The 72089-nt window shown below is 36.5% G+C and overlaps 1 protein-coding gene, 2 long non-coding RNA genes, 2 other non-coding genes and 2 pseudogenes across 5 annotated transcripts; 4 read left to right on the forward strand and 3 right to left on the reverse strand.

Annotated features, from left to right (window-relative positions):
- Window positions 1–4764: 4764 nt before the first annotated feature.
- LOC120278282 lies at window positions 4765–4871 on the reverse strand. The gene has a single exon (XR_005541621.1). It is a non-coding gene; the product is annotated as a small nucleolar RNA R71 (small nucleolar RNA).
- A 5660-nt stretch (window positions 4872–10531) lies between these two features.
- On the forward strand, window positions 10532–11742 carry LOC120277743 (annotated as a pseudogene).
- A 9003-nt stretch (window positions 11743–20745) lies between these two features.
- Window positions 20746–23538, forward strand: LOC120278064. The gene is made up of 5 exons (XR_005541548.1): window positions 20746–21161; window positions 21241–21323; window positions 22173–22265; window positions 22426–22533; window positions 22938–23538. It is a non-coding gene; the product is annotated as an uncharacterized LOC120278064 (long non-coding RNA).
- A 3005-nt stretch (window positions 23539–26543) lies between these two features.
- LOC120277744 lies at window positions 26544–29501 on the forward strand (annotated as a pseudogene).
- A 395-nt stretch (window positions 29502–29896) lies between these two features.
- Window positions 29897–33710, reverse strand: LOC120278065. The gene is made up of 4 exons (XR_005541549.1): window positions 33401–33710; window positions 31802–31875; window positions 31586–31660; window positions 29897–30207 (listed from the first exon to the last, which is right to left on the reverse strand). It is a non-coding gene; the product is annotated as an uncharacterized LOC120278065 (long non-coding RNA).
- An 8469-nt stretch (window positions 33711–42179) lies between these two features.
- On the forward strand, window positions 42180–44603 carry LOC120278063. Its single transcript, XM_039284963.1, has 2 exons — window positions 42180–43364; window positions 44372–44603. Exons 1-2 carry the CDS (start codon window positions 42662–42664, stop codon window positions 44461–44463), a joined length of 795 nt encoding a protein of 264 aa, XP_039140897.1. The 5' UTR covers window positions 42180–42661; the 3' UTR covers window positions 44464–44603.
- Window positions 44604–46520: 1917 nt separating this feature from the next.
- Window positions 46521–46616, reverse strand: LOC120278356. The gene has a single exon (XR_005541689.1). It is a non-coding gene; the product is annotated as a small nucleolar RNA Z43 (small nucleolar RNA).
- Between the last annotated feature and the right edge of the window lie 25473 nt (window positions 46617–72089).

Genomic DNA, 72089 nt, shown 5'->3' on the forward strand with positions numbered 1-72089 from the left:
TGAATATAGCCATTGCTTTGCTCTCCCCTTAAAGGAAAATGGGAAGGCCCTCAACTTGATAGCATCTTCCGTAACACCATTAATCTTGAGTACGTCATACACTTCTAAGAAATTCTCAATATGGTTGTTTGGATCCTCATCAGCTAAACCATTAAACTGTGCTGACTGCTGTAAAATCTAGATGAAGCTAGCTTGAGCTCAAAACTCTGAGCTGTAATCGGTAGCCGTACAATGCTAGATTACGTGCCAAGAACTACGAGTCTGGCATAATCTGAGAGTGTCCTCTACTGCTCATGATGTTCTACCATATTATCAGACCTTTCACCTTCTATCTTAACATGATTTGACTATTCTTGCACAGGTTCTTTTCCCTTTCTATGAACTCTTCTTCTAATATCCGGATCACCTTCAACCAATGTCGAAGGATTTACTCGGGTCATAACCTGGAGCTGCAACTAAAAAAAGAAAAAACAAATCAGAACAATGGAAGAATAAGAAAGTGTGAAATAGAACAAGTGATGAGTAGCTAAAATAACAAAAGTGCAAAATGCTCACACATTGCCTATTCCCCGGCAATTGCGCCAAAAGCTTTACACACCCCTTATGTGTGTGTACTGTAAGTGCACGGGTTGACAAAGTAATAAAATACCCTGGTGAGTTTGTAGTTGTATCCACAGGGAATAGTGCTTAGAAACACAAGTATTGCTATTTAACTATTGTGAAAATGATTGATGAGTTATGTGAACAATATCAATGCAAATAAAAATAAAGAAGAGAAAAGAAAGCGCAATAGGAATAAGGAGAGGCAATCAATAGAAAATGGGGCACTCGGACATTGCTCACCTTAGGACTATTGTTTCAAGTACAAGACTAATCATTATGCCTATTAACTGAAGTTTAATAAGTCCTGAAAATCCAAATACACACAGTCCCAAACCAATAGTCAATTATGACTAACCCTGCACTATGCCCCGGAGAAAAGGAATACTCTTAATGCCTCAGACTATGCAAGGTTACTAAAAGCTCTAGGGACTCCAAGTAATAAACCCTATTCCCTAATATAGATCTAACCCTTTGGTCCAGGCGAAAGACCCCTAGTCACAATTAAGCCACAGCACTAAGGATTACTTCAACACTTCACTTTGTTACTTACGCAACTAAGCCCCAGTGGAGTTTGTCTCTAAGTACTTCGCTCTATCATACCACAAAGAACTCTTGAAACGTGGAGGTAGAATCAATCATACCAGAAGGGAAACGGGACGTTTCGCTACCTCTAGACTTACCCTCTCAACCCTTTCCAACCTAGCTTTGTCTAATCCTAATAAAGTGTCACTCATCTACAAGGATTACCAAGATGGATTCTCAACCTTAGTGTCACTCTAATGGAAAATCAATAAAACAAGCATTCAAGGATGGAACTCAATTAAAACATCAATTAAAGAAGCATAATAAAGGTCAATGAAACAAAATCATTCTAGGGTTTACATGTCCAAACACTCACTAGGGGTTTAGCTCTCCATGGAGCAATACACAATCAATAATGAAATCAATAGTGAAAATATGCAATCCATAGATAAAACCCCATTGTAGTCCATATCGATGGTCTTGCCGACCCACCTTGTCTTCTCCAAAGGTTCCCTTGTCAAGCCTAGGGTACACCTCGCCGAATCGATGCTGACGAAAGCTCTCCCAATAACTCTCCTCCAAAGGAACGCAATGTCAAAGGGTGTAGAACTGTTCCAAAAACCTCGGCAAAGCCTCTCCAAACCCTAGCCACGAGCGCCTCCAAAGATGTAAAAAAATAGGGGAAAAGATCCTTCAAAACATCACATGTTGTGCTATTTATGGAGGCTAGAATCGGGCATCTACACGGGCGTGTGGAATTTCCACACGGCCATGTGGATTTTCAGATTTTGGTTTCCTGCGAGCTGTGAATAGTAACTGCTATAGTAAACTGCTATAGTACTTCACCAAAATGCTCCCGAATCAACTCTTATTGATTGCTTCCCCGCAAGTGTACGGGATCGCCAAGTAATACCTCGCGTGAAGACGCGAGGATCGTATTCCACGGGGCTAAGGATCTCCTATTACTCTACTAAATGTAATTAAAGCTAAAACGAGATTATGACCAAATTAGAGAGAACAAGCAATAAGCAAGCAAGAAAATCAATTAGATGCAAAGGCCTATGGATGAGGATCCCCTTGAGGGGTTATCATGCAACATGGATGATGATCTAAAGATGCAAGGGTAAAATAGACCATGAGATTCCAAGATTAGAAGAACCCCAATTTCTCGGTGATTGAACCCTAATCCCATACGAACATAGATAGGAATTTCTCCCAAATCTATATCCCAACGATTGCATTAAGTACGAGGAAATCTCATTTAGGAGTAAACCTACTCTTCTTCAGATTAAACCTACATGGAGGGCTACCAAACACCCAATTTCTCAGCGTGATGATACAAGTATCCCTTTCTAATCCATTCATGATCTAATACATGCGAGCAAGTCACATCTACATGCATCACTCATAAAAGAGCTACAGATTTCTCCTTAGTGTAGCACTTAGCATGAAAACAATGGATTAGATCTCAAAATTACCGAAGCATAGAATTAACAAGTTATCATCCAACATACATGATAAAACCCCCCAAGGTTCACCAACACCAGGTGGCCTTGGGGGTCTAGTGTGTCATCATCCCACAACAAGCAATACAAACAAGCAAAACATGAAACAAAAGCATAAATGACACTCCCTAGATGAAATGGTGAAGAAGGAGGTGAAGAATGTGCCGAATGACGCTTTCCCTGCCAAAGGAGTGCCAAATGACGCTTCCTCTAGCCGTGGGTCTCCTTCCCTCAAATCGTGGTAGATCTCCCCTTGAATGATGTTGCCTTCTTTCCTTGAGAGTCTTGGACCTTGGGCTTGAATGATCTTCTAGCTTCCTTGTCCTTCTTCTCCTTCCCAAGGTCGCCCAAAATCTCCAAAGTGGTCTTCCCAAAATCGGGCAAGAAAAGGTCCAGCCAAAAAGTCCCTTTTTTCTACCCTAAAAGTTGGTATTTATACCCCACGAGGCATACGGGTGGTATGGGGGTCGTATAGCACCCAAAAACCCTACATTCGCGATCCATACGGGGTGCATACAGCCCCCATACTGGGTAGTATGGAAATCTGGGCAGACACTCTAAATCAATCCGCTGCTACAGTGCATACGGCCCCCATACTTGGTAGTATGGGGGTAGTATGAAATTCCTGTTTTCTTCTCTTTTCGCCCAAATGATATCTTCTTGTTCTCCATGGCTTCCTTGTGCCCTACAAAGCAAATAATAGATGGTTAAGCGCAAAACGTGCATCAAACCTCACAAAATACATGCAAAGTGAATACGATATATGCATGAAAACATCTACATTTAGACACTTATCAAATATCCCCACACTTAAGTGTTGCTTGTCCCCAAGCAAACAACTCATGAAAAACAAAGAGACTGAGAAGTGGCTAAATGCATTACCTCTGGCATCAAGTAAATATAAGACTCCAAAAGCAATGGACAATGATACATAGATGTTGAGTCATAGTCAATAAGCATAATAAAAATATCCTGTCTCACCCCTTATATGTCTGTGCCGTGTAAGTGAATCTTATATCTCATATGCCCTGATCTAGTCTAGCCTAAGGACTTCAATCAGTACAGCTCTAGATGCTAATCACTCCACTTACAAAGAATACTAAGTCTTAAACTACTAAGTGCTACTTCAATGGCCAAATAAGATCCTTCTAATTCTATACCTTTAAACTAAGTCCAATTTCTACTCAAAACCTTTGGTAGGTACTCAAAAATATCACCAGGTTTTATTTTCATTTCAACATTGCCTTACCCCCTTTCTTTACTTTTGCTCTCTTACTTGTTGTTTTTATTGTTGAGAATTGAATCATTGTCACACATATCATCATTGATCTTTCACATAGCTAAGAATTGAATTAAGTATTTTTATTCCCTATTCCCTATGGATTCGATACCCGCTCACCCGGGATTATTACTTCGACAAACCCGTGCACTTGTGGGATATACGCAAGGGGATCTTGTCAAGTTTTTGGCGCTGTTGCCGGGGAATAGGCATTTAGAGATACTTTGCACTTTATTTTCTTAGCTATTTCACCATACATTCTATTTCATATCTTCTTATTCTATCATTGTTCTGATTTCTTTTTCTTTCTGTTTTTGGTTACAACTTCAGGTTATGACCCGAGTGAAACCCTCAATATTGATTGAAGAAGATCCTGAGCTTGAACGTACACTTAGAAGAAAAGGGAAAGAGCTTGTGCAAGAACAGTCTAATCTAGCTGATTTGGAAGCAGAAGAATCTGAAAACATGGCAAAACAGAATGAGCAACAGCGAACATTATCCAATTATGCCAGACCTTCAATGTTGGGGACACAATCGAGTATTGTGCGTCCCCCGATTACAGCTCAGAACTTTGAGTTGAAGACGGCATTCATCCACATGTTGCAGCAATCCGCACAATTCAATGGTTTGGCCGATGAGGAACCAAACAATCACATAGAGAGCTTTCTCGAAGTGTGTGATATGCTGAAGATAAATAGGGTGACGGATGATGCCATCAAATTGAGAGCCTTCCCATTTTCCCTAAAGGGGAGAGCGCAGCAGTGGCTACACTCATTACCTAGAGCGTCAATTACCACGTGGGAGGAGATGGTGGAAGCTTTTCTAGCTCGTTATTTCCCTCCTCGAAAATCAGCAAAGCTTAGGAATGAGATCTCATCCTTTGTTCAGTTGGAATTGGAGTCTCTATTCGAGACATAGGAAAGGTTCAAGGAGCTCCTGTGAAAGTGCCCGCAACACGGATTCCCGGAGTGGATGATTGTTCAAACCTTTTACAATGGTTTGAACCCGAGTACAAGGTAACTCTTGGATGCGACAGCAGGAGGTACCTTAGGTAGCAAGACCCCTGATGAGGCCCGACAGTTGATTGAAGAAATGGGGTTAAACAGCTGCCAATGTAATGCTAGGGAGAAGAAAAAGGTGGCCGGTCTCCATGAGATAGATGCGGTAACTTCATTGGTGGCCCAAGTGGAAAATTTGAGTAAGAAGTTAGATCTTCTAACTTCAAATAGAGTGGCAGCCGTGACTAATTGCACCGGGGGTGTGGTGGAGGACATGCTCTCTCCGATTGCCCGATCTCTATTGGTGATGTTTCTTCGGTGGAGAATGTTGATTTTGTAGGTAATGGCATGAGACCTCAAGGAAACCCATATAGCAATACCTACAATCCGGGTTGGAAGAATCATCCCAATTTCTCATGGAGTAATCAAGGTCCACAAAAGGCCATGGGGCCACCGGGTTTCCAACAACAACAACAAGCCCCTCAGGTGGAAAACAGAGTCTCAGGTTTGGAAACCCGACTGACTGACCTAGAGAAGCACTTGGCTAAATTTGTGCAATCTGCAAATACTAGGTTTGAATCAGTTGAGACTACACTTCGCAACCACACTTCCTCTTTGCATAACCTTGAAAATCAGGTGGGGCAAATTACGAAGTCTCTCTCTGAAAGGCCACATGGAAGCTTGCCGAGCATTACAGATACCAATCCTAGAGAGCATGTGAAGGCGATAACTTTGAGAAGTGGTCGTGAGGTTGAAGGTAGGCTTCTGAGTGAAAAGTCAAAAGAACACACACCCGATGTTATAGAGGTAGAAGAGGGAACAAGCAAAGAGAAAGTGGTGGCACCCCCACCTTTCAAGCCAAGAATCCCTTGTCACTCTAGATTGAAAAATGACCAAGGAGATGAACAGTACAAGAAGTTCCTGAGTTTGTTCAAGCAACTCCACATCAATATTCCTTTTGTTGAGGCATTGGCCCAAATGCCTAAGTATGTGAAGTTCTTGAAAGACATGTTGACTAACAAGAGGAAGTTGGAGGAAAGTGTTTCAGTGATTATAGATGCTTCATGCTCTGTAGTGTTACAAAAGAACATGCCGAACAAGAAGAAAGACCCGGGAAGCTTCATCATTCCGTGTAATATTGGCAATCTAGATGAAGAAATGGCATTGGCGGACTCAGGGGCAAGTATCAACGTCATGCCATACACCTTCTTTCAAAAGCTAGGTGATAAGTGCTTGAGTAGACATATTTTTATATATGTTTTACATGCATTGAGCATCATTTTTACTGTGGTTTATGTCTCATATTGTGTATTTGGTGTTCTTTTATGCATATAGGTTGTGAATGCCTTGAAGAGTAAAAAGGAAGCAAAGATAGGCTATAAAGACACAATGTTGGGAGTTCTTGTTCAATTCAAGGACCAAGACACGAGAGCAGTTCATAAACGTGGAGAAGTGTGCCAACTTCCAAGAAGATTCAAGTCAATTCACTATTTGGAAGGGCACAAAGGCAGCCGCATCTTCATATTCCTTCTCTTTGTGAAGATTGCAAGACCTCTCAAAGATACGTCGATGAAGAAAAAGTTTTATAGCCTACCACATGGGACGTGTGCCCGGACATGTGGCCTTAAGAGAAGAGTGTTTGGACCGCGTTTCGTGAAAAATGCGTAGCAAAATTAGCATTTGCTGCGGCGTGGAAATTCCAGCGCCGCGTGGAAATTCTGCGACCCACGCGGGCGTGGAAAAATCCACACGCGGCGTGAGGGCACGTGACGAGCGCGATCTAAGGCCTATAAATAGCCGTTTTGCCCTATTCTTTCTCATCTTTTGTGCGGCTCTTGAGGGGTGAGACGGCTAGGGTTTGGAGAGGAGGTCTTTGCGGCTTTGGAGGCGCTTCGTCACCAACTTTGATCGATTCCTCCTCCGTCATAGCATCAAGGAAGCCACCGGTGAACCTAGCTTCGGAGTGGTTCCTTCAAGACATCGAAGCTCTCCATCAAGGCCATCAGTTCATATATAAGGGGGTTTATTTCTATGGTTTTAATGTACTTTCATTCATTGATGGTGTGTTTTGTATGTTGCTCCATGGAGGGCTAAAACCCTAGAGGGTATTTGGGCTTGTGAACCCTAGAATTCTCATCTTTTGTGGATTTGCTTTGTGTTTCTATTTAATCTGAGTTTGATTAAGTTTCATTCTTGATTGTTTAATGCTTGCTTGCCTTATTGATCTTATGGTTATTTGGTTTGCATGATTTGTTGCCTTGGTGGGAGAGAGATCTCCATTAGGGTTAGAACCTCAAGATTGAAGAGGGTTGAGAGGATGAGTCATGAGATAGTGAAGTGTCCCCCTTCCCCTCCGATTGGTGTATTCTATCTCCATTCCCTAAGCTCTTTGCAACCATATTTGGTGGGAGGCGTGAGATTGCTCGATTTCTCCGCCCGGGACCTTGTAGGGGGTTAGGATCCTTCGCCGGGAATTAGGGTTGGATCAATCTTTAGGAATTGGATACACGTTTGGAATCCCTAGAGTGCTTTTGCGGTCATATGTGGTGTGAGGTGTTGAGATTGAGCGATTTCTCCACGGGACCTCGTAGGGGGACTAGTATCGGTGATCTAGAGATAGACCCGATTATGTTTGGATTTCCACGACTTAACTTACTCATCATAGAAACACTTTGCTTATCCGGTACCTAATACACGAATCCTAGGGGGAGCATTGCCGGAATACCTCACTTTTACTGATTGAGATTCTCCATCCATTTAACCCTTGCATATTCGTCTCCGGTATTCATTTCTTCGCACATTAGATCACCACACCTTTCCATTTATCATTAGGTTAGAAAGCAAAGAAGAAGTTAGTACTAGTAGCCCTGTTCCCTGTGGATTCGACTACCCACTCACCGGGGTAATTATTACTTCGACACCCGTGCACTTGCGGTTTACACGCATATTCGGACGTGTCACTAGGCTTGGGCGAGCCTAGGCCTACTCGGATGACTTTGCAACTAGCGGACCGAACAGTGTGACATCCAAGAGGCATCATTGAAGACGTGCTTGTTAAGGTGGACAAGTACATTTTTTCTATTGACTTTGTAGTGCTAGATGTCGATGAGGATGCGGATGTACCCTTGATACTTGGGAGACCGTTCTTGCGGACTTCCAAAGCATTGATTGACATGGACGACGGAGAGCTCACATTGAGAGTTGGAGATGACAAGCTCACATACCGCCTTGCTGAGGCCATGCGGCATTCTCTCGATTTCGATGATACTTTATATTTTCTAGACACTACTGATGAGATTGTTGATAAATACATGCAGGAAATGTTCAATCCGGATCTGTATGAAGGTTTGTTCGACCAAGATGAGGGCAATGAAGAGGTAATGATGCTTGGATCGACGGAAGAAGTACCATCTACCCCGGGGATTTTGAAGAAGGTGCTCCGGAAAATGAAGAGGGCTAGGAGACGCCACCGGAAAAACTCCAAGGATGTTGGAGATGTCCGTGAACCAAAGAAGTTGGATGAACCATTGCTAGGCGGTCCTAAGCCCGATAATACACCCTCTACCCTCAAGTGCTTGTGCGATATGAATGCGAAGCGTTCATTACTTATGTTGAGCATTACTTTTCTCAGGTTTTTACACTAATATGTTTGTTTTTATGTTACTTTCGTACAGATAGGGTTGTGATGCCAAGTATGAAGGAAAGAAGCCAATGTGGATTACAATGCACCGATTTTGGAGGAAATCTTGCTAAGGTTCAAACGCGAAGACATAGGTCGATGTGAGATGCTAGAGTGTGTGCCAACCTCCTCGTATTCGAGTTTGGCACATCCATTTGGAGGGGCACAAAGGCAGTCACACTCGAGCTCCACCAACTTGATTATCATTGAAGAAGCAAGTGATCCATGACGTGAACGTGTGCCAATTTGCGTTACTCTGATGAAAGTATTGATTCGGGAAGCTATTCAGGACGGATACTGCAGCAGAGCACTACAGCAAGTACTGCAGCAGCACTGTTCACAACCGGCCGAGAAAACAGAAGTTCAGAGAATCCACACGGGCGTGTGGAAATTATCCACGCCCATGTGGAAATTCCGCACGGGCGCGTGAAGCATCCACGCCCGTGTAGTCGCCCGATTCCAGCCCTATTTAAAGCCTAACCAACCCCGATTTTACTATTGTTTTCTCCATCTTTTCCCCAACTTGAGAGAGGGTTTCGGCTAGGGTTTTAAGGGGTATTTGCCAAGGTTTTGGAGAGGTTCTACGGCTTCGACATCGTCATTCCTGAGGAAGAAGGTTGGTAGGGGAGCTTCCGTCGAGGCGTATCCTATACCAGACGAGGGAATCCTTGGACGACGAGTAAAGGACTTTCCACAAGGCCATCGACATGACTATCGAGGGGGTTTCTTTATGGATTCATTGCTTTTACATTCTATTTCTTTGATTGTACTTAGCTCCATGGAGAGCTAAACCCCTAGTGGGTACTTGGGTATTTGTGAACCCTATAATGTATTCGTTTCTTTGAATCTCTTTATTATGCTTTCAATAAATTGATGTTGATTGTGAGTTCCAACCTTGAATGCTTGTTTGTATGAACATTTCCCCTAGAGTGAGACTAAGGTTGAGAGTTCTTGTTGGTAACCTTGTGAGTGAGTGACACACCACGAGCGTTAGACACAGCTAGGTTGGAGAGGGTTGAGAGGATGAGTCGAGAGGTACAGGAGCGTCCCCTTTCCCCTCCGACGTGATAGATTCTACCTCCGTTCCTCGAGTTCTTTGCGGCCATAATAGAGTGAATGGTCTAAGGGTTGAACTTCCGCTGGGGCTTAGTTGCACGTGCAACGGAGTGAAGCGTTGAGGTTATCTTAGTATCTAGGGCTTAATCGTGGTTAGGGATTTTCCACCTGTACCAAAGAATTAGGTCTATAATTAGGAAGAGATTTATCACTTGGAATCCCTAGAGCTCATTGCAACTCTATACGAGTGCGAGGTTGAGAGATTATCTAATCTCTCCTCCGGGACATGTATAGAGTTAGGCATAGTTGACCTTAGATTTGGGACTATGTAATTAAGGATTTACATGACTCACCATTGCATTGATTAGGAAGCATAATAGAGGGTTCTTGCACTTGAAACAATTATCCTAGGCGGAGCATTATTCGAGTACCCCATCTTTATCGATTGCCTTACCCCCTTTCTTTACTTTTGCTCTCTTACTTGTTGTTTTTATTGTTGAGAATTGAATCATTGTCACACTTATCATCATTGATCTTTCACATAGCTAAGAATCGAATTAAGTATTTTTATTCCCTATTCCCTATGGATTCGATACCCGCTCACCCGGGATTATTACTTCGACAAACCCGTGCACTTGCGGGATATACGCAAGGGGATCTTGTCATCAAGTATGTCTGAGAAATAGGAAACAAGGCTATTGCAGTGAATAGAGGAGTGCATATTTATCGTTGCTTAGAGATTGTCTCCTGTAAATCTTCTTTTAGGGATGCTGAATTAACACTAAATTAACTGAATGCATTTCCATGCATTGTGAAGGATATGATCTATTTATAGAAACACATAAGCAACATTACCTAAATGCATACTCATGCATCTTCTCTTATTAGAATGACTTGTAGAGTCCTCAAAGTTTTCCAACTAGACTACTTGTGCAGTTATGCTTGCTCAAGGATCTTTTGGAATTCAGGTAAATATCAATTGTTGGATGAGTTTATGCCATTCTAACAGAGGTTTAACAAGTTCATTTGTTAATGTTGTTTGCTTTGGATGTTTGGGTCAGACTTCTAAATATGATCCTTGCACTTTTATTTGTTCTTTGATAAATATTTTATGAATATTGTCTTTAGTTTTCCTGCAAACTACTGGGTTTTTAGTTTATACCAGGTGATCTGATTATGTATATATATATTGAGACATTGATTTCTTACTCTGTTGTAGAAAAGTGAGAGTATTTCATTTTGCAGGTGAAATCAAGAAGATTCAACATAAAGAGTTGAATATAAAAAAAATGGCCGCAAAAGGTAGCAAGTCTGAACAAAAAGCCAAGAAGCAGCTGGTGGAGAATGAAATGTCCAAACTTTCTGCTCAACTGAAAGCAAAACATGCCAAAGAACTTCCTTCCTTAGGCTACAAAAACAATGAAGGCAAAGAAATGAGTGATTTCGACAATTTAGTTATGGCCATAGCTAGCATTTCTAGTGATTCATCATCAAAACCTAGCAGAATTAACAAGTGACTTATTAGACAAACTCATCAAGAAGCAAAAAGAGAACAGAGGATTCAAGAAGAGCAGAGTAATATTGTCACCGCGTGATTGAAAATGAGAAGCTCAAGAAAAATCTTTAGCCACTTGGATTGACAATAAATGAAATAAAGCCAGATGGCCACTGTCTCTACCGTGCTTTTGAGGACTAACTATAACTTCACTTGAATGCCTCTCCATATGGTTTGCCTGGAACTCTGTAAGATGGCTGCAGATTACATAAGAGAGCATGCTGAAGCTTTCCTCCTCTTCTTTCTTTCAGATGGTAAAATTGAGGCAGATTCTGATGTGTCACCTTTAGAAAGATTCAAGAAGCACTGCAACAAGGTCAACCAGACAACAACTCGGGGAGGGCAACTGGAGCTCGGTGCCCTCTCGCATTGCCTCGAGATACACAATGTGATTTTCTCTTGGCCTTTTCCCTGATGTGGAGGTGAGTAAGGAATACAAGGATGAGAATAAGAATAACTCTGATCGAAGCATGACATTATCATATCACACGCATGGATATGGGCTCGACAAACACTACAATTCAGTTGTCTCAACAAATGGATAGTACTATCTGGCCTTTGCCCTGAGTTCCTTCCATCTTGATGTGGATCTTGGTCATGGTGTATGAAAAACTCATAATATTTATCTTTTCACGAGGGCCGGTTTTACTGAAAAATAGAGCACTAGCCAAATATTTTTTTTAATTATTTTTATTAAATAATAAATTATATAATAAAAATAAGAAAATGATCATAAATCAATTAAATAAAGTAAATAAGATAAATTTTGCAGGGAAACACCAAAAAATCCCTCCAAAGTTTGCATAATCCCATTTAATCCCTAAAAGTATTGAGTTTCCTCATAGGTCCCTCTTTTTTTTAATTTACTTTTCAGCCCATTTCCAGTTAATGGAGGATGTGGAGCCGTTATATGTAATATGAAATTACCAAAATGCGCCTGACCAGAAACTTTTGAGATGAAGTTAATTCCCATCATTTCAATCGGCTGAAATGACAATTATACCACAATTTTCTCCTTGGGAACTGCTTATGAGGATGGTTGGCGCGCTAAATCATTGGGATTCGTGATGGAAATCCTACCTTCGCCCATATGCCACAACCTTTCGAATCCTTGCTTTCGAGTTCTCCGATGACTTCCATCCTTGGTTTTCAGTTGTTCGAGAACATCTTCGGCAAGGGCTTCTATGAAAGATTGGTGACTTGCCTCAAGGAAAAAGCCAGCAAAAAAGGTGAGAAGACATACCTGATTGGCATCGAAGATCTGAGTGGCATTCTTCATTTTCTGTGTAATATTTTATACTTTCTTTGTAAATATCGACATTCCTGTGTAAAGTTTGTCGCTTTTGCTGTGTATAACTTGTGGTTTGTTTTGTATAATATTATGTTTATCTTTCAATGATTAACTCTGTGTTTGCGTTTTTTACATAGAGCAGAAGATGGCAACAACACTTGTAAGCGCTCGGTGTTATCTGGCCCCTGTTGTGGAAGTGATTTCAGAGTTGAAAAAACAAATGAACTAATGACATTGAGAGATCCTCCATAGGACGTTGTTTGCCCATTTGATGGGCATCGCTCTTGTGTTGTAAGAGAGATGGGTTCTCGATGTGGTGTTGCAGGTGGACGATGACAACAGCCAAAGGTTTAAGATAGGACAAAGCATGTTCTCATTCAGAGCAGAAGACATAACTCTCATCCTAGGCCTTCATTGCAATGGAGATACTGTATCCTTCAAGCACAAGAGGGTCCAATCAAAATTTGAGAAGACTTTTTTGCATAAAATGCACAGCCGTCACTGCGATGCAATTAAATATAATGATAAGTGCTTGTGTATAAGTAATACGTAGTATACTTTTCTTACATTGAGCATCACTTTTATCAGATTTTATAGCTCATTCGTGTGAATTTATGTTCTTTTGTGCATTTAGGGTTGTGGAGACAAGTTTGGAAGAAAGGAAGCAAAAGTATATCGTGGACGCGATTGTTGATGGAATTCTTGTATCGAACAAGGGTCAAGGCACAAGTTGTGATCATAGACATGTGGAGGTGTGCCAACCTCCAAAATTTTTAAGTGAATATATAAAGTGGAGGGGCACAAAGGCAATTACACTCATGTGTTCCAACTTGTGTAACATTTCCAAGAGCTTCATCAATGTGGTTTAATTGAAGATGTGACACGATCTACCGCATGGATGTGTGCCCAATCATGTAGCCTCAATGAAGAAAAATGAATTCGGGAGTATTTTGGCAAAGTACTATTGAAAATGAAGCCTGGATTATATGCTTGGGGGTCACCGAATGTAGGTAAACCTTGGGGGTGAACTTGTGTAGATTATATGCTTTGACTTATTTATTGCATTTGGTATGTTTGTGATCCATGCTTGGTGTACTTTGATATTTTGGTATGCATGAGAACTTTGTGTATAAATTTCTAGGTTATACTAGATTGTGTGATCATTGCACTTGTATTAGACACACAATGCTTGGAATGGATAAATGTACAAATTCGCCATGACCATCTGGTATTTCATACCCCTCCAACTCTATGGTTGTTCCTAGTTTGTGTTTCGACAGTAAATTGAGAAATCCATCACTCTCATTGCAATCGTAGGAGAATTTGGTCGGAAGAATTTCCGTATCAATACTCTTACTGGATTATGGGTTTATCACCATGATCATCAGGTTGACCTAACTTAGTATTTTCTCTATCTAAACTACCAATTGCATGATAGTTATAGCATCCTTCACACTTTAGTAGCTCCAAGAGGATCCTCATTCGTGACCACTCTCCCTCCTTGATTATCACCCATAATTTGCCTTTGCCGTAGAAATTCTAGTAGAGTTTATCTGTTACTTTGTAATTCCGTTGCACCACTCGAAGTTGTAGGTTAAACAACATGCGAAGAGGAAGTAAGAGTAGGCTCTCCTGCCCAAGGGAATACGACAACTCATCACTTAGGTTAGACATCTATGATACTGACACCATAGACATGGTAAGTAACTTAAATATATTTTGGAACTATGGTATTCTCTCTTATTTTGTCACTAACAAGTTCTACTTAACGTTTCAGAGGGATCTCTTTGGACTATGCATCAAGATTAACATAGCCCATAATCCATTTTGACACCTCCCACTAGAGCATGTGCGGGACTGCCCCGAGCAAGCACCCGGGACCATTGATTATCCGTTGTTTAGCATGTACTATATAGAATAGCTTTTAAACAGGGAAGAATTGTACATATCACAATTAGACATCCCAGTCTTCTGCCTCCGTTATGTCGCCCGGATACTTGTCGAAGCGATGTGGAAAAAATTATACCAAGCACTAAGGGGAAGAATTACGCCGCCGGGGAGAAGGATGGCACTATTGCTGACATCGCCACCGCTGCTGAGGATGTTGCCGATGCTGAAGTGAGGCAAGACGAGGCTAGGCAGGAGACTACTACCACTGTGAAAAATGAGACTACGGTTGACTAAACGATTTTCCAAAGGTAACTATACAGGGATATGAAAATGCTAAGAACAAAGATGTTTCAAAAGTTAAAGAAGCCTCAAATAAGTTATAATGTGTTTCCAACTTACATGAACAACAAATTTTTGATACCTTGTATTTTTATTTCATATATTTGTTTGTCAATGAAAACTTTGGTTATGTAATTACTTATACAATCTGAAATGTAAATACAAAGGAAAGGGTACTGATGAAATATTGCAGATAACATAATTTGCTAAAGAGGAAAAGGTTGAAAATACATAGGAAATGTAAATAATACACACCAAAACAATATAAAACATAGGTAATGGATACACTACACAGGACAACAAATATACTACACAGTAACAAGAAAAATTACATAGGAAAGCATAACTAATACATATCAAACAATTATAAAACATAGGAAATGGGTATATTTCATAGTAAAGTGAAAAAGTACACAGTAAGTTGGTTATCATACACAATAAATCAAAACATACATAGGAACACAAATTCAATACATAGAAACGTGATAACTGCACAGGGAAAAGGATTTCTATACATGAAATGGAAATAATACAAAGTTCATGCTTACAAACATGGCAAAGGCAAAATCAAATAATGTACACTACCATTATGGATAGCATGGTTAGGCCGCTATGACTGCATTACATGATCGACGATTATGTTCAGCTTGATGGCACCAGCTTGATAACATCGAAGGCTTGTGACTCGATTCTCTTCCTTCTTGGATGGCCTTGCAGTTTCTTTGATATTGGTGGCCTAATTCGTATTTGATGGTTGTCATCAGATGCTTGTCACTGTCAGGAACAGAGGATATTGGATTCGCATATACCCATTGATACCATTTCACTGTGTAGTAATCGTCAACTTAAGAATGGACATTTATATCTATTTGTATAATCGCCGCACATGCATGCTTGCACGGTAGCCCATGTATTTACCACCTTCGGCATGAGCATCCACAAAATTGGAGGCTGACTGCATTGTTGTTGTCGTCAATAACTTCGTACGTGTCATCAGCAGATTGACCCACTCTCAAGAAATGACTGTTATCAACAATTTGTTCAACCTTATTTCGTATTTCAAGGCAGAGGTGTGTATCTCACTTGTTGGATTGTTCGCATCTTTCTGACAACATATTCATAAGTTAAACCTGGAAAAAAAACATATGTTACACTGGAAAAACAAATAATACATAGTAACTTCATACAGTACACAAGAATGTACATAATATACACAAAAAAGTAGGTTTAATACACAGAAATCAGCATTACTACATAGGAAAATAATATAATACATAGTAACTATATATAATACAATGGAAAACCATATAATATGCAGTAAAGTACATATACACATAAACACATATTCATACACAGCAATGAATGTCAATAACCTGATTGAGTCAACCATGCTTGTTACTGATAGATAGCATGCCTCTTAATCCAGACATTGAAGAATTCCACCATGTTGGAGTGCATCTCACACCATCGTATTCCACTAAATAAATAGTTCGACCAATGATCAACGTTGGACTTATTCAGCAACCAAGTGTGTGCGTTGATCGATATACATGCAAGTTCATGAACTGCATCATCAAACTTTTTTGAAGTATATGCGTACGCAATTTTCACGATTACTGTCCATCATTGCACTCGCAAAGCTTTATCGAGATTATAGTTGGTCTTCGTTGCCAGTGATAGCAAATGCTACATGGAAGAGACAATCGTTGCCATCTTTCGCCGTTGCCCCTAGCAGAATCCCACCATACTTGGCCAGCAAATGAGTTCTATTAATAAAAAGTAAGGGCATGCACCCATGCTTAAACCCTAACAAACAAGCCCCAAATGAAAAAAAAAACACCCTTAAACTACTCATCGTCATTATCAATGGTGACAACGCTACCGGGATTTGTCTCGGGTACTTTATCTGCGTACCATAGAACCAAATCATTGCTACTAACCTCGCTACCATGAATCACCGAATGTGAAACCTCCTTGCCCATCCAAGCATGCTTGTAAGGTGGATGAACACCATGGTCAAGCAATGTCTTTCTGTATGTTAATAGCTCAGTACAATTGTCATTCTTTCAATTTATGCATGACACATTCGGAAACCTACTTCTTGCTTGCTTCTGGATGCGCTATCGTACCAATACCTCCACCACAAATGTGAGTTGCTTGCATTATCTTCAGCCGAAATGTGTCATGAGTTCCCTCTTTAAAATCATGCACTCGTTATTGGCATTCCAGAGCAGCGCACCTTACAGTCACCCGGCTTTTGTCATTTTTTATAAATGTAAAGTAAGATTTTTTTTTGGTTATATCTATGCTTCGCAGGCAATCTTTAAGTTGTTTGCATTCTCAAACCGTTGGCATACTTTTAAAATGGACCCATCATGTGTATCGGTATACTCACCAGTACTAAGCGCCCCAGAAGAAGGATGTTGGGAGAGAAAAGTATCGCCATTGGGGTTCATGCTGTCTGACAAGGACTCTCTGTGTTGCAAAAAAAATGCAAAATACACAGGAACAGTTATTACTACACACAAAACAATAATACACATGAAATATATATTCTACACAGGAAACCATAATAATAAACATGAAACCGGAAAAACACATAGGAAACAACAATAATACACGGGAAGTAATATTAATGCACAGGAAATGATTTTCATACAGAGGAAGTAATATTAATACACAGGAAATGATTGTCATGTGCAAGAACAACATCTAAATCACAGGAACACATAAAACATAAGTAAGCTGCAATAATAGTCAATGTTGTATTACGATGGGATCAAGGAGCCCATGTTTCCATCTTCAGACACCCTCACTTCCTTGATGATGATATCCATGACAAATTTATTAAAACTATGGTATATATGACACATGCGTTGAAAATCCGTATCAAACTTAATTGGGCAAAGTGTTTTGTTTGAGTCAGGCATTACAAACTTCACTCTCACTTGAAAAACATCTAGGGCTTAACTCGCACATATCTCATCCACGACTGACTCCCATGAGCTTAAGACGGTGAATTGAAGCACACGTCTTTCTCCTTTATATCGTGCCACGATAGAGAAAATTTCCATTGTTGATGACGCCTACATGAAATTTCAAAAAGCTTGTAAGAATCTACATCCACAAAAAAATGACAAATAAGAAGAACATTGTAAAATTCCATAGTCACAAAAGCCTGACAAAAGTAAAGAAGCTTGTTTGATTCCACAGATGCAAAACATGCAAAATAACAGGAAGAAGAAGAAGAAGAAGAAGAAGAAGAAGAAGAACAACAACAACAACAACAACAATAACAACAACTTATGTGTAGATATTTTCAACCTGCAACCTAAACAAAATGGAAAGAAGAAGTTGAAGTTTTGGCAACCCAATCAAGGTGAAAAAAGAGAAGTTCAACAAGAATGGTAAGAATGAGAATGAGTGAAAGTATCCTCTATTTTCTAACAAAAAAGCCTCATTAGAAGATATGACCATACTTTCCATTAAATATGATGTGACTTGGAGGGAAAACTCTAACTTTTTGCTTTTTTCTATCTCACATGGGCACATGGGCATTTATGACATTTTTCATCCATTTAATTGATGGAATTAACACGAAGGACTAAAGAGAACTTGACTTAAAAAGGAGGGATCTAACGAGAAATAGAAATGTCAGAGGGACTACAGTGGAAGTTTGAACCTATCTAGGGACTTTCAGGCAGTTTTACCTAAATTTTAAAGTTTTAAAAGGTAACTAAAATTTTTTAAAATTATAATTATGTAAATAAAAATTTTAAATATAATTTTTTTAATAAAAAAACATGAGTTTTTAGGTTCTATAAATTTGCGGGGCTCTATTATTATAAGTGTTATAATTTAAAAATAATTAAAACTTTCAAGATAATTATATGGATAGTATTATAAGATGATAATAAAAAAAATTTAAATATAAATTTAAAAAAAAAACATGAATTGTGAGACTGTGAAAAATTAAGGGGCTCTATTATAAGCCAAATTTGTTTTGTATTGATATTATCATAAATTAAGTGTTATAGTTTAAAAAAATTCCTGAAAATATTAAGGAAAAATGTTTTTTTTTTATTTACAATCTATATTCTCCAACATGTGAAGTTTGAATATTTTTCTTGTCACTGTGCTAATAAATCAACAGATGGATTATTTAGGATCTGTTCTCTTTACTCATATTGTTTCTCTCATGTTCCCTTCTATTAAACATGACACACTACAAGAAAACAGTCGCATCATTGACGGAATTTTTCCAACGGAATTTTTTCCATTGGTAATATCTATATCACTGACGGAATTTGTGACGGAATTCCATCAAACAATTTTTAACACCTCAGAACATATTAGTGACGGAATATAATTTTACCACCAATAGAAAATTCCGTCGGTGATAATTTCCGTTGGAATTTTCGTTGGTGAAAAAAATTAATTTTATTTCTATGATTTAAAATAAGTTGTTAATATTTTGAAAATTATTATTATAAGATTGACAATAACCCCGGTGCCGGCGTTATCAACCTCTCCCATCCCACTATATTTTTTTTATTCTTATTATTTAAATATTATATTAAAATTAATAAAATAATAATATAATCAATTATTTTAAATGGGAGATATAACCCCGGCGGCGGGGTTACTAAGTGCTACCCCCGATGCCGGGGTTATTAACCCCTCCCACTATATATTTTTTATTTCTAATTTAAATTATTATGTTAAAATTAATAAATAATTAAATAATAATGGGAGTTATTAACGCCGGAATTAATTGTATATATATTTAATATAAATAAGTTTTCAACTAAAAGTAATTAAAAAAAAGGCTTTTCTTAATTCATGGAAATCACGGTCTCAATTTTAATCTCTAATTTTTTTATTTAGTTAATAAATTATTTACAAAATTTAGAAATATTAAAAATATGCAAGATAATTAATATAAGTTTACAATTTTAGTTAATTTTTATACTAATGTCCATTTAATTATTAATAATTTGCTAATTAAATAAATATGTGGGCTTTACTTTCAACCATTTGATTCTTCTCCAAAATCATCTCTACCCTTGATTCAAAATTTCAAATCACATGAGAATCCATCACTCCATTAAATTAATGTAAACATTTATATAAATAAATATTATTAACTTACTTTCAAATATAAACTATTATTTACTATTATTAATAATACTAATACCAATAATAATAATAATAATCATAATAATAATAATAATAATAATAATTTGTAATATTTTTTTAAAATATCTAAAAACTAACTTTTGATTATATTTAGATTATAACAAAATATTTAAAAAATAAAATATTACAACTATATTATATATAAAAAATAAAAAGATAAGATATTGATCTAGAAAACAATTTGATGATGGCATTTATTAAGATATTAATTTATTTTTAATTATTGTTACTATAGATTTATAATATATCAATTTATCAAAAGATAATTATAAAATATTTTAATGTTCATCTATAAAATATTTATTTATTTTATTTCTTATAATTATAAGAAAATATAATATGAATGAATATATAGTTTTGATTTAAACCTCCTATATTTATTATTGTTATATTAGATTTTTAATGAAGGATTAAATGATAAAATTATATTAAAAAAATAATATTTTTTTAAAAATAAACCTAATCTCATTAAAAGACTAGAGCTGTCGTGGGCCCTCATCTAAAATTATTATCTAAAATTATTTATATTAATTTTGATTTATGTTAAAAATAATTATCTATATAAGTTATTATCAAGAAAATACTTTTAAATAATTTTATTATAATGAAATAAATAATAATAGTTAAGTTATATGATTAATGTTAAATTAATATTAATTATAAATTATTAATATATGTATAAATAGTGATTAGTAGTGAACATTTAAAATATATATTTTATATTACATTATTAGTTTGGATTAATCTCCACCATTAATCATTATGATCAATGGTGGAGATTGTTGATTGTGTAAGAAAACATAGCCCTTCCTTCATCCTCTCTTGTCCCTCATTGTAAAAAAATCTTGGTTTCTTCCCTTTTTCCTTCTCACAAGATAGCCTCATTGCCACCACCGGCCCTCATCTCTGCCGATGCCGCCACCGCCAAATCTCATCACATATTTTTCTTCACACTCTACTATGTGATTCGGAAGCAACCCACCACCGCCGGCCCTCATCTCATTTCCTTTTTGTTATTGAGAGTGTTTGTGTTGCTAAGCTTACAAAACGGTTGTTCCTTTGGCTGGTTCGCCTGGGAAAAGCACTGAAGATCAGCACCATCTTTGAGGATCTCCAAATCCCCAAATCCCCAAATCCTATTTCATCGTCTCCTGTCTTTTATTCACTTTGCTTCACTCTTTCTAGGGATTTCTTGATTAGCAAACCTTGATAAAGTTTGCATTCTTGGTTGTAGCATTTCATCAGGTGAAAAACTCTTGATTCATGTTTCCATTCATTAACTGATGCATGTTATTGTTGCTCAAGTTCTTTATTTTCTTTGAAGGTCTTGGTGTTGTTTTGAATGTAGCAAAACCAGCAAAGGGATCATTGGTTGTTGTTTTCGGCCTTGGAGCTATAGGACTTGCGGTGAGCTATCCTTCACCTTCTCTAATGCCTTCAAATTTTTGTGAGTTCATCATGGGAATGAAGCATTGGTTTTGAAATTTAAGTTTTTTTTTTTTGTATGTTGTAATAGTTCCATGTTTAACAAAGTTTTTTCTAAAAATTTGATTTTGTTGTCTAATTTGTAATGAATTTGAGGAAAACAGAGAATATAGAAGAATTTTTCCTAGTCTTGAAATGAAACTTTGTGAGCAACCGAACTGAAGGGATATGATTTTTTTCACTTCGTAAACTATACATTCCCTGCTCAATGATTTGCAGATCATCAGTGGTGATACCATGACACAAGCTTTTAGCTTGTTCAGCTCTTCTTCTGCTGTAGCTATCATGGGGTGGGATCTTGCTAGCAAGCTGTTTGATCTAGCATGGAAACCTTGGTCTGCCATTTGATTTTCTTCTCTTCAAAGAAGAAGTTAATGGGGAAACAAGGAGACTGAGTCGAGTTTTTAGCCCTATGAGAATACTTCTACTTATATAAGAAGCAAACAACTCTTAATTATAGAAAATAGGTGTAGTTCATCAGGGAAGCAATAAGAATCATGATCATGTGTGACCACTCAATCTTTTAGTTGGCAGTACTGTGTTGTACCACTTCTGCCCAACAAGTTGCAGCCATCTAATCTTTCTTTACTTCTTGCATTTCAATTGCGCATGACTAACTAATCTTGAGTATCATTTATCAAACCATATGCATTGGCAATATGATTTTAATCATGCACTTGGGCATGTGTTTTATAGCAGATCTTGTCTCTTGTTTTTTCTGCACATGAACGTACATAATCATATTTCTTCTACCTTCTTAATCGTTGTCAGGAGAAACTGGTTGTGTTTATGGAATCTATTTGTCACCCATATGTCAAGCACCACAAACATTAAATTTAAGCAGTGAATGCATTATTTGAGAAGGTAGTACCAAACTCTCATTTCATTTATTTTTTATTTTTTATTTTCTGTATCAGCGATGTTCCTCATTCCAAAAAATGTAAGTGCATGTGTTCTATTTCACTACCTGTCCCTCATTTGTCAGAAATATCTCTCCACGCAATTATTTAATATTGTCATGTAGGAAAAACAACTAAACCGAAAACCAACCTATGGAGAATTGTTCAACCGCACCCACAAACGTGAGAAAGGTCAAGGTGATTTTGTTGATCATAAGTCCAAGAATGTCTGTGTAAGTGTATGCCTTTGATAATATGCACTTCCTTTCTTATGTGGTTGTCTATGTTCTTAATATTTCTTTTCACTTTATTGGAGAATAAATATGCTACTTTTTTTTAGAGATAGTATTTATAGAATTTAATCATGGTGTGCTTTCCATCATGGCCATATAGGAGAATTTACATATGTTTTCTTACAATCCATGTATTTCTATTTGTGCATGCTTCTTGTGCCAAAAACTAAATATGCTTCTTGTATGGGGATTATTACATCACAACTTTTTTTTATTGTCAACTTTTTATTGTCATGTTATAATGTAGGATCATTGATATGTATTTTGATGAAATTGCAACTAGCTAGTTTATAAATTAATTTTGATGTATATGTTGACCTAATTGGTTTGTTATTTTTTAATAGAAATCTTATACTTCTTCAATGAGTCAAAAGTATGGTCCTGATGAAGCCAATCATCCTGAGTTTGACCCAGAAGTTTGGTGTGATGCAATTGGAGGGCAAGGTACTACACGCACTCATTTCTATGGGTTTGGAATCACGCCACCTGGTAAGAATTTCATATCTACTTCCATCAATGCTGGAGATGCATCATACTCGGCTTGTAGTCGTCCGAATCATGAACATGAACAAACTCCAGTTGAAATTGACAATTTACTTGAAGAAGTGACTCTTGTGAAAGACAGAATAATCAACTTAGAGGATAAAGTAGAGAAGCAAGCCAGCAATACGCCGGATATCAAGAAGTATCTTGAACAAATGATGGATATGTTTAATCCTGCGCATATGTTTACAAATGCTTCAATAGGACCTTCTTAGCCTACCTCGCAGGATAAAGACACTGGTAGACCACCACTTTGAATATTAAACAAATTAATATATGCTATACATATGGTACTATTTCTTTTTTTATGTTTAGTACTTGTTAAGACTTGTTAATTATCAGTGATGTATGAACACTAAGTATGGTACGGGAAATTAATTACATGTTGTTGACAATATTTAATATTGTGTGTTTGCCATATGAAATTTCTTATATGTATTGGTACAGGGAAATCAAGCAGGATAAATCTAATTAATAATATAATATAAGAGCTTTCGTGACGGAATTCATTTGGATGTAAAGGGACTGATTCCGTGGGTGATATTCTTTTAGTGACAAAAATCCGACTTCCAATATACTTCCCGCTTCTATAATCAATTCAGTACACAACCCTGTTCAATACAGTCATTCCTAATTCCATATCAGGTAGACAGAACTCATCTATGTTCTGCAGGCATAGAACAGAAGAAAGCAAACATGACATCCACCAATTGTACAAGGCAATCTCAAATCCACATGAAGAAACTGTTTTGAGTGGTTGATATTGACCATGTGGCAAGGTTCAACAAGTTATATTCTGACAATGCTTCAATATTAGAGATTTTATTCAAACAAATTCACTTAGCAGGCATACAAACTTATCATCTTATCATTTTATTTGTTATTTCTTATGGTCAAGACTGATTTTTGGAGAAAAATGAAACAAATTGTTGTCAACATAAAAGTCAAGTGATAGGCTGTGCAGTGAGTAGTGATCAGAAACAAAGAAAAGATAAACAAGTCAATTCTCCATGGTAGATTTTGTGATAGGGTCATTCTTTTTTTAATAATCTATTATTTCAATCAAACAGTTGGTTAGTGTAATCTTGGGAAATTCTCTGATAATCATTTATTAGTATAGCCAAATGTCATTATATAAGTATACAACCTATTTACAACGCATAGCTAATGTACATAACCCAATCCTATAAACTAGGAAACAATTCCTGATTTGTAGGACTTAGTTAAGATCAGATTTGACTATTTAAATCTGAATTATTCGATACTAATAATAGAAAAATAAATAAATTATATTTATTTACAGTTAGTAAAACATTAATTCATGCGCAAACTTAGGTAATACAATCCACCTGATATTGATTAGAAACTTTGACAATTTAATGGAAGAAAACAATAAGACCTAGCTTACATTGATAGCATTAAAGGGTAGGTCCTCATGGACCAAAAGTTTCACACAGAAATAAAACTATAGATACTTACATGTCAAAATTCTGAAAAGAAGACATAATTTTCATGCTTCTACACAATAGCCCTGTTCACACAAGTGTTTGGTTATCATACAACATATTAAGGGTATTCAAAAGCAATAAAGCATAATGTATAACCCACAAGCAGCTAGATTATTGGTTAATAAAGGAGCATTACTCCCAGAACTTCAAGAACAAGAATCCGATTCCATAGGGGCAAATCTAAGCAAGTGACTTTCACTATAAGAAAAAATGCTATTTGCGACACATATATTTGCGACACATAAATGTGTCGTAGGTATGCGACACAAATTGCAACCATTTGTAACAAAAAAACAAAAACGTTGCAGATTTAACCAAATTGCGTCGCAAAAAACTGACCATCCAAGAATGTCGTCAATTTTGTCGCAAAAGTTTTTTGCACATACCATGTAATGGTTTGCGACACAGATTACGACACATTATTTGCAATGATCTATTGGCGTCACAATCTTTGTCGCAAATGTTGGCACCTGACATGCAATTGGTTTGCGACACAAATCGCGACACATTATTTGCAACGATTTGTTGGTGTCGCAAAATTTGAATCCGTTGGGTTGAACTTATTATCAATTTTAATAAGGGTATTTCTCAAATCTCTTTTCAAAAATATATATATATATATAAATAATAATAATAATAACTTTTTTTTATCAAAATAGGGGATCCATTAGTGTATATATGGCACATAAGCAAATAGAAATTTATTTTTAAAAATTATAAAAACTATATTTTGTTATAATTAGGTCCATGTAAAAAAATTATTAAAAAAATAAAAAAATCTTTTGAATTATTATTTCGTAAAATCTCAATAAAAAATAATATTGAAAAAAAAATGTTGTTGAAGAAATGATATCAAACCAAAAAATTTATAGCCTAGTGGTACTTAACTTTATTGTGGAAAACGATAATGAGTTCAAGACTCATTTGAAAAAATAATGGTAATGATCGTAGATTGTGGGTGCACATGATTAATTCCTAGCCCATGTTTATACTCTTGATATATATAGTGTTTGTTGTTTTTATAAAAAAAAATTGTCAAAATCCTATTTTGTATTTTTTTAAATTATTTTATTTTATTTTATTTTTTTATCCATCAACTATTCGGATTCCACAATGGAGACTCTACAAATGAAACCCTTCCTACTGAATTTAATGTAACTAGACATTTTCCCCGGCTTTGCATCGGTGATTTTAAAATTTTGTGAGGAGTTTTGAAGCAATATCATATATAAAATAATATAATTAAACAACTCAGAAACTATTTTATACCTTGGATTTCAAAAGTCTCATGGACATTTATAACATAAATAATTAGGTGTAATTAATGTTTTTCAATTATTAATATTATAAGTAATATAAATAAAAATTTAAATATTATTAAAAATAAATAAATTGTTTCTTGAAATGCTCTCAGAGTAGATTATACATCTACTTTAATAATATGTATAGATTAAAAGTTAATTATTATTTAATTAATATTTTACATAATTTTAAGAGATTTGTTTAAAATAACATTTTAATTTTATCTCTATATATCTCAAAATTCGTCTAGTGTATATTTTCAATAAAACCAAATACCATGTAGAATAAAAATTTTAATATGTAAAAAAATTAATCCAGATATATATATATATATATATATATATATATATATATATATATGAATTTAACCGAGAAATAATTTAAAAAATATTTATAGAATGGAGATCATTCCACCCTTATCGGATCGGCTAAACAACCGGGTTCGGATCTAAAAACGCAACCAAAAAAAAACCCGAATCCGTTAAAAGTCCAAAGAAGATACGCTCGGTTCTCACTTCTCTGCCTCATCATAGCCACCGCCCAATCTAGGGTTCCGGCGATTACCTCCTCTCTAGGGTTTCATTGTTTCTTCCATCGATGAATACCCACGCTGTTCCCCCTTCCCGCCGCTCGGGCCGTGTTGCGCCCTCCGCTTTGTCAAAGAAGCCTCTCGCTTCGTCGGAGAACGGCGCCGCTACTGTCAAGCCTTCGTCCCCTAACCAAGCCTAGTGAGATTCTTTCCTTATTCCTTATTCATTGGTCCTTTTTGTACTTTTATCTCTCTGGTTTTGATTAATTGATGTTTAATTGTGTTGGAATATGGGGGTAGTGGGGAGAGGACGGTGAGGAAGCTTAGGCTTTCGAAAGCGCTGATGATTCCCGAGGCGACGACGGTATTTGATGCTTGCCGGAGGATGGCTGCGCGACGGATCGATGCTGTTCTATTGACTGATGCGAATGGGCTTTTCTCAGGCATTGTCACTGATAAAGTTTGTATATGGATTCATTTTATCTTGGGGTGCCGGATTTTGGGTGTTTTTAGTTTTTGATTGTGGGTTTTTTTTTCTTATTGGATAGGATATTGCTGTGAGGGTGATAGCTGAAGGTTTGAGGACGGAGCAGACTATTGTTTCTAAGATCATGATGAGGAACCCAGTGTTTGTGATGGCGGATACTTTGGCTATTGAAGCATTGCAGAAGATGGTACAAGGTGCACTCTCTTATTTACTTGCTTTTAATACAAAGCTATATCCTTTTTGCTGATGCTCTGAGTTAAAGTCTTGTTTGCTTTTGGTTTCGTATTTAATGGGCTTTTTATGTTCTATAGTAATTTGCAGTTATACTTGACCCACTTGTTCGAACTTTTTTGTTGTTTTTACGTCTTGTGATATTTCACTTGATCTATGACAGGAAAGTTTATGCATCTTCCTGTTGTTGATAATGGTGAAGTTATCGCCATGTTAAATATCACAAAATGGCTTTACGATGCTATAGAAAGAATGGAGAAGGCTACAGAGCAGGGCAGTGCTATTGCGGCAGCTGTTGAAGGTGTTGAACGTCAGTGGGGAAACAATTTTTCAGGTTCATTTCCTATAAACTTTTGCATGGATTAGAGTTTTCTTTGATGGTGTGTGTTAGTGTTGTTTATGGAGTGTATTCTGCTATCTCTTGTTATGCTAACTCTTTCATGTCTTATAACATGCAACTAAATAGAGAATAGTGCGAATTTCTTTGGTATTATATGCAACTACCAAGAATTGAGTAATAATATCTACTTTTTCTCTTGAAAGGTATCACGTGTGATGAAGGTAGTGCGGTTTCAAGTCTAATGCCTTTTTCACAACATGTGAGATTTTTATTTTGTCACTCATGGAATCGTTTTTTGGATTATGTTATGGCCATATTTTTAGTTCCTTTTTTTCTCGAGATATAATCTTGAGGTTTTAAGGTGGAATTTTTCTTTTTATTCCCCACTTCATTAGGTGGGCATATTCTCACCCTTTTGAATGGATTTATTAAAATTTGTAGTGATAAAGGTAGGAGTTATTCTTTGAAGTTTGAATGGCAGAAAATTGAGAAACTAAAAGTTTTCAGACAAATTTCTTGTGAATTTCAGTTTGCTTCTCTCATACTGGTACATAAGCCACGTATTCATTTCCATAGAATAAATTGCAGCAAACACTTTAATATGAGAACAGGGGCTTCATGTTTGCTGTATTACAAAATTATGATCTACAACAAAGTTGATTTTAGATGAATGATTAAAACCCACAAAGTCCTGTATTCTAACTAGCTTTAGATATATTTTCTGATCACTTAACTAGCTTTTTTTTTTTAATCTAAATTAGTTACATTTTCACATGTAGAATGTTTGATGCTACCAATCTGAGCTTTATTTACATTTTATAACTCATCAATTTTTTATTACAGCTCCATATGCATTCATAGAAACTTTTCGAGAATTGGATGTTTAAACCTTCATTGTCAACTATCCTGACAGAAAGCACAAAGTATGGCTGTTGTTGTTTCTGAAAACATTTGTTTTTATATTTCCTGTGTCATTTTTTGGTGGGAAATCTCCAAATTTTCAATTATATTTCTTTACAGAGTTTTAATAGTATCACCTTCAGACCCTGTATATGTTGCCGCTAAAAAGATGCGAGAATATCGAGTCAATTCTGTGGTTGTTGTGACGGCAAACAAGCCTCAAGGGATACTCACGTAAGCTCTTGATGTTATTGGTGCTTTTATGTCTTTTGTGCTTTGATTTTATATATTGTTATTATTGTTTCGTGAGTCTACTTGGTATTGCTGATTTCTCGAACTTATCTGCAGTTCAAAAGATATCCTCATGGGAGTAGTTGCTCAGAATCTTTCCCCTGAACTAACTCTGGTTGAGAAGGTTTCTATCTAAACTCACTTTGCGAGATTAATACATGCTGCTTCAATTTTATCTCTAAATGTGGTTTATCCTTACACGGGTAGAGTTATTGATTCACTATCATATGGTTCCTTGAATATTTTTATGTATTATTAATTTCTCAAGGTAATGACTTCAAACCCTGAATGTGCATCAACGGAAACAACAATTCTTGATGCGCTGCATATAATGCTTGATGGAAAATTCTTGCATCTCCCTGTTCTAGACAAAGGTAAGCAATGTTTTTTTTGGTGAGCTGATATTTCTTTGTTTGTTCAAACTTAATATATATCATGCTGCAATCTCCATGGTATGTTAGCTGCTTGAGATGCAGTTGTTGAACTTCAAATTATTGTAAATGTTTAGTTCCTAAAATACCTTTCCCAGTACTTGTGGTTTTTTCCCCTGTTTTGTTAGAATGTCTCAATAATTGCTTTCTGATTATTATTTCTTACAATTTTGTAAAGGTTGACGGAGGTTCTGGGGCTGCAAATGACATGGCGAACACAATAATGCAAAAGTTTTGGGATTCTGCCCTTGCCTTGGATCCAGCTGATGAAGAGTACATATCCTTCTCACCTTTGTTTTTAGTGAGCAGACAAGCTCACATGTCTAAAATCAGTAGCTCTATATAATTTGGAAACATATGATAATCTCCAACATTAAAGTCCTTAACATTTTATAATTCACAAGATGGACTTGTCATTGGCCTACCACTACTTGATTTTCAATAATACAAACTGATGTCAACAGCTTCAGTTATCAAGAATTGCCAGTAGAAAGATATGAAGAATAGTACAGTCAGACAAGAGCATGCTCAATCGTCAATTAGTCATTGTGTATTCATATTTATGGATGTATAAATCTTTATTTTTTTTATTTTTTTTCTAAAAGGCATACAAGCTTTTCTAGTATCTACACTGCTCATTAACTTCTAAACTAATTGCTGTAAGATATATATCATATTCTTCAAATATATTGTAGTAGAATAGCAGAGCAATCATACTCAAATCAAACAAGGAGAAGCAAAGAAAGAAAAACAACAAAAACTTAAACACTTTCTCATGATTATTACATAAAAATGTGACTAAAAAGTCCTAATACTGAAAAAGCTTAAACCCTAGGTCTAATTGCACTCAAAATTCAAGGGTTGCCCTGACAATTCAAGTCAGGCCAATGAATGATAACTAAGAACAAGTCCTGCCATAATAACCTTATCATTTCCATTTTTGATTTGCAAAAGCAAGCAAGATCTAAGCTAAAAAAGAAATTAGCAACCAATGAATGGCTGGTGGACTGGATCCAAATATCATCGAATCATGCCTCCTTGCTTTTTGATTACTACAACACAAACAACCACAATAATAATGTAAGTAATTCATTAGCATCTTCTTTTAGTTCTTATTCTCTGTTGCCTACACTTTAATTTTTGTGTAATTATATAAACATAAATCTAAATATTTAATACAAAAAATAAAAAGAACAAAATCTAGAGCTTAAGAGAAACACACAACAGGTATCATTATAAGAGATATATAATACAAAACAGAACCAATAAAATATAGGTAACAATATTGGCCCAAATCAAAGAAACAAAACAATAAAATTCTTTCCAAGCTATGCATAGAGAGAAGCCTGTGCTACTACTCATACTCTATATCTTTTTCACTTGGACTTGTGCCAAGTGAAAAAAAAACACAGAAATTCCATTGTTCTTGAGTTTTGCTTGTACTCCAGTGAATTTTGTGTGGCTGAATTTTCGTAGCAACCCATGTATTAATTATTGCTGGGAATTTCAAGTTCTCCAGTTCATTTCCATCAATTTTTCATCCATTCATTTCTAATTCAATTTTATCATTTGTTTGGAAATCTAGAAATACAACAAGGCTGAAGCTTGAGCCGTCAAAGTTAGCAGGTAAAAATTTTGATGACATTAATTTAATGTTTGTGTTTTTTTCATAATTTTGATTTATCTGAAACATTATTTGTTGTCTAGATTAAAGTCAGAAAAAAAGTATTGAAGTGAACTGAAATTTCGACAGGTAACTACATGACCAAAATCTGAATCATTCTTTCACTTACTGAATTGATTGAAGATGAATTATTTATCATATTTCTTCCTTTCTTTATCTCTCTTTTTCATGATGTTCCAAAGAATGTGATATGCTTGTGAAAAAATCAAATCAAACCTCACTTTGGTTGATAAAAAGGGCCATTCTCTACAATGCACTCCACATTGAAAAGTTTTAAAAAGTGAGTGTCTACGTGTCAAACGCACACTATTGACATGTGGCAAAACCATTACAGGTCAACAAGGAGCTCATCCATAATGGATTTGTATTGGAGCTTATCCAATACAAATATATTTGTTCTCAACCAATTCATGTTCAAAGCTGGATGAGCGAATTTTAAACCATTTGAAAACATTTGGTTCAAGAAAATTTTATATAAAATTTGTACAACTTCAGCAAAGCACTTTTATTAAGTTGGAATTTGAACAGACCAAGCCATGCTAAAGCATGGCTAAAGTAATATAACAATGTAAAATGCTAGCTGCAATTAAAAAAAACAAAGGTAATGGCGTGACTCAAATAATGCCTTTTATCCAAATATTTTCATATGTTTCACAAATTTCACAAGCACTAGTAAATAATGATCAATTGTCCTAAGTGAAAAATATATACTTGAAAAATAAGGAAATTAATTGGTAGGGTTGTACCTTCTCCTTTTTGGCTCCTTCTTTAAAATAACAATTATTGGAGACTCAAATGCATTTTGCAAGTTGGCCAGCTTGCTGTCACAAAAATCACAGTGTTGGATCAAAAGATTGCTATTTGTTCATTGAATCTAAATGTATAAATCTCTCTTAAAATAATTCTATAATTGGATGATGCTATGTACTTTGAGTGTTGTAACATTGTTTTCAGATGCATACCTGTTTTGCGTGCTTTGCTTCATACGAAGAGCATTGCATTGTATCCGATCGGCTCTATAACATTGTTTTCCCTACTACGAATCAGAAACATCTCCTCAAAATGAATCAGAAACATTCTCATAAGAAGATAAAATGAGAAGTAGCAAAACAAATATACATGAAAACATCTCCTCAAAAGAAAAAGTATAATATCATATCAAATCAAATCACACATATATTTATACATATAAGATATATATCACATCACAAAGAGAAAAATGGATCAATTAGAAAGAGAAGCAATTAATTGAAAAGGTTCATATTGATGTCATTCTCAAGGTTCAAAGTTAGTGGACAAAGAGAAGATAAAAAAAGGTCTGAAGGATAGTGAAAGCTATATATAAGATAAGAGAGCATGAGAATTCTCATCAGATATCCATTTGTTTCTAGTATTGGTATTGTAGAGAAAGGGCAACAACAACTCTTTCAGTTCTTTCCAGCTGAACATGGACCTCATTAGATCCCATCACACATGTTTATAGCATGAGTGTTCATTTTTAAAGTGTAATAGTGCATGTTCTTGTTAGATTACATTTCCTTGAAACTGTCAAGTTGTAGTCTGAAGTATTTGAACTCAAATGACAGCACACTTTCATTAATCAATGTATCTGAATTTGTTGTGTTAAATGAGTGCCATCATATTCATGAAATTGACTATGTTCTTTATTTTGGCTTAGATTGTTCATAACATCTCAAAAGCTATGAATCTAGATGCTCAATTAGCTAGAATAGAGGAAAGATCAAGGTATGTCCAAATAAGTGATGAAAGCATTTGTGATTCCTGTCACGCTCGCCTTGGAACTAAGCTCTTCGCAATGTATCCAGATGATTCAATAGTTTGTTACAAGGTATGTGTTCATCATTTTGTGTCTGATCTTTTTTGTTCCTTAATCAACACGTCAGAATTTATGTTGAATAAAACACGACAGATATATGTATATTACATAGTTTTTAAATAACAGTTTCATGTGTATAAAGATCAAATGGCTGTGTTATGAGATTCGTTATTGTTCACACATGTGCTCAGTTATCTGAACCTCACCCACATTTTACTTGGCTGATTAGTTGGTTAATGTTCTCATAACTGGTAATCCTAGCTTGAGGTGTCCCAACTAACTGTAGGATATCAGTCCATTCACCTGACAATTAACTAGAGAAGCACCATTTTAGTTGATACATGACGATTGACTGTTTTATAGGAGGAACAGTCAATCGTCATATTTTCATGTTTTGGGAACATCAATCTATTGATCATTAGATGCAAAAAATTCTAATCACAACCCAAATAAAGCAGCAAGTTCATTCAAATGAAAAACCTAAAATATCATAAAACCAACAATAAAGAACTCCATCAAATATGAGAAAAAAAAAAATAAAAATAGCTCAATGATTGTAAAACAAACTCTACAAAAATAGCTAGACTGAAACAAACTAAATAATTCATGCTGGGGATTTACTTCCATGGCTAGCCCTATACTTTGTGCAACTTTGGATGGTTTCCTAACAGCAGTGGAATAGCAATAGCCTCAAAAACTTTATTTAAATTGATTTTCTACAAACCTCATTTGTTTGTTCCAAAACCTAGAAACGAAATCACCCCCAAAATTCCAAATCAGCTCCTACAGCTTCCGCCAACCACCACACCGGCAAACAAGTGCATCAAAACCCAAACCCTAGGATCCCAACACACACACCAAGGAAAAAAGGGGAAAACAAGAGAAATACAAACCGAAATGGAGTGAATTCAGGAGGCTGGCGCCGGAGCGCTCCCAAACCTTAGAGAAAAACCTAGGTCGTTCTAAGATGGGCGAAGGAGGAGGAAAGGTGAGATGGGTTAAGAAGGAGGAAAAGGTGAGATGGGTTAAGGAGACTGAATTTTTTTTTTTTTTTTTTTAAGGGGAATGATCTCATGTTTTTTTTTATTATTAATTTTTTATATTTTTGTTTTTTAAGGTAAATCAAATCATGAATTTAACTAAAAATAAATAATAACAATATAATCATTTAAATTTCCAATTATCTAATGGTTATCATAATATTCATATATTTATTTTATTTAATTATTATAAAAAATAAACCTTTCATATAATAATTTTTAATATTTAATAATATTTAAATAATATATTAATTTTTTAGTCCGTTTCTAGTCCTTTTCTATTAGAAAAGGATTACGAACGGATATTTTCTAATATTTAATAATAAAATTTTAAATTTTAAATCCGTTTCTAGTCCCTTTTTATTAGAATCGGATTAGAAACGGATATTTTCTAATATTTTATAGTATTTAAATAAATATTAATATTTAGAACCGTTTCTAAACCTTTCTATTAGCAACGGATTAGAAACGGGTATTTTCTAATATATAATAATTTTTAAATAAAATATTAATTTTTAAATCCGTTTCTAGTCCCTTTCTATTTGAAACGGATTGGAAACGGATATTTTCTAATATATAATAATTAAATAAAATATTAATTTTTAATTCAGTTTCTAATCTGTTTATAATAGAAATGGATTAGAAACGGATATTTTTTAATATTTAATAGTATTTAAATAAAATTTTAATTGTTAAGTCCGTTTCTATTCCCTTTCTATTTGATAGGGGGAACAGATATTTTCGTATTTAAATAAATATTAATATTTAGAACCGTTTCTAGTCCTTTTCTATTAGAAACGGATATTTTGTAATATATAATAATATTTAAATAAATATTGATTTTTAATTCCATTTCTAGTCCCTTTTTATTTGAAACAGATTAGAAATGGATATTTTGTAATATTTAATAATATTTAAATAAAATATTAATTGTTAAGTCCGTTTCTAGTCCTTTCTATTAGAAATGGATTAGAAATGGACATTTTCTAATATTTAATAATATTTAAATAAAATATTAATTGTTAAGTCCGTTTCTAGTCCCTTTCGATTAGAAACTGATTAGAAACAGATATTTTCTAATATTTAATAATATTTAAATAAAATATTAATTTTTAAATCCGTTTCTAGTCCTTTTCTATTTGAAACATATTAGAAACAAATTTTTTGCAATATATAATAATATTTAAATAAAATATTAATTTTTAATTCTATTTCTAGTCCCTTTCTATTTGAAACGGATTAGAAACAGATATTTTCTACTATTTAAATAAATAATATTTTAAACGGGTCGTTTGTAAGCCGTTGTTATTTAGATTATATTTAAAACGATTGTCTGTCCGTTGCTAATCGGTTGCAAGTAGAAACAAAATAAATTCCGTTTGTAATATTCTGTTTTTAAACAATAACTTTCTTGTAGTGACATACTTACGAGTGAACCAAATACAATTGTATTTTGTTAGAATTATCAAATAATCATTTTTGTGTTAAGCGTTGAACATATTATATTTTTTTTATTTTTATGTCTTTAAATAAATTTAAAAATTAAAATAAAATAGTTTTTTAAAAACTCTTCTACAACCTGCTTCGGTGGCTACGCAAAACTGATGATGATCAGCATTTTTGTGCTATTTTTTGGACTAATATGTTTTTTAAATATTGAAATATTTTCCCATTTTCATATTCAAATAATAATTTTCAAATAAATATCAATTTCACTTTAGAAATTGAAACTAACTAATTTCTTTTAAATTATAACTTTGCCATTCAAGCGTAAATTTATATAAACAAAAAAAAACATAGAGTATTGAAATTGCTTGAAAAATTGACTAAATTTACTTCAAAACGTTCTAAATTCCAAAATGAAGAATTAATCATCATATGAAACATTTAGTTTTAATACCCTATTACTTCCTCTATTATAATTAATCTGTCATTTTAGTTCCCATATTATAATTTGTTCGCAGGAAATTTCTCTATTTTCATATTTGGGAAATGGCAATCCCTCCCTCAAATAGTAGTCTCTTTTTATGTCCAAGGCGTTAATGTGGCACAAATAACTTCTAAAATATTAATAAAAAATGGACTAAGGTTAATGCAGTATTAACCTTATATTAACCATTAAGTATTAGGTCTGGACTCGATTTGGATCTGCACCTGATACCTAAAACTCTCACCCTTCTTCATCCCACGAAATATTTCAAGCTAGATTCTCAGGATTCTTGAAGCGCGCTCGTTGTTGCGCCACCCTCTTGATATGGTGCCATGCATTGTCAGGATTCAAGGCAAAAGCTGGTGGAATAATGCAGAATTCTAGGTTAATAAAACCACCTTGTAAATTGCCGTAATTAAAGAATCGGTGAAGAATGTGAATGGGCTGCCGATATTTGCTGAGAAGCTTGAGTTGGGTGGTGTCTATGATGATTATTTTTGCTACATGACCGTTTTCTAATAAATCAATTAAATTAAATTGAACTCCTTCAATAGACTAGTTCTTCTATACATCAAGATTGAATGATCCTTGTAATATGATGGAATCTTGTTCACAAAGACATCATGCATCTTTATAATGTGGTTCGCATAAAGACAAATAGACAATACGACTAAAGCATAGATAGCAATAGCTAAGATAGATATAACAAATAATTTTGAGATAACTTACATGATTCCAAGATTTTTAGTAACAATAGACTCATTATATGAAAATATTAAGTTAATAAGAAAATCAAATGGATAAAATATATTAAATACAAAGCCTAATATTGGTCCTTAAAAAAGTTGAAGAGTAGTTCACAGAAGAATTTGAGGTTTTGAACAACTATGCGTTGGAGTTCAAGGAAACAAACCTAGGAGTAATTTAGAAGTTGTATCAGAAAGAAAAACCAAAATGAAATGCCTATTTTCCAAAAAATATACATCTACCTATCAGCTATAAGGGAAGGGTTTATTGTAGGGTATAGGAAACTGATAGGTGTTGATGGATGTCTCTTAAAGGGTTTATTAAAAGGACAACTACTGGTGACTTTTTGGGAGGGATGAAAATAATCAGATGTTCTCCATTCTGTAACCAGTTGTGCAGAAGAAGACAAGTGAGTCTTGGACATGTATGAGTTTATAGTATTTATATAAGTACTTTTTTCATTTTGCCTTTTTATTTCTTCTAATTTCTCATTTGATGTCTAAGTTTATAAGAAAAACCCCTTAACCTTTTTAATTCTTTTGAATTTCTAGGCATCTTTTCGTTATATCTTTTTTCAAAAATAATAAAATTTTTCCCCACACATGTTATACATGAATTTTAATCATTTGATCATTAATGTTTTTCTACCCCTCATTGGGCACAGGATGTGTACAAGACACATTTATGCAATGTGGGGAAAGAAACGCCAAGGCAAGGAGCTATGCCAATTTTGGAGAGTTGCCTGATCCACTAGCTATCCTGAAATGCAAATGCATCTCGATGATATGCTAATTTGGATGGAGGAGAAAGGCCAGTACAGGAATTGCTAGAGAATTGGACAACTACATGCTAGGAGTAAGCCTATTATTACTATGTTGGAAGATATTAATTAGGAAAAATGTTATGACAATGATAGTTGTTAGAATAGATTATGTTAGGAAATGGGCAGTTGATTATGAGCCAAATATAATTGCAAAAATTGAAAAAGAAAAAAAAGAGTACAAAATGGCATGTTGAGTGGAATGGGGCTTCAACTCATGAAGTGTATTAGGCAACTTGGTGTTGCATGCGAGGGAGCCCTATGCTGTTATCATAGTAGATCACCTGTGCTCATGTGGGGAGTGGAATAAATCTAGCATACCATACCAGCATGCAATGGTTGCCATTGCTTTCAATGGTGCAGACACAATGGACTATGTCTCTGAATGGTTTAGAAAAAATATTTACTTGAAGGCCTATTAATTAGTTGTTAATCCTATGAAGGGCAGGGCATTCTTGTCATTAAGTGAAGCAAGTCCATTATTGCCTCCTATTGCCAAGAGGATGCCCATAAGGCCTACTAAAAAGAGGAGAAAGGAGCCATTGGAAAGTAAAAGCAAGCATAGGACAACCTTGTTCAAGGTAGGTAGGGTATTCAAATGCAAAGTTTGCAACAAAAAAAGGGCATAACAAGAGAAGTTGTCCACAAAGAGCCAATGCATTTGTAAGTCTTCTAATTACAGATAAGGTTATTTTTTCCCCATTCTAATTGTTCTTTGTCTTATGATTTGGTCCTGCTAATATTGGTCAATGTGAGCAGACAATTTAGCCACATGTCCTATTGATATTGGTGTTGCTAATATTGGTCTATTTGAGCAGACAAGTAAACAGATAGAAGCTATAGATAAGGGGATGAAAAAGGTAGTAGCTATCTCCAAAGGGAGGAGAAAAATAGATGCTATCAGTCATGGTCTAATAAATATTCTAAGGGCAGGTGGCCCTAATACTATTGTAACACTTGGAAGTTAATAATTCTATTCTTGTAAATAAATTTATTGCACTATCCTACATAATAAAGGTTGAAATCTTGTTGTTTTGGAGAAATTTAATGGAAATTCTTACTTAATTTAGCCTTGATTTTATCTTTTGCATGGTATAGAAAAAACCCTCATTTTAGTTCCTTCGTAACTGCAACTAAATTGATAGTATATATATATATATATACATATCTTACCATATGATTGTACTTCTTTTGATGTAACATGTGTTTTTTCTATGTTGTTCAGGCAAGAACAAATGAGAGGGTAGCCAAGGAGAAAAGTCAAAAGCAAAATGCAGAGACTAGTCAGCAATCAACCTCATCAAAACTTGAGGCCCTAGAACTGTCAACAAAGCAAAGCATGACAAATGCTGCAGTTGGAGAAAATCCACAATCTTGACCTATTCATATAGTTAATTATGAATCTTTTTGTGGATAGCATGGCCAAATTTGGTATGAAACCTCATAAATTTCCCATATTTTGATACTTTAAATGATAAAAAACTGTATACAATTATTGTATTTTGGTTGCGAGTCATGCAATTCAAAAACTAGTTTAGCCATTCAAATGGATGAGAGGGTTATTGGTATTGTTGTGTATGACCAAATTAACGAGTTACTATGATGTCTGCTTAGAAACTATGAATTTGGAGATTCAAAAACAAAACCTACCATTGCTCTCATTCTATTTCAATTAGTAATTACAAAAAAAATTTCAAGTAAAACAAGTATACAGTTAAAAGGACTCTAACTTTTGGTTTGCATAAAAAAAAATTCATTACATTCAATCAATAATTAGAAAACCTAGTTAGGTAAAACAAATAAGGATTTATTTTTTAGAAATAAAATTCACAACGCCTAAGCTTTATATTAATTTGATACAATTTCTGATAGGAATACAACTTCATTGCATTCCCATACAACTTAATGAATTTGATTCAATAGAACCTACACTCGGTGACTTGCAATGGTGATTTGTGATGGTGTGTAGATCTCACTTTGAGGTGGTGGGTTATAATTGGGCCTCAACCGTGGCTAGTGACCTTCACTACTGATAGTGGATAGGTATTTGACGAGGGGCAGCACAACAACGAGCGCTCTCTGGGAATTTTGGGTATTCGACTGGAAGTATCTCTTGAGATGAAGAAGAATAAGAGTAAGTATCTCTTGAGATGAAGAAGGATAAGAGTTTTAGGTATCAGGTGCGGATCCAAATCGGTTCCAAACTCGATACCTAAATGTTAATACAAGATTAATAAGATTTTAATCTTACTGTCCCTTTTTTTTTATTAATACTCCCTTCATTCTTTTTTACTTGTCACATTTTAGGGCTTTTCTCTATTCCTTTTTACTTGACACATTAGAAATTTTGTGTACCATTAAATATTTTTTTTTTTCCAAATTTACCCTTTAATTTAATTTAATGTCCTTGTACAATTTTGAATAAATCACAATCAACTAAACATTATATTATATACTCCACTGGTAGAATTTTAAATAGGGGTAGTTTTGGAAAGTAACGGATTATATATATATATATATAGGTAACAAACTAATTTTAACTAATTTTTCTTAATTGGTGTGAATTAGTACATGTGACAAGTAAAACAGAACGGAGGAAGTATTTAAGAAGTATCTATTCACTGGATAAATTATAATAGAGGAATTAGAAAGAGAGATTAACTTAGGGTTGTTTGTTTTGCGGGATTTGCAAATACTTAGATTTGGAAATCCTTAGATTTCAGAAATCCCCTGTTTCTTTCAAAGGATTTCAGAAATCCTTGTATTTCCAAATCCCAAAAATGAGGCCGAATTCCGAAACGTATGAGTTTTGAATCTCTCACATGAGACTCACGTGAGGGATTTACGGGATTTGTAAGGACTCCTCCATCTCTTTCTTCTCATCGCTGGCCATTCTCATCTCCGAAACCTTTTCTCCTCCAATCGCTGGCATCGTTGGCCGAGCAACAATGGTGACACCTTCTTTTCATTGTTTGTCTTTTTTCCTCCATCTTCTTCTCCATTTTTTTGGGTTGGTGTTTAATTTTTTTAATTTTTAATTTGGGTTTTTGGTGATCTTAATTTTAGGTTTTGGGTGATATTTAATTTTTGGGAAGTTAACGAAGAGTGCGATGCCGGCGCCTGCCAAGGAGAAAAAGTGAGAAATCTAACATTCTTCTTGTTCTTCTACTTCTCATCTTCTTTTGCTCTTATTTTTTTGCTGCTCTTTATTTTTCAATTTTTTTTGGATATTTTCAGCGGCAACGACAGGTATCGTCCTCTTGTTTTACTTGATTTGAGAATTTTTTTTTTAGTTTATGTGTTGAAACTTGATACCATTCTTTGTTGTTTGGTTGTGATTGTGTATAATATTTGCAAATGTGGTTGTTTTTATTTTCATATATATGATTGATTGGTATCAGTGTATTCTGAAAGCCCTGAAGATGATGAATATAACATAATGAAATTAATAAGGAATGTTTATAGGGTTAAAGATTCTTGATCTTGAGGTGACAATGCCAGGTTTGAGGCTTTCTAGGATCATATTCCACTAACAATGAGAGGTTGCATGGAATGAGAACTTTTATTTAGGGTTTGATGCGCAATGTTGAAGATGAATGAAGCTAACACAACATGGGTATTCCATAGATCAAGTTCTTATGTTATATGAGCAGTTGATGAGTGATGATGCACGAGCTCGCAAGTTCTTTGGAATGCTTCAAGAACTTCGCATGGCTTGGGTGAATAAATTCTTTAATTCAGACGATTGGATGCTCTAGTATGTGAGTATGATATAAATTTTCATTATTAATGTATTTTATATAAATTCTTCAAATGTTGCTTATTATTTTTTTCTATGGGCTCTGATTTTTTCCTCTTTTTATTTGTGTGCAAGATGTGGTGGATGACCAACTGTTTGTGAGGTTATATTTGGAGTTTAATGTGTTTTCTTTGTAGTTGTATTTGGAATGTTATCTTTGTTTGGAGTTCTATGTGGAATCTTATGTTTTTATTTGCAGTTTTTGTGAATTTTATTGTTTGGATTGAGTTTGGTGTCTTTCATATGGATGATATTATCTCTAGAACTAGTTATTACTTATGTATAACAAATTGTCATGCTTTTGACGTGTAGCTCTCTGGTTTGAATGTATGGTTCAGATTTGATTGAATCAATTGTAATTTATTATCTGAATTTTTCAGTCGTGATCATCACTCCTTGGTTTGTCAGTAATGTTTCCAGCTGCTGCTTGTATGCTTCCATTGCTTCCATTGCTTCCATTGCATGCAAAGAGGGCTTCCATTGCATGCAAAGAGGAAATTCACGCTAGAAGGCTTCAATCTTGGATCTTTCATTCTGAAGGCGAGTAAGGAAGTCTTGGAGTTGGTCAAGTTGATCGTGATGATGATCATGATGATGATGGTGATTAGTAGAAATAAAGGGTGATTGAGTTTAAGGGAGTGGGAGTGCATAATTGTTGGGTTTGTAATCAAGGGCTAACTTAGATGAAGGTCGTGAACCGATGATATATGAGAGAGAGATTGAGAGGGAGATATAGTGAGCATAATCGTATATTAACAAATAATCTTCGTTCAACATTAACTTTATCACACTTAAATACTTTTAACTTTATCATAATTAATATATTTAAATAATTAAAATTCAAAATAAATAACTAAAATTATTTAAAAAATTTAAAATATATTTAAAAAATTTATATGGTGAGATTTTATCTTTAAAATTTTTTTAACAGCCTTATCTATTAATATAATATATTATAATATATTATATTATATCTATTATTTTAATAAATAATTAATATATTATATTTTATTATAATAAATTAAGTATATATTAATTATATTAATTATATAATATATATTAATTATTTATAATATTAAGATGGGTAACTTAACCATAAAATATAATTTAAATAAAAATATATCAAATAAAACATATATTTTTTAAATTCAAATTTACAAATCTCTCTGACCAAACACAAAATTCTGTCATCTAGCAAGTACATCCAATCAAATCCAGTCCCCAAATACACTGCATTTTAATCATATTCAACCAAACACTCACCGTTACAAATGAATTAGCACTCACCATGACGCGTGCTTCAAGATTTCCATAAACCATCAATTGAAAAATCGCAATTGAATCCAAACCAAATCCCATTTATTCATTCACCCCACCTACAGCACACTCAAACTTCTCCGTCTCTATCTTCTCCTCTTCTCTGTAACCCCCAACCCTAACCCTACAATGCGATCCCCTTCGTTCGCTACCTGAGACCCTCCAATGGCGGCCCCAATTCCCTGGCTACCATCTCGGCAATCTCCTCGTCGTCTCCTCGTGGGTGGCAATCACACCTCCTCCCGCTTTTGCACCCGCTAATCCCCACTTTTCCCTCCTTTCTGGCTTTCAAATCTCTCTGCAAATCCCTAATTAGGGTTCCGAAATCAGAAATGAGCCCAATTAGATCCCTCATCTTCAAAATCCTCACCGCCGCCGCTGCGGCCACAATGGTTGCTCTTCTAATCTTCGATCTGACGGCCATGATCAGCTCCAGCGGCTGTGATTTTCCTCCATCAGGCCCCAATGCGTGCCCCGCCGACCTCGACGCCGCGTTCCAAGAGCTTGAGAAGAGCGGCTGGATCCCCGCCGGCGGCCGAGCAATATCTGTCGGGCCAGATCCCGGCGGCGCAGCCGCCAAGGCAGCGATGGAGCGGCTCGGATTCTCCACCGTTGTCGTCGCCTCCGCCACCCGGTGTTGCGGCTTGCCCTTCGACGACGCCTCCTTCGACTTCGCCTTCTCCGCCGCGCTGGACCAGGTTCGCGTGCCGGCCCGGGTGATTCTCGAGATGGAGCGCGTGATCCGGCCTGGTCGGGTCGGCGTGGTCTACAAGATCCGGTCCAGTCCGGTTCGACCGGATGGGCTGATGAAAGCTGCCGCGCCGGTGGCTTCTCTCCTCCGCTTATCTGATGTGATCGGCGCCCGATTCGTTAACGGATCTGGGTTAGTTGTTTTCAAGAAGCGTCTCGCCGGCTTGGCCATCACCGGTGCTGATCTCAGCTCCGGGTATTGTGAGGAGAAGATGATGAAAATGCCCTCGCTATTGGCAGATATTACAAAGGCTATGATGGCTAGCTTCGTCTTCGAAACTTCAGGTTAGTGGACAAGTGTCTTCAAATCTGTTTACCTTGGCGTGATGTGATGTGACGTGACGTGCTCTTAATAAAGTTGTCCCTATGCAGTATTGAACAACAATGTGATTTGGTTATGGGTTATTATTATTATTATTATTATTTTTATTATTATTGCTGAGCTTATAGTTCAGTAGGTGTGGTGGGGGGCCCTTTAGCATATGCTTGGGTTGGTGACCGTTGTTTGATGTTGGCGTTTGTATGTTCGAATAAAGAGGGATCAATCAGACTATTTGGATTGTTCCTTATATTAATCATCAGTGCTTGTTGATTTTGGATGAGTGGTGATTCATTTGGTTGGTAAACGATTGCTTAATGATATTTATGTTTTAAAGTTTAGTGACTTCTTATTTACCTTAGCTATAAGGTTAGTGTAAGGGTCAAAACCAACAAATTAAATTAAACATGATTGAGGCGTCATTAACTAAACATGACATCACTCCCCATACAAACTTGAGGCGTCATTAATAACTTTATTTTACTGTACACATATTGCTTTAAGATTTGTAAATTACAGGTTATGTACTTATAAAAAAGTTAATTTTTTTCAGATGTGTGCTGTGATAAAAATGTTAATGTTTAATGTAAGACATTTGATCTCATTTACAAATGAAGAATTGTAGGGATTGGATATTGCAAATTTTTAATCTTGTCAAATAGAGATTTGGTAAATCTCCATACTTCAGAGGGTTTCTAGCCGCTTGAGAAATGAGAATATGTTTGAAGCTTAAGGAAGTTCATAAATGGTTGGCGATGGTGTCATTCATTATAGTGATGATCAAGTGCATTACAAATTACATAGACGATGATTCAAGTTTTTCTTTTTTCTTTTATGTGTAGCGTTATATGAGGCTGATATGTTGATTAACCTTAATCTACAGTTAGATGCCTTCATCCTATGAATAGTGATATAGATTTGTATATAAATTCATTATTTCTTTTTCTTTACTTAATGGATGCATGACTTTTAGCTGCTGCAACCTCTGGTGTGTCATTTGGTCATGCGGCATATTATTTTTTGTGGAGATCCTCTTCATGGAGGTTCATTGCTGGAGAAAGCTAGGAACCATTTGAAGTGGTTGAAGGTTTACATGTCCACCCTTTGGCTAATAGCTTCTAGTTATCTATCTGCTTGCCATTGGGTACTAGTAGCTCAAAAATTGGTGTTGCTCTTTGTATCATGGTGGATATCATTCTTTTGATATTCGCTATACTCTTTTCAAGATTTATTGCAAATCCAAAAAGGGGAGATTGGTTTATTGTGTATTGGATTTCTAAATGGGTGAAACCATACACTTTTTCATATTTTTTTATAAACTTTTTTATGGGGTCACTATGCATGGTCGCAATTTGACATATAAATTAAAATGGTTTTTTTTTGCACGTGGAAAATCTATATAATAAATTTATTTTGCAAAAATAACATTAAATTATTTACATACCATAGGAACTTTGACATGCCTAGAGAAATTTGCCACTAGATGCGCTAGAGAACAGAAGACTTCACCCGATGGACTGAGCCTATAGTAACTGTCCTTTATAATTATTTTTAGTAGCCATTCTTATTAGGGCAAATATACACTTTATCCCAAAATTATCGCTAAAATGTTTGATTTGGTTCAAAAACTAAAATACCTTTTTTAATAGGGACCAAATATGCTGATTTTCCTTCATGATTGAAGGAGCTCAAGACCAAATTTAATTTATTTGGGGTTTAGAGGTCTAATATAGGAGTTTGTTAATGGGCAGAAGTGCATTTTAATTACAACATATATATTTAGGAGCATAATGAATACCTAAGGGGTGTTTGGAGAAGGAATTAGGGAAAATTCGATTAAGGTATCAATTTAGCTTAAGGTTCCTCCTATGCTTTGTGTTGTTTGAATAGTGAATTGTTCTGGGAGGAAGCGAGATAGACGATTGGATTAAGGATATTTTTCTTTTTATGTTTGACGTTTTCATTATTTATTAGACAAATCATATGCGGTGGAGGAAAAAGTTAATATGGTGATAATAGACATAAAACCACCCTCTTCCATCAATTTTACTCCTTAAAAAAGCAGAGTGAAAATTATTATTAAACAAAACATTAATTACATACGTCCGTAGAGTTATTATTCTTGAAATATATTTAATAATAACCGTTTGATGATGATCTCATGGGTATTACTTGTACAGAATACTGTAAAGAGTTTTTTAATGTTTATAATTACTGTTTGACATCATTTAATACTGTTTAGTACTTTGTATGAATTGATGATAAATGTTAGATGCAAATTTAATTGTATGAATTGATGGCAAATGTTAGATGCAAATTTAATGGCTACTGTGGAGCGTCCCAAGATTTAAAATCTAGTGGTGTCGCTAGAGGAGGACATTATAATTATACTTCTAATCTAATTTTATGCCATCCTTTATTGCTTTAATAAATTTATTGTTGATGGATATAATACAAAAAAATAATGAACCCACCTTGTTCTATGCATAGAGCATCAAGAAAGGAAAGTTGTTTTAATCATTGTTTTTGGGTTAACTTTTTCATAGTTCACTTAACTATGATCCTTTGTCATTTTAGTAATTGAATTTCAATTTATATCAAAATGGTTACTCATCTTCAATTTTATTTCACCCGGTCATGATCCGATTGATTTGAGAACCAAATAGCTGATGTGGTAGTTGGAAAACTTCAAGTTTGTTGATGTGTATAATCCAAATAAGATGGCTGATGTGTCACAAGGAAGTTGACACAGGTTTTTCGTCTGCCACATAAGCTATTTGACTCCCAAATTAATCGGGTTGATATCCGATTAAATAAAATTGAAGTTGAATGACCATATTAATGTAAATTGAAGTTTGGTTACAAAAATGAAACAAAATCATAGTTAAGTCACCTATAAAAAAAAATTAACCCCATTGTTTTTAGAATTGGACCAATGTGGACCCAATTAACCCCACAACTAGTCGTAGTGCCGATCCAATTCAATCCATCTAGAAAACGTCGATATTAAAGATACTGGTGACTCTGCTGATCAGACGACTGGGCGAGTTGTAGTGAAAAAAAAAAATTAAACAAATAAAAAACTCTAACCCTAGAACCAGGACAATGGAGAGAAAGGGAGTGGACTTGGTATGTAGGTGTTGATATATCAGGCTGGTCCTTAATGTGGTCGAGCCATTAAGGCAAACGAGATTTATTAATTGAGATCATCATCATCCTTTCCTTATTTGATTGAAAATCAATAATCAAAAAAGAAATACAAAAAGAACTATGGCAGCTATACACAAGCAGAAAACAGACCGAAAGTGGCAAAGAGATAGAGATGGGAATGAGAATCAGATTTTTAGGGTTGAGGTTAAGGTTTTTGAAATAGGTCTTTGCATTTGATGTATCTCAGTTGTCAATTAAGGTGGTTATTTTCCATGTATTACTATGATTGTGATCCGATTATGAGGCTTGGTGGTTGGATTTAAGTGTTGTGTTAGCATATATCCAATCTGATGGTAAACTAAAAGAGCTATGCTATATTTATATACTAGGTTTACTGAATAGGTTTTCTACTACGTCATCATCCATATCAATCTTTTTTACATAAACTTGAAATTCGAACGGTATAATTCCTTAAATTCTAAAATTTATAATATATTATAAAACCCTATCTAAAACCATAAAATATTAAATCCCAAGGTTCTTCAATCGGAAAAACCAAAAACCGGTCATGTGGTTGGTTCGGGTATGCCCTATTGAACTGGATATAAAGAGACCCGGTGTAAACTCGATAACCTGGCCGGTTCAACTGTGACCCGACCGGATCTCTTGAAAGTGAGGGCGGTGGTGACTGGCGAGAGAAACTGAGGAGGAAGATGCAAGAGAGAGAGAGAGATAGAGAGAGAGAGAGAGAGAGAGAGAGCCCAGCAAGTGGAAGTGCAGGAGGCAGCGAGAAGGAGATGAGAGAGAGAATTCTTGTTTTTATTTTCTGAGTCTCGAGAATTCTTGGTTTTAATTTTTAAGGGTTGGGATCTTGGGACTTGAGAGGATTATTAGATTTTTTCAATATTTTATATTTTTAAAAAATCAATATATATAAGGCTTAAATTTTAAATATTAAATTTAATAATATTTGAGATATTTTAAAAATAAAAGAAAGATATAAAATTAAAATTTTAAATTTCATATTTAACTCATTCTTTTTTAAATTATTAAAATATAGGTTATATTATTTTTTATCATTATTAATTATTATAATAGATTTTTTAATATTTTATTATTGATTCCAGTTTGATCCGGTTGAATCCATGGACTCCTGACTCCTGAGCTTGGCCAGGTCAATGCTCGTGCCTGGTTTGACTACCTTCTTAAATCTAAATACTATAAAACTCTATACTAAAAATTCTAAAAACCTAAACACTAAATCCTAAACCCTAAATCCTAAATAGTGAAATATCAAAATTTTTTTTTTGAGTATGATTTACAAAGTAGGGTATAGGGAGGAGGTTTCTAATTTACTGTTTATGATTAAGGGGTTTAGATTTAGAGTTTAGATGATAAAAAATTAAATTTTTTTTAAGAGAATAATAATGTGGATGCTGACATGGATGCCAACTTAATATTTACGTTATCGTCGAATGCTATTAAAAAACCTCTTTTATAAAATATTATTACACAAATTAAAATGCTGAAGTTTAATAATTTGTTAACTGAGCCAATTCAAATATATTTATAGATCCATGATTTGATTTTTTTTAATATAATGCGAATTATATGTATATATACATATATGATGTACAAAATGGGTTATCCGGTTAGATCAATTGATCCGTGACCAAATGTGAGGTTGGATCATTTTCCAGTCTGATTTTAAAGACATTGATTTCAATAGTGTTAAAAATGATTTGAGTCAACAATAAATTACAAGTATTAGACAACTTTGCTACAGCAAAGAGACAATTGGAGGTTTGAGAATTTGATGGGGAGGTTTTAGCATAACAAAGATAATTTTAACATAATTTTATATGTATGAAGATCGTTTTATGATAGAATTAAGGAAGAATAATTAAGGTAACTATTAAACTTTTGTTCATAATATTTAAAATGCGCAAAAAAATTTCAAATTTTTTTTGTCTTACCTTTCATTTTTCAAATACTATGTAGTTTTTTTTAAATTTTGTTCACTTATCATGAACTAAAACTTAGTTATTTATGCATAAATTTTATGGATACACCAACTGAATGACATGATATTATCATTTGCCATTTTTATATAGCATTGAACTCAAAATATCATCAAAATAATAATCATAAATATAAGACTGTTTTGATTGAGTTATAAATCTTTTTTCTAACAACATAGGCAAAGGCAAGTCAGTACATTTGCACAATCTATTTAGACCTAAATCAAGCATTGGGAGAAGTCGAGTTGAATCTTTGATCTCTTACATAGGAATTAAGTATTTTAATCGCTCGGTCATTGCAACTGTGGCTCTATTTCTTTCTTAAGTTTTTTGTGTTGGAAATTAATAGTGAATGGAAATTGAAGGGAATAAATTTGAAAAGTTTAATGACAACAAAATAACTTAATTTCATAATTTAAAAAGGTTTCAAATCTTTTAATTTTAGAATTAATTTAGATTTTGCAAAGTTTATAACTATTGAAACTTCAAAATTTAATTTTGTAATTCAATAGTTTCTAACTTGCAATTTTTAATCTTATATAAAGGAATTCCTTCTCCAATTTTAGAGAAAAAAGGTAAATTATTAGTGACTTCCTTCTTTTACTTTATCCCCCATTTTTTCTTAGAAGATTTAAATTTTAGGTCTAGTATGATAGAGTTTACATAATTTAGTTTGCCGGAGTTGCATATTGGTGCTACCTTGCAACTGGAGACTGTTGTATCATTAAAAACAGACACTAGTTCAAACCCAAGTATCGTAGGGTAACGAATCTGCTTTAAGAAAACTGTGTAATAGACAAGTCTCAGCTCAATTATTCTGTCTCACATTTTTTTTATATCTGGTTTTCTCATTTTCTCATATAATTTTTTTTTTGTTTTATTTGTAATTTTATATTATTCTTATATTCTACATTGGATTTATTCTAACGATCTTAAACCAGATCATTGGCTTCTACAACAAACGATGATTCTGATGTGGCTCAAAAGCTTACACCTGCTAAGATCACCGTTGTGCCTTAAGTGGTTATTTCCAATGTGAACACAACAGTGTCTCAATTGCAAGCTCCCATAGGGTTATGATGGTTCTTGTGAACCATGTTGAAAAGCCAAACAAATTCACTGGGTCACATTTCAAGAGGCGGCAACAGAAGATATTCTATTTGACCACTTGAACCTTACAAGGATTTTGCTCGAGAAAGCACCTGAGCTAAAGGAAAGAGAGCAAGATGCTCAACTTATCAACATAATGAAAGCTTTGAAGTTTGACTACCTATACAGAAACTATATCATGAATAATTTGTTAGATGCACTGTACAATGTATACACTTATGAAAAAACTACAAATGAGTTATAAGATGCTTTGGATTACAAGTAAAAATCCGAGGATGTTGGATTTAAGAAGTTGTGATTAGCCGATTCTTTAATTACAAAATAGTGGATTCCAACATTGTGAGCAGTTAAGTGGAGGAATTTCAAGTGATCCTACATGAAATTCATGCTTAAGGGATGGTCTTAAATAAAGCCTTCCAGGTAGTTGCTATCATTGAGAAGCTACCTCGTAGTTGGAAGGACTTCAAATGTTACTTAAAGCAAAAGCAAAAGGAGATGATTGTTGATGATCTTTTGCTTAGACTCTTGATTGAGGAAGATAACTGAAGCGGTGACAAGAAACGTGCCAGCTATGGCTAAGGAAATTGTCAAAGCTTGAAGAATAAGAAGCCAAACAAGCCAGGAAAAAGATCATTTTAGGAATAAAAGGCTGAGTTTAAAAGAAACAAAAATTCTAAGGAAAATATTACAATTATAACAAGATGGGTCATAAGGCATCTGAGTGTAGATTGCCGAAGAAGAATAAGAATCAGGCTAACATGGTAGATAACTTATAAGTGCTAAATAGTTCATATTTTTCGTATCATTTACACTGCTTTTAGCATGGATTCTGATATATTTAGCAATTAATTAGTACAAAATTTCATTCTTTTGTTTACCTCATCTTTTATTTCAGTTTTAGGGAAAAACAAACGAATTGAAGGGTGTTTTGAAGTAAAATAGACCAAGTTGCTAAATCAAAACTTCACCACGGCCATTGTCTACACTTACCACTACCGTTATCAAGCCGTGGCAGTGTGGAACCACTGAAAGCAATATAGAAGCCACAACGGCCTCATAACAGCCATTGTGAAAACTATAATTACCGTGATCTAGTCATACAATGCCCAGAGAACCGTGATAGGACGTGACTTGGCGCCCAAGTAATAACTTACCATAGCCATCACAACTCCCATGGTGAGGCTGTGGGGGACTTGATTCTATAAATACTCTAGCTTTCTCAAAATTCGGGGGGATTCTTTGCCGAATAAGGTAGGGCGGCTAGAGTTCTAGAGATCTGAGCGGTTGGAGAAGAGTTTTTCTCATATTCAAGTAGATTCCGGTGAGTTCCTCAAGGATAATCTAACGATCATCGTTAGAAGAGGACGCGAAGGCGTTCAGCGTCATCTTGTCAATCTTGGATCTTCTCACCCTCAGCCTTGGTAAATCTATTGGAGGGAGTTAGTTTATGAATTCTTTACACGCTTATTCTTTGGTGTTATGGTTCTTCCTTGCTTTTATTGATTATTTTATGATCTATTAGAATCTAATTCGAGGCGAATTGTATGTCTAGGCCCCTTAATTATTGTTTATGAATCTTGATTGATAATTTAATTAATCTTTCTAGTTTTTTGTGAATTATTGCATTTTTTCTTGAATGATATTGTTAATGTGGATGAGGAAGATATCCCCCCACATTAGGAGACCCATGCACTATTAGATCTATGCATGCTCTAAGAGGTTAGGTATTGATAGATCTCTGGATTAGGGATCGATTGCCCCTTAAGCTTAGGGTTTGATTTGTCCATTCCAGAGGAGTTTTCGTACTTAATGCAAACATAAGAGGTTGGGATAGAAATAGATTCCACCTTAACTTCATAGTGATTTAGATCTAGTTGCCAAGAGATTAGGACTAATAGGCCTTTGAATTTCTCCGGTCCAATTCTAGAACACGATTGTCACACTCAACGCCTACCATAAGTAATAATCAAGATAATTGTCATACAGCCTCTCAACTCCTTCCAATTGTGTTTAACGATTCTCCAATTGTATTGTGTAATAAATTGTAGAAGTAGATTAAAGAAGAACATAAACGTTTAGGCTATTGATTAAGTAAGAAGGAAGTAATATGAGCCTCTTGCCATTTCTCGAGAAATACTATCCTCGTGCTTACCCACGAGGTATTTCTTGACGACCCATACACTTGCAATATTAACGGACTTATTGTAATATTATTTGCGCATTTGCATAGTTATTTTAACACACCTCATAAGTAGTATGTTAATAACATCATCTAAGATGTGTCTAACATGAGTCTTATAGCTGTTGTTTCAGAAGTGAACTTGGTTGGGTCTAATCTAAAAAAATCGTGGATTGACACTAGAGCTATTAGGCATATATACTTGGATAAAGGTAGGTTCATCACTTTCAAACCATTATACAATGGATAGAAGTTATTCATGGGGAACTCTACCACGTCTGAGATTCATGACCAAGGTAAGGTGATCTTGAAAATGAATTCTGGGAAAAAGCTAACCCTTAACAATGTGTTAGAAATCTGTAAGAACTTAGTGCCTGGTTTGTTGTTGATCAAGCCTGGATTCGATCCATTTAGTGTTTAAGTCAGATAAAGTTGTTATTAGTAAAAGATAAATGTTGTAGGAAGTGGCTATGTAAGTGATTGGCTTTTTAAGTTTAATGTAATAACTATTAAGCCGAAGAATAACAATAATAATAATGCTAATTCTTCTACTTGCTCGATTGAGTCTTCTGGTTTATGTCATAGTAGACTAGGATGTGTTAATTATCATACCTTGCATAGATTAATTAATTTAGATCTCATACACTTTTTACATAGTGATCATAAACATAAGTATGAAACTTGTGTTGAAGCAAAACAAACAGGATCATTCTTCCAAACAATTGAAAAAGACAGAGCCTCTTGATTTAATACATAGTGATTTATGTGACTTAAAATTTGTACAAACAAGGGGAGGTGATAAGTGCTTGAGTAGACATATTTTTTATATATGTTTTACATGCATTGAGCATCATTTTTACTGTGGTTTATGTCTCATATTGTGTATTTGGTGTTCTTTTATGCATATAGGTTGTGAATGCCTTGAAGAGTAAAAAGGAAGCAAAGATAGGCTATAAAGACACAATGTTGGGAGTTCTTGTTCAATTCAAGGACCAAGACACGAGAGTAGTTCATAAACATGGAGATGTGTGCCAACTTCCAAGAAGATTCAAGTCAATTCACTAGTTGGAAGGGCACAAAGGCAGCCACATCTTCATGTTCCTTCTCTTTGTGAAGATTGCAAGACCTCTCAAAGATACGTCGATGAAGAAAAGTTTTATAGCCTACCACATGGACGTGTGCCCGGACATATGGCCTCAAGAGAAGAGTGTTTGGACCGCGTTTCGTGAAAAATACTGTTCACACGGCCGCGTGGAAATTCCGCGCGCCCGCGTGGAAATTCTTGCGACCCACGCGGGCGCGTGGAAAAATCCACGCAGGCGCATGAGGGGCACGTGACGGATGCGATCTAAGGCCTATAAATAGCCCGTTTTGCCCTATTCTTTCTCATCTTTTTTGCGGCTCTTGAGGGGTGAGGCGGCTAGGGGTTTGGAGAGGAGGTCTTTGCGGCTTTGGAGGTGCTCGTCACCAACTTTGATCGATTCCTCCTCCGTCATAGCATCAAGGAAGCCACCGGTGAACCTAGCTCGGAGTGGGTCCTTCAAGGCGTCGAAGCTCTCCATCAAGGCCATCAGTTCATATATAAGGGGTTTATTTCTATGGTTTTTAATGTACTTTCATTCATTGATGGTGTGTTTTTGTATGTTGCTCCATGGAGAGCTAAAACCCTAGAGGGTATTTGGGCTTGTGAACCCTAGGATTCTCATCTTTTGTGGATTTGCTTAGTGTTTCTATTTAATCCGAGTTTGATTAAGTTTTAATCTTGTATTCTCATTACTTGCTTGTTTAATTAATCCTTGTGGTTGATTGGATTTGCATGATTTGTTACTTTGATGTGAGAGAGGTCTCCATTAGAGTTAGAACTTCAAGATTGAAGAGGGTTGAGAGGGTGAGTCATGAGATAGTGGAGTGTCCCCTCTCCCTTCCGATTGAGTGTATTCTATCTCCGTTCCTTAGGCTCTATGCAACCATATTTGGTGTTAGGTGTGAGATTGAGAGATTTCTCCGCCGGGACCTTGTAGGGGGTTAGGATCCTTCGCCGGGAATTAGGGTTGGATCAATCTTTAGGAATCGGATACACCTCTTGGAATCCCTAGAGTGCTTTGCAGTCATATGTGGTGTGAGGTGTTGAGATTGAGTGATTTCTCCACCGGGACCTCGTAGGGGACTAGTATCGGTGATCGGGAGGCCGGATCCGATTATATTTGGATTTCCACGACTTAACTTACTCATCATAGAAACACTTTGCTTATTCGGTACCTAATACCTGAATCCTAGGGGGAGCATTGCCCGAATACCCCACTTTTACTGATTGAGATCTCCATCTATTTAACCCTTGCATATTCGTCTCCGGTATTCACTTCTTCGCACATTAGATCACCACACCTTTCCATTTATCATTAGGTTAGAAAGCAGAGAAGAAGTTAGTACTAGTAGCCCTGTTCCCTGTGGATTCGACTACCCACTCACCGGGGTAATTATTACTTCGACACCCGTGCACTTGCGGTTTACACACGCATATTCGGACGTGTCAGGAGGTAATAAATATTTTATTACCTTTATAGATGATAGCACAAGATATTTCAACTCAACAGCAAGCTTCAGGTTATAATGAGTGACCTAGGTATTAAGTATATAACTCCATTTGGTGAATTCTATGCTTAATATGGAATTGTACATGAGGTCACCCTACCTTATTCACCTTAGTCAAATGGAGTTTATGAGTTGCGTAGATTAATTAACTTGGATCTCATACACTTTTTACATATTGATCCTAAACATAAGTGTGAAACTTGTGTTGAAGCAAAACAAATAAGATCATTCTTCTAAAACTTGTGTTGAAGCAAAACAAACAAGATCATTTTTCTAAACAATTGAAAAAAATATAGAGCCTCTTGATTTAAAACATAGTGATCTATGTGACTTAAAATTTATGTAAATAAGGGAAGGTAATAAATATTTTATCACCTTTATAGATGATAGCTGATAAGTGTCTAAATGTATGTATTTTAGTATATGTATTTGTTATTGTTAGCATGTGCTTTTATAAGGATTGATGCGCGTTTTATGCTTAATCACGTATTATTTACTTCACAGGGCATGAAAACGCCATGGAAGACACGGAGATACGATTTGGGTGGAAAAAGAGAAGAAAACCAGGTCACTGTACTGTAGCAGGTTACTGCAATTGGAGTACTATAGCAGTGACACTATAGCAACTACTATAACAACTAGATGATTTTCGAGGCAGGAATTGATCTAGGCCATACGGCCTCAATACTGCTCGGGATTGACCTCGGGATGAACACTGTAGCTAGAGAAGAGAAGCATTTGTTTAAAGGCATAGTGCCTCAATGAGGCCACCATTGACCCCCTCATAGACCCCATTATAGACCCCCTCATTGACCTAGTATGGATGACTTTTGGGGAGTTTTGAGTCTCATTTTGAGCCACATATGGCCTCCAGCTTTGGGGGGGGGGGTATAAGAGAGCATTTGGAGGGTTCTCTTGGGGGACTTTTTTTGGGCAGCCAACACTTGGGAGGAAGAAGGAGGAGAACGAAGACATCTTTAGAGAGCTTTCTTGAGGCTTGGAGGTGATCAAGGGCTTGAACTTCAAGGAGACAACTTCATCATCAAGGGAGGAGGAGCATTCGACATTCATTAAGCTAGAGGAAGCGTCATTCGGCCGTCATTGCTCTTCTTCATCATCATTTAGACTAGGGAGTGCCACTTATGCATTTATTTCTTGTTTTTATTGAGTTTGTTATACTTATTTGTATGATGGAACACTAGACCCCCAAGGCCACCTGATGTAGGTGAACCTTAGGGGGTTTATCATGTATTTTGGATGCTATACTCTTATTTGAAATGCATTGGGTTGATTTATATTTGGCTCATTGTTTTTCATGTCCAGTACTAGTAAATGGAGAGATCCTTAGTTCTTTGTTGAGTTGTACATGTAGATGCGACCTACTCACATGTGCTAGATCATTAATGAGCTAAAAGGGGTTATCTTGGATCGACATGCCGAGAAATTGGATGTCAGTAGCCCCTCCGAATCTTAAGGATAGACTTAGGGTAAGTGTGTCCTTATAGCGGGATTTCCCTATACTTAATGCAATCGTAGGAATGTGATTAGGGAGAGATCTCTATTGACATTTGTATGGGATTAAGTTTCAATCGCCGAGAAATTGGGATTTGACTAATCTTGAGATCCTTCGGTATAAATCACCCCTGCCTTGCTTTTACTGTGCATCTATATATCATGATGACCCCTCAAGGGGATCCTCATCCCTAGGCCTCTGTATCTCATTATTGCTCTTGTGATCTCCTGTTTTGACTATACTATTTATTCTTGCAAGTTGTTTATATTATTGCACTTGTTAGAGCAGTAAAAGATGCTTAAATTGTAAGGTTAGATAATAGGTGATGGAGGAGTAATAGGAGCTCCTTAGCCCCATGGAATACGACCCCTAGGGTATTACTTGGCGATCTCGTACACTTGCGGGCGAGCAAGCAATAGCACAAGATATTTCAACTCAACAGAAAGGTTCAGGTTGTAATGAGTGACCTAGGTGGTGACTATACACCACCATTTGGTTAATTCTATGCTTAACATGGAATAATACATGAGGTCACTCAACCTTATTCGCCTCAATCAAATGGAGTTTATGAGTGGAATAATTAAACTTTGAAATAAATAATGAATCTAATGTTAATAAGTTTTAGGGGAAAAAAACATTTTTACAATTATTTAAGAGTGTGGGGGTGTTTTGCTAAAGTTTGTGTACCTACACCTAAGAAGGTCAAAATACTTTCAAAAATAGTAGATTACATTTTCATTGGATATGCAAAAGATAGTAATGCTTATCATTTTTGTGTTCATGAGTTTAATATACCCTACATTAATATGGACACAATAATGGAATCAAGAAATGTATCTTTTTTTTATAACATGTGTCCCTTGTAAACCAAGGAATGTTTAAGTATCGAACTCATCCAAACGAACACGTGAGTTGATAAGTGCTTGTGTATTAGTAATACAAAGTATTCTTTTCTTACATTGAGCATTACTTTTATCAGATTTAATCGCTTATACATGTGCATTTGTGTTCTTTTGTGCATGTAGGGTTGTGGAGACAATAGTGGAAGAAAGGAGCTAAAAGTAAATCGTGGATGCACTTTATTGACAAAATCTTGGAGTGAACAAACGCGTAGACACAAGTTGTGCTCAAAGACATGTGATTGTGTGCCAACCTCTATCGTGCTCAAGTAAACACATGGTTTAGAGGGGCACAAAGGCAGTCACATTCGCGTGTTCCGACTTGTGTAAGGCTAGCAAGATCGTCGTCAATGTGATATTCTTGAAGATACAATGCGATCTTCCGCATGGATGTGTGCCCATTCATGTAGCCTCGATGAAAAGTATGGATTTGGGAGCATTTTGGCGAAGTACTGTAGCAGTTCATTGTAGCAAAACAATGTTAAAAATCACGGTAGCAATTACTGTTCATAGTGCGCTGAAAATGCAATTCCTGGAGATTCACACGGGCGTGTGGAAATTCCACACGGCCGTGTGGATGCCTGATTCCAGCCTATTTAAAGACGCGACTTATGACATTTTGGAGGATCTTTTTCCAATTTTTTCCCATTTTTTCTCATCTTTGGAGGTGCTTGAAGCTTGGTTTTGGAGAGGCTTTGGCAAGGTTTTTGGAGTGGTTCTATGGCTTTCAACACCACGTTCTTTCGGAAGATAATTATTGGGGGAGCTTTCATCGGCATCAATTCGACGAGGTGTGTCCTAGGCTTGACGAGTGAACCTTTGGAGAAGACGAGGCTACTCCATAAGACCATCGATATGAACTACAAATGGGGTTTTACTTATGGATTGCATGTTTTTACTTTCGATTTCATTATTGATTGTATCTTTCTCCATGGAGAGCTAAACCCCTAGTGGGTGCTTGGACTTGTGAACTCTAGGATGATTTTGTTTCATTGACCTTTTATTATGTTTTCTTTAATTAATGTTCTAATTGAGTTCCAATCTTGAATACTTGTTGAGTTTATTTTCCCTTAGAGTGACACTAGGGTTGAGAATCTATCTAGGTAATCCTTGTGGATGAGTGACACACCATAAGGGTTAACAAAGCTAGGTTAGAGAGGATTGAGAGGGTAAGTTGAGAGGTAGCTGAACGTCCTTTTTCCCTTCCAGTGTGATTTATCCTACCTCTGTGTTCCAAGAGTTTTTTGCGGTCACGATAGAGTGAAGTACTAAGAGAGGAACTCCGCTGTGGTTTAGTTACGCAAGAGACAGAGTGAAGCGTTGTAGTAATCCTTAGTGCTGGGGCTTAATTAAGACTAGGGGTCTTTTGCCTGGACCAAAGGGTTAGATCTGGATTAGGGAATAGGCTTTATCACTTGGAGTCCCTAGAGCTTTAAGCAGGCTTGCACAGTGGGAGGTGTTGAGATTAAGTGATTTCTCTGCCGGACATAGTATAGGGTTAGTCACGGTTGATCTTTGGTTTGGGACCGTGTGTTTAAGGATTTCCACGACTCATTAGATATCAGTTGGGAGACATAATGATTAGTCTTGCACTTGAAGCAATAGTCCTAGGGTGAGCAATGTCTGGGCGCTCCACTTTTTATCGATTGTCTTTCCTCTCATTTTATTGCGTCTCTCTTTCTTGTTTTCTTTATTTCTTTTCTTTTCACATTGATATTGTTCGTATCACTATTGATTCATCTTCACCAGGGTACTTTTATTAATTCGACAACCCGTGCACTTGAGGTACACACGCAAAGTGTGTGTCATGAGTTTATTACTAATGAGAACAATTTTGATCAAAACCAAGAGGTTGAACTTAGATGTAGTAAGAGAGCAAGAGTAGAAAAGTATTTTGGTCTAGATTTTCTAATCTATTTAATAAAAAGTGAACCTCAAATATATCAAGAATCTTTGACTTTTTAAGTGGGCCCTTTATGGAAAGAAGCCAATAAAAGTGAAGTTGAAGCTACCTTACAAAATCATACTTAATAATTAGTGACTTAAATCTAGGATATAATCCTCTAGGATCTAAGTGGATCTATAAGAGGAAAAAGAAGGTTGATGGAATTAATGACAAATATAAAGCCAGGCTTACAATTAAAGGCTACAAGCACTAAGTAGGCCAAGATTGCTTTGATATATACTCCTGTAATTAGAATTCATTCAATTAAAATGATGATAGCAATTGTCGCTTTGAGAGGCCCTAATATACATCAAATGGATATTAAAGTAGTCTTTCTAATTTAGATTTAGATAAAGAAATCTACATGGAGCAACTTGAGGATTTTGTTACTCCAGGACATGAAGAGAAAGTCTGTACATTAGTAAAGTTTCCATATGTCTTAAAACAAGCCCCAAAATAACGGTATAAGAAGTTTGATAGCGTCATGTTGTCAAATGGGTTAAAATTAATGAGTGACAAATGTGTATATTGTTTGGTAATATCGCAAAATTAAATAACATTATGAAAAGCATGCGGAAGCAATAATAAATTTGTGATATATTCTATTTGTTTTAATGAACACCGTAATTTAATTAAAAGGCCTAGAAAATTATCTTTTAATAATTTTTCTTTGATGTGCCGAATTTTTCTATTGGATTGTCGTAGATCTCCTAGCACTGAACGTTTCCAATTGAAGGATGTCAAAGGATGTGGGTAATACCTAGCCAGCCCGTGGCCCTACGTCGTAACCCAATTGAACACGAATGAGTAGATCGATCATTATGAACCTTTCCAATTATGATTACCATATGCATATAACCTTTCATTCTTGTATCCCAACCGAGTGAGAGCCATGGTAATTGTCAAACTCACCAAAATCGATTATATGCAAATAACTATAGTAGGGTGAGATTACCAAACTACCCTTCATATCCCACATTATTAGTTTGACTGCCTTAGCCAAGGTCTTCTAATCTCATATACTTATTAATCGCATAAGATACTGATGCACTTTCCGCCAGTGTACGGGTCACACACAAGTAATACAGTGGTACCCCGTGAGAAGTAGGATTGTCGAACCACAGGGACTAGACATAAAGTACTAATTCTTCTTCTAGTCTCTAGTTAAGCACGAATTGGGTTTGGTTTAAAGAAAGAAAATGAAACAAGTAAAAGGAAAAATTGGTGGAATTAGTAGGCAGATTAGGATCGAGGCTTCAACAACAAGAGAGCAATTCCTCGGGACAATTCCTATGATCTAAAGTATGCTGACTTGCTTCTAATGCCTACCAGGTACATTTTACGGTTCTTGTGTGTGGTCAAAAGCAATGTTACATATATGGTTCTCAAATACACCAATTTTGCTAAGGTAACTGTGGTTTCATACACATCTAATTTTGCAATCACACAGGGTAACTATAATTATGGCAATCCACATGGCCAAGGTTTACCTAAGCAATTGTGCAAATAAAACACATCAAGTTATGCAACACAAAGTTTAACATAAGAAACCAAAAGAACTGCATAGAACATTAAAATCAAATATTTAAAGTATACAAAGCATCATAGTTTAATATTTCGGGGCACCATGGATGGTTAGCCCCTCATAGATGGGTACAACATGGAAGACCAAGACATGAGAGGAGTTCATGAACGTGAAGATGTGTGCCAACTTATAAGGAGATTCAAACCAATTTACTAGTTGGAAAGGCACGAAGGCAGTCACATCTTCATGTTTTTTCTCTTTGTGAAGAATGCAAGACCTTTCAATGGTACGGTGATGAAGAAAAGTCTTATAGCCTACCGCATGGACGTGTGCCCGACAATGTGGCCTTAAGAGAAGAGTGTTTGGACAGTGATTGTGAAGAGTACTGTAGATAAGTATTGTAGCAAAATCACTGTTCATGTGGGCGTGTGAAAAATCCACACGGGCGCGTGTGGGCACGTGATAACCATGTTTTGTGACTATAAATAGGCCATTTGCCCTATTCTTTGGAGAATTTTTGTGGGGCTTCTTGCGAGCACTTAAAGGGCAAGGCAGTTAGGGTTCTAAAGATGGTCTTTGGCAATATTAGGGACCGTTCATCACCAATTTTGATCAATCTTCTCTCCGTCATAGCATAGAGAGGGCATTCGGCAACCTAGCTTCGGAGGAGGATTCTTCAAGACGTTGATCGACCCATCAAGGCCATCATCACGAATTCAAGGGGATTTTTCTCTATGGTTTTCATTGCTATTCATTGTATTGATCATTGTTTTGTAACTTGCCCCATGGAGGGCTAAACCCTAGTAGGTATTTGGGCATGTAAACCTTAGGATCTCTTCTCTTGTATTGATTTGCTTTATCTTTCTATTTAATTTGAGTTGATTTGAGTTTTAACCTTGTGTTTCCATGTCTTGCACGTTATATTGATCTTTGTAATTGATTTATTATGCATGATTAGTCACTTTGATGACAGAGGTCTCCATTAGAGTTAGAACTTCAAGGTTAAAGAGGGTTGAGAGGGTGAGTCATGAGATAGTGGAGCACCTCCTTTCCCTTCTGACGAGTGTTTCCTATCTCCATATTTCCTAGGCTCTTTGTAACCATATTTGGTGTGAGGCATGAGATTGATAGATTTCTCCACCGGCATCTTGTAAAGGGTTAGGGGTCCTTCGCCTAGAAATAAGGTTGGATCTATCTTTAGGAATCGGTTTCAATCTTAAGTATCCCTATAGCTTAGTGCGGTTATATGGGGTGTGAGGTGCTGAGATTGAGCGATTTCTCCACAGGGACCTTGTAGGGGACTAGTACCGGTGTCTTGGAGGCAAGGGCTGGTTGTTCTTGGATTACCTCGACTCATTAGACTCGGTTTAGAAGCATTTAGTGAATCTTGAGCTTCATGTTAGATCCTAAGGGGAGCATTGCCTGGGTACCTCATCTTTATTGATTAAGATCTTCTTTACTTTCTATCTTACAAGTTTGATTACTTATTGGCTTTCTTGTAATTAGTTCATTTCATCATATCCATCGATTTTGACTAAATAACTGAGAATTGGCTACTACTAATACTTCTGTTCCCTGTGGAGTCGACTACCCACTCACCGGGGTAATTATTACTTCGACATCTGTGCACTTACGGTTTATACACAGTTTGGATACGTGTCAAGTTTTTGGCGCCGTTGCCGGGGAACGGGATATTAGGAACACTAAGACTTGGTTACTTTAGTAATTCATATTTTTATTTGCTTTTCTACTTCATATTTCTCTCTTTCGCCCTTATCATTGTTTCTTTTCATTGATTTCAGCTACATGTTATGACCTGAGGCAATCCTTCGACATTGGTTAAAGAGGATCCTGAAATTGAGTGACACACCCTTTGTGTGTGTATCGTAAGTGCATGGGTGGTCGAAGCAATAAAAGTACACTGGTGAATGGGTAGTCATATCCAAAGGGAATAGTGATCAGAAACACAAGAATTGCTATTTAAGTATGGTGAAGATGAATCTATAGTGGTGCAAACAATATCAATGTGAAAAGAAAATAAATAAGAAAATAAGAAGGAGAGACATAACAAAATGAAAGGAAAGGCAATCGATAGAAAGTGGGGCACCCGGACATTGCTCACCCTAGGACTATTGCTTCAAGTGCAAGACTAATCATTATGTCTTCCAACTGATGTCTAATGAGTCATGGAAATCCTTAAACACATCGTCCTAAACCTAAGGTCAACCGTGACTTATCCTACACTGTACCCCGGTGGAGAAATTGCTCAATCTCAACACCTCACACTGTGAAATGCTGCTTAAAGCTCTCGGGACTCCAAGTAATAGACCCTATTCCTATATATAGATGTAACCCTTTGGTCCAGGCGAAAGACCCCTAGTCACAATTAAGCCCCAAATACTAAAGATTATTTCAACGCTTCACTCTGTCGCTCGCGCAACTAAGCCCTAGCGGAGTTTCTCTCTTAGCACTTCACTCTATTGTAACCACAAAGAACTCTTGGAATATAGAGGTGGGATAAATCACACCGAAAGGGAAAGGGGACTTTCCGCTACCTCTCGACTCACCCTCTCAACCCTCTCAAATATAGCTTTGACTAACCCTCATGGTGTGTCACTCAACCACAAGGATTAACAAGATGGATTCTCAACCCTAGTGTCACTCTAAGAGAAAATCTCTTCAACAAGCATTTAAATTTGGAACTCAATTAGAACATCAATTAATGAAAGCATAATAAAAGGTCAACGAAACAAAATAATCCTAGGGTTTACAAGTCGAAGCACCCACTAGGGGTTTAGCTCTCCATGGACCAAAATACAATCAATGATGAAATCGAATGTAAAAGCATGAAATCCATAAGTAAAACCCCCTTGTAGTCCGTATCGATGGTCTTGTGGAGTAGACTCATCTTCTCCAAGGGTTCTCTCGTCAAGCCTAGGGCATACCTCGCCGAATCAATACCAACAAAAGCTCCCCTAATAAGTATCTTTTGAAGGAACGTGGTGTTGAAGGCCGTAGGACCACTCCAAAAACCTTGCTAAAGGCTTTCCAAACCCTAGCCGCGAACGCCTCCAAAGTTCAGGAAAAGATGGGCAAAGGGTGTTTCAAATTTCCTAAAATCAAGACTTAAACAAGGTTGGAATTGGGCATCCACGTGGGGGTGTGGAATTTCCACACGCCCGTGTGAATCTCCAGGAATTGCATTTTACTGCAGTGATTTGATATAGTAAACTGTTACAGTACTCCGACAAAATACTCCCGAATCCACACTTTTTATCGAGGCCACATGAATAAGCACACATCCATGCAGTAGATCACATTTCATCTTCAATAAGCATCACATCGATGAAGGTCTTGCTAGTAATGCACAAGTCGGAACACATGAGTGTGACTGCCTTTGTGCCCCTCCAATTTCCATGTTCACTTGATAAGTGCTTGTGTATTAGTAATACGAAGTATTCATTTCTTATGATGAGCATTAATTTGATCAGATTTTAGTACTACTACATGTGTATTTGTGAACTTTCATGCATGAACGGTTGTGAAGCCAAATATGAAAGAAAAAAGCTAAAGTAGATTGCGATTGTACTTTGTAGGTGAAGTCTTGGAGTGAACAAATGTGAAGACACAAGTTGTGATCGAAGATATGTGAATGTGTGCCAACCTCCATGCGCTCAAGCAATTATATGGTATGGAGGGGCACAAAGGCATTCACATTTGTGTATTCTGACTTATGCAATGTTAGCAAGATCTTCACCAATATGGCATTTTATTGAAGAAGCGATGCGATTTACGGCATAGACGTGTGCCCGTTTATGTTGCCTCGATCAAAAGTGTGGATTTGGGAGTATTTTGGTGGAGCACTCCAGCAGGTTACTACAAAAATTTACTGTAGTAGTTACTCTTCACAGCTCGCAAAAAATCAGATTTCCAGAAATCCACACGGGCGTGTGGAAATTTCACATGCCCGTGTGGATGCCCGATTCCAGCCCTTTATAAAGCCACGACTTGTATAGATTTAGGGATGGATCTTTCATTCTTTCTTTTATCTTTTCTCCATCTTTTGTCAGACCGGCGCTAGGGCTTAGAAAGGCTTTGGCAAGGCTTTTGGAGTGGTTCTACGGTTCGACACTGCGTTTCTCTTGGAAGATAGTTATTGGGAGCTTTCATCGGCACCGATCCGGTGAGGTGTGCCCTAGCCTTGACAAGGGGATCTTTGGAGAGGACGAGGCTACTCCACAAGACCATCGACACGAATACCTAGGGGGTTTTCCTATGGTTTACATGTTTTTACTTTCGATTACATTATTGATTGTATCTTGCTCCATGGAGAGCTAAACCCCCCTAGTGGGTGCTTGGACTTGTAAACCCTAGGATGTTGTTGTTTCATTGACTTTTTCTTATGCTTCCCTTACTTGATGTCTTTAATTGAGTTCCAATCTTGAATGCTTGTTGAATGATTTATCCCTTAGAGTAATACTAGGGTTAAGAGTCCATCTTGGTAGCCCTTGTGGATGAGTGACACACCATGAGGGTTAGACAATGCTAGATTGGAGAGGATTGAGAGGGTGAGTCGAGAGGTAGCGGAGCATCCCCTTTTCTGTCCGGTGTGATTTATCCTACCTCCAGGTTCCTAGAGTTCTTTGCGGTCATAATAGAGTGAAGTGGTAAGAGAGAAACTCCGTTGGGGCTTAGTTGCACGAGCAATAGAGTAAAACGTTAAAGTAATCCTTAGTATCTGCGGCTTAATTGTGACTAGGGGTCTTTCGCCTGGACCAAAGTGTTAGATCTGCATATAGGAATAGGGTTTATCACTTGGAATCTCTAGAGCTTCTTACAATTGTACACAGTGTGAGGTGTTGAGACTGAGAGATTTCTCCGTCGGGGCATAGTGTAAAGTTAGTCACGGTGGACCTTAGGTTTGGGACGGTGTATTTTATTATTTCGACGACTCATTAAGCATCAGTTAGGAGACATAATAGTTGGTCTTGCACTTGAATCAATAACCCCAGGGGGAGCAATGTCCGAGTGCCCCACTTTCTATCGATTTTCTTTTTTTTCATTTTACTGTGTCTCTCTTTCTTATTTTCTTTTAGTTCTTTTCACATTAATTTTACTCTCACTATCATTGATTCATCTTCATCATAGTTAAATAGAAATCTTGGTGTTTCTGATCACTATTCCCTGTGGATACGATACCCCACTCACCTGGGAATTTATTAGTTTGACGAACCTGTGCACTTACGGGTCACACGCATGGGGCATTGTCATCACTCGAGCACAACAGATGTTAGCACACACTCACATGTCTTTGAGCACAACTTGTGTCTTCATGTTTTTTCACTCCAAGATTCATCAACAAGGTACATCCACGATCTACTTTGGTTTCTTTCCTACATAATTGTCTCCATAACTCTACATGCACAAAAGAACACAAATACACAGGTATAAACGATAAAATCTGAGAAAAGTAATGCTCAATGTAAGAAAAGAATACTTCGTATTACTAATACACAAGCACTTATCAATCTCCCCACACTTAAGCTTTTGCTTGTCCTCAAGTAAAAATAAAACATTGAAGTAAAGAAGAAGGAAATATTGAAAGTGCTTGGTTTTAGGTTCACCAAAAGCATGCAAGGGAAGCATTCTGCAAGTAAGGTAAAATTTTAACACCAAATAATAAAAATCAATGATATAGCTAAAAACTTGAATAAAAAGGACAACAAATCCAATATCGTATAAGTGTGTGTAAACTCACTCAAGTCAACCCAATGTGTACTCTTCAAAGTTCTAAGTACAAGGGACTTATTTATGTACAAAAAGAAAGGAGAAGGTAGTAGCTTCACACATCCTCTAAGGTAGCCCTTTCCTGAGCGGGAGAAAAGTTGGCTTTCACACTTTTGAGGTGGAAGCTCTTTCTACCGGGGTTATAGCTTTCACTCGTCCCATGAGATAGCTCTTTCTCACATTAGGGCGTAACTAGTATCTGACTTATGAGAGTAGCTCCATACTTTATAGGTGGTAGCTTTTTCCACCCTCCATGGCACAAACAAAACTAACCTAACTTTTCTTTTTCTTTTCATTCAACCATTTTTTTTACACAATTAACACAAGAAACAAAACTAACTAGTACCTTAAACATCAAACTTGAGTTTCCACAAGGTTTATTAAGCGAGTAGTGCAACAAGTGTTAATCGGGCGAAAATTTCTAAAAATTCAAGTAGAAACTACCATGAGAACATTCAATGTTAAAAATTCTCCTAAACATAAGAATACAACCATTGCAACTAAGGTGAACCTCCATTGGCAACATGAGCATGCACAATAAAAGCATAAGTATAGAACATGTGTAATGTGAACTCCCCCCGCTGTATGCATGTAAGCACAATAAAATATAAAGCAATCAAAAGAAACATATGTGGAGGTGGGCAATTGAAACAATGCTCCCTTGAACTCCTAATGGTATGTTTGATAGAGCTATGTTCTTTGAGAGTTGAGTTCTAATGGGTTGTGGAACACACGGCCATGTGAATATCACATTAACTGTGTCCATGACTAGTCCTCAAATTCCATACTTAGAAGACCATCTACACGTATACACAAGGGGGTTCAGTAAAGCTGAAGAAAAATAAAAAAAAATAAAACTTGAGTTTATAAAGATATGAAAATGAAATACAACTCGAGACAACAAAAATAAAAGATAAACTCAGAAGGAGGATCCTTTCTGAGTGATACAAGTCCAAAGTAAATGCAGAAATAAGAATGTGAAAACTAAGAACAAAGAAAAGTAAAGACACATCAAGAGTCAGTGTCATCTATGGTCTTCTCTTCTACTATTGAAGAAGTAGGTGCCACTGGTGGAGATGCTGTTGCTGGAGCTAGTGATAGTGGTGCTGGTGATGCCTGAGGGATGTGGGGTCTCATCACGAATGGAGAATTCGCGTCTTGCTCTAGTAGCTGCTATAGAACTTCAAGACGCACCATAACCTCCGTGTGGTTCATGGCCTGTGTCACGCAAACCTCAGCCAAGTCTGCCTATAACACCCCCACAGCACTCTCGAGCCTTTCAAAATGATCATGGGCTCGAGTCAGAGAGAAAATCTGGACTGGTGGTGGCTCCTGTGTTGTGGGTGGTGCCTCTGTCTCCATCTTCTCCTCCTGTAACTCGGGAACAGGCTGAGACCCCTCGGCAGCATCATCACCTCCCTCGTCTATCTCAGGATCGGGCGTAGCCAAGACATATACTCCAGGCATGTGTCTGCGCACCATCCCCATCAGTCTCATCGTGTCTAGGCCCAAAAGGGAGGGAATGATTATCTTCTCAGCCCTACGAATAGCGTCCAACAAACCCATGCCCATGATGAGCCTGGTAATCTGCATGCCTGAGAAAATAACCCCCACTCTGACATACTGACCCAGGTAAATCGGCTGACACTACACCATCGAATACAAGTATAGTTTATCCTGCCGGCTCAGGACTGTGGTATTGTCACCATGGACGTTCACTGACCTGCTTAAAATAGCATGAAGGTAATAACATGCAGGTCAGGAAAGGCATATGGCCGTAGACACCCCCGGCTTATACTGTCTCTGGCCGCATAACATGCTGTATGCTCTCTGAGGAGTCAAACTACCTGGATAATTAGTTGGTAGTCGATCATACTGCTTAGTGTCGGTAAAAGCCTCGTCGTACAGTCCTAGTCAGATCGAAAACTGTGTGACGCTCATACTGGAGTGATGTCCGAATGCTCTGAACTGTATGGCATCAATACTGTCAAAACTAAGATACGACCGGTCAAACTCAAACGATGCCAATACCTCTAGTGTCAAAATATGGATAGCTAGCTCTCTAATCAACAATAACCGCTGCCAACTACCCACTGACAAAAGCTCCTCAATCTCATCAGCCAAATCATCTCCCTGCTATATCTCTCTCAATGCACTCATGTATGGAAACCGGGATTGCCCGAACTTTAGCTTCGACAACCGCTCAAATCTGACTCAGTGCTTGGGAATAGCAAGCCCCATACTCTCCGGCTCAGGGGACGGCTCTCGTGGACACTTGCCGGCCTGTTTCTTCGATCTGGGAGGCATATCTATAAGAATTGAAAATGAAATTAGTCGAATAAACTCAAGATTCAATACTATAGAAATCCACACGGCCATGTGGAAATTCCACACGCCCGTGTGGATCCACGGGGCATGAAAAACGCACGACCACTATGCAATAATCCTAAAAGTTACATCTAAAATTCATTTCTAAACTTATTTTAAAGCATGCACCAACCATTTAACTTGTAAATGAAGCAACATTCACCAGATTTAGAGCAAATAAATTAAGTTTATCAAAGAAAAGAGGGAATGAGGGCTTACCGACAAGATGAGGATGAAAACGTAGAAAACGGTCAGAAAACTCGAATGAAATCCCTCTAAATCGATGGTGAGAGTCAGGAGAGTGAAAGATGTGTTCTCTAAGATTTTGGGAGTGCAAAAATGAGAAGTCATGAAAGGTTTATAAAGAAAAGTCACGGCCTTTTGAGTTTTTATACATCCACACGGGCGTGTGGAAATTACCCACGCCAGTGTGACTTCCACAAGACTGCTCACAGGGGCAGACACACGCCCCTGTATGCTCTCGGGATAGTCCCTGGCTGTCTTTGAACGCATCCATACGAGCGTGTGGAAGCTTCCCACGCCCCTGTGCCCGATCAACATAGGCACCCACATGTCCCTATGGCTTCTCTGTCCATCCAAAAATATGGCTAAGTGTTCCACACGCACCTGTGGAAATTCAACACGGGCGTGTGGATCTTCACAGGGGTGCTCACAGGGCCATTCACACGCCCCTGTGTCTTCTAGGGATGGAGGAGAACTCTCTGCAGAGATTCACATGGGAGTGTGGAAATTACGCACGCCTGTGTGTAGTTCATAGGGTCATCCACAGGGGCATTCACACGCCCCTGTGTCTTCTTGGGATGGAGTTTGGGACTCTATAGAAAAGCACACGCCCATGTGGAAATTACCCACAGGCGTGTGACCATAATAAGGTCGTTCATAGGGTCAAACACACTCACTCCCCTGTGTCCTCTCGGAATGAGCTCTAAACGGAAACACACGCCCGTCGGGAAATTCCACACGGCCGTGTGTCTTCTCTGGATGACATGGAAAAAATTACAAACTCTGCAGAAAATCTCTGCATACCCATAGAAACACAAAACCTGCTTATACTATGAAAAATTGACCAGAGAATCATGGAAAACATGCTCAAACGACCAAGAAACTTTGCCAATCACCATTAAGCACATGAAAACACCAATGATCCACGAGAAAAACACAAAAATAGCATATAAAAATTAAGACACCAACACTCAAATCCTTATTCATGCAAACACTAAACTAAGCCCTAAAAAAAGAGTAAAGACTTGGGTTGCCTCCCAAGAAGCGGTTGTTTAATGTCACTAAGCTTGAGGTACCTTTTCTTACCTCACGGGGGCTCATAAATGAAAGTTTCCCTCTTAGCGACTGATAAGTGCTTGTGCGATAAGAATACGAAGTGTTCTTTCCTTGTGTTGAGCATTACTTTTTTTTCGGATTTTAATGCTAATATGTGTGTAGTTATTTTACTTTCATGCAGGTAGGGTTGTGAGGCCGAATATGAAAGAAAGAAGCTAATGTGGGTCGTAAATGCGCCAATTTGGAGGAAATCTTGCTAAGGTTCAAACGCGAAGACATAGGTCAGGTTCGAGATGCGGGAATGTGTGCCAACCTCCTCGTATTCAACCTAGTACAACTATTTGGATGGCCACAAGGGCAGTCACATTTAAGCATTCCGACTTGTGCATATAGAACAAGATCTCCACCAACATGTCCGTTATTGAAGAAGCAAAGCGATCCACGACGTAAATGTGTGCCCGTTTGCGTTACCTCGATGAAATCATGGATTCGGGAGTATTTCGGGCCGGTACTATAGTAGGACACTGTAGCAAGAATACTGTACCATCATTGTTTACAACCGGCCGAGAAAACAGGAAAATAGAGGATCCACACGGACGTGTGGAAATTCCACATGCCCGTGTGAAAAATCCACAGGGGAGCTCACACGGGCTTGTGGATTCTTGATTCCAGCCCATTAAAAGCCGATTTCAGCCCTGATTTCAGCTTTCTTTTCTCCATATTTTCCCTAACTTGAGAGAGGGCTACAGCTAGGGTTTTGGGAGGTATTGGCTAGGGCTTTGGAGAGATTTTATGGCTCCGACATCGCGCACCGTTTGGAAGAAGGTTAGTGGGAGAGCTTTCATCGGCACCGGTCAGGCGAGGTGTATCATAGGCCGGACAAGGGACCCTTTTGACGAGTAGAGGACTCTCCACAAGAGCATCGCCATGACCAATGAGGGAGTTTTCTATGGATGCTTTGTTTTTACATTCGATTTCATTGATTTTATCTAGCTCCATGGAGAGCTAAACCCCTAGTGGGTACTTGGGTATTTGTGAACCCTAGGATGTATTCATTTCATTGAATCTCTTTATTATGCTTTCAATTAATTGATGTTTATTATAAGTTCTAATCTTGTATGCTTGATTGTTTGAATACTCCCCCAGAGTGACACTAGGGTTGTGAGTTCTACGTGGTAACTCTTGTGAGTGAGTGACACACCATGAGAGTTAGACAAAGCTAGATTGGAGAGGCTTAAGAGGGTGAGTCGAGAGGTATCGGAGCACCCCCTTTCCCCTCCGGTATGATCTATCCTACCTCCATGTTCCAAGAGTTCTTTGCGGCCATAGTAGAGTGAATGGGCTAAGGGATGACCTTCCGTTGCGGCTTAGTTGCAAGTGCAACGGAGTGAAGCGTTGAAGTGATTTTAGCATCTAGGGCTTAATTGTGGTTAGGGATCTTTCACCTGGACCAAAGAGTTAGGTCTATACATAGGAATAGGGTTTATCATTTGAAGTCCCTAGAGCTCATTGCAATTCTATATGAGTGTGAGGTGTTGAGATTGTTCAATTTCTCCTCCAGGACATGTATAGAGTAAGGCATGGTTAACCTTAGATTTGGGACTATGCAATTAAGGATTTCCATGACTCACTATTGCATTAATTAGGAAGCATAATAGAGATTTCTTGCATTTGAAATGATTGTCCTAGGCGGAACAATACCCAGGTACCCCATCTTTATTGATTGCCTTACCTTCTCCTTTACTTGTGCTCTCTTTCTTGTTGTTTTTACTCTTGAGAATTGAATCTTGTCACACATATCACTATTCATCTTCCACATTAGTTAAAAAAAAATTTAAGTGTCTTTATTCCCTACTCTCTTTGGATACGATACCCAATCATAGAGGATTATTACTTCGACACCCGTGCACTTGCGGTGTACATGCATATTCAGACGTGTCAGCAACAACTTGAAAGCATGATGAATATAATCTTTTCAAGGTAGAGGGGGAGTTATCGAGCTTGTTACCACACAAGGGTTCGTCACTCTTACTTCATTCTTCCACATCCCCATTAGCCTTGGGGTGCTTCTTGTGGCATTTCCTTGCTCGCTTCATCTTTCGGATCATCCTCTTAATGATCCCAGGGGTAGGTTGCATCTTGTCCTCTAGAATAAGTGATAAGACTTCTTTGTTCTCCACTTTGTGATCTAGCACCCCTTCATATGGGTCTGGACACATCATTTCCTGTACACATTCATCAATTAACTAATCAGTAGTGTCAAGAGAGTAAAGAGTATCAACAAAATCAAGAGAATGTCGCATG

The sequence above is a fragment of the Dioscorea cayenensis genome, chromosome 15, assembly GCF_009730915.1.
Source record: "Dioscorea cayenensis subsp. rotundata cultivar TDr96_F1 chromosome 15, TDr96_F1_v2_PseudoChromosome.rev07_lg8_w22 25.fasta, whole genome shotgun sequence".
NCBI lineage: Eukaryota > Viridiplantae > Streptophyta > Magnoliopsida > Dioscoreales > Dioscoreaceae > Dioscorea > Dioscorea cayenensis.

Excerpts from the sequence above, each read along its gene's own strand:
- LOC120278063 (XM_039284963.1), top strand. The coding sequence starts at position 42,662 with ATGAGCCCAATTAGATCCCTCATCTTCAAAATCCTCACCGCCGCCGCT. Across the intron at positions 43,365-44,371 it reads CTTCGTCTTCGAAACTTCAG|CTGCTGCAACCTCTGGTGTG; the intron begins GTTAGTGGACAA and ends CATGACTTTTAG.